Source organism: Rhinoraja longicauda, chromosome 5 (genome assembly GCF_053455715.1).
Source record: "Rhinoraja longicauda isolate Sanriku21f chromosome 5, sRhiLon1.1, whole genome shotgun sequence".
Taxonomy (NCBI): domain Eukaryota; kingdom Metazoa; phylum Chordata; class Chondrichthyes; order Rajiformes; family Arhynchobatidae; genus Rhinoraja; species Rhinoraja longicauda.
In genome coordinates this window covers 87,683,121-87,753,492 of record NC_135957.1, presented here as the reverse complement: position 1 = coordinate 87,753,492, position 70,372 = coordinate 87,683,121, and the positions used below count along the sequence as shown (strand labels likewise).

At 49.6% G+C, this 70,372-nt stretch overlaps 2 protein-coding genes across 2 annotated transcripts; both read left to right on the top strand.

Moving 5' to 3' along the window:
- Positions 1-11,885: 11,885 nt before the first annotated feature.
- On the top strand, positions 11,886-37,555 carry LOC144594084 (myelin and lymphocyte protein-like). Its single transcript, XM_078400272.1, has 4 exons — positions 11,886-12,070; positions 26,493-26,660; positions 30,083-30,217; positions 36,230-37,555. The coding sequence occupies exons 1-4, from the start codon at positions 11,981-11,983 to the stop codon at positions 36,305-36,307; spliced, it is 471 nt and encodes a 156-aa protein (XP_078256398.1). The 5' UTR covers positions 11,886-11,980; the 3' UTR covers positions 36,308-37,555.
- A 778-nt stretch (positions 37,556-38,333) lies between these two features.
- LOC144594082 (myelin and lymphocyte protein-like) lies at positions 38,334-60,832 on the top strand. The gene is made up of 4 exons (XM_078400270.1): positions 38,334-38,423; positions 53,467-53,634; positions 55,322-55,441; positions 60,761-60,832. Exons 1-4 carry the CDS (start codon positions 38,334-38,336, stop codon positions 60,830-60,832), a joined length of 450 nt encoding a protein of 149 aa, XP_078256396.1.
- Positions 60,833-70,372: the final 9,540 nt, after the last annotated feature.

The following is a 70,372-nucleotide window of genomic DNA, read 5'->3' as shown; positions in this document are numbered from 1 at the left end:
GAAACGTCACCTATCCATGTTCTCCACAGATGCTGCCTGACCCGCTGAGTTACTCCAGCACTGTCTTTTTTTTACAAGTTATTTGGAGTCAAATACCAAATGATTTACTACAAAGTAGATATAATTTGTTAAAATCGTAAGGGGGGCAGATAGGGTGGATGCTCAGAGTCTTTTTCCCAGAGTAGGGGAATCATAAACCAGAGGACACAGGTTTAAGGTGAGAGGGGAAGGATTTAGGAGCGACTTTTTCACACAGAGGGTGGTGGGTGTATGGAACGAGCTGCCGGAGGAGGTAGTTGAGGCAGGGACTATATCAGCATTTAACAGAAACGGACAGGTACATGGATAGGCAAGCATTAGAGGGGTCTGGACCAAACGCAGGCAGGTAGGACTAGCTTAATTCATAACATTATAAGACATAGAACCAGAATTAGTCCACCCGGCCCGTCAAGTCTGCTCTGCCATTCCATTATGCCTGACCAATTTTTGCTTCTCAATCCCATTCTCCTGCCTTCTCTGTAATAGGGCATTTTGGTCATCCTGGTCGGCATGGGTGAATTGGGTGGAAGGGTCTGTTTCTGTGCTGTGTTGGGGTTGCCAACTATCTCACTCCCAAATAAGGGACAAGGCGACATCACCGCCCCGCGCCCCATGTGACCTCACCCAGCCAGCGGCCACGTGCTCCCACTCCACCAATGGCAGCCACCCAGGCTGGGAGGTGGGTTGCTACGCAACCTCCATTAGGTGGCACCTAGTTCTCCGGGCCTACAGTGTCCGGGCCTACAGTGTCCGGGCCTACAGTGTCCGGGCCTACAGTGTCCGGGCTTACACTGTCCGGGCCTACAGCATCCGGGCCTACAGCGTCCGGGCCTACAGTGTCCAGACCTACAGTGTCCGGCCCTACAGTGTCCGGGCCTACAGTGTCCGGCCCTACAGTGTCCAGCCCTACAGTGCCCGGACCTACAGTGTCCAGACCTACACTGTCCGGACCTACAGTGTCCGGGCCTACAGTGTCCGGCCCTACAGAATCCGGACCTACACTGTCCGGACCTACAGTGTCCGGGCCTACAGTGTCCGGGCCTACACTGTCCGGACCTACAGTGTCCGGGCCTACAGCGCACCCCGGGCCTACACTGTCCGGACCTACAGTGTCCGGGCCTACAGCGCACCCCGGGCCTAATACGGCACAAGGGAGGTCCCGTACGGGACAAACCAATTTCGCCCTTTAATACGGCACAGTTGGCAACCCTAACTGTGTGACACTTTGATTCTGTGTAATTGTAGGGTCAGAATATCTCAGTTCAGTTCAGTTTAGTTGAGTCTAGTTTATTGTCCCGTGTATTAGCCGTCCACAGTGTGCAGATGTGTGATGCCATTTTGTGCAGGGTGAAGGCTGTGTGTTGGCTGTTGCAGGGAGTGGGATCTGGTCACTCGGTGCCAGTGAGCTGGGACTGCTGCTGTTTCATCCTCTCCCCGATGCTCAATGCTACCTGCGGTGTTGAGCCTGAGACTGAAAGGTGTTCCGCCCAGACATCTACGCCGAGCCTCTGACCAGGACCAGTTTGACAGAAACACACGCTGTGTAGGAATGCAATTCCTTTGCAGCTGCAATGCTGTGGTCGGTCTTCCTTGTATTGTTGAGCTTCACACTATATGGGAACTGGCCCTTCCTCAAATTTGGAGACCAAAACTGCACACAGTACTCCAGGTGCGGTTTCACTAGGGTTTTGAGACAGGACCCTTTTTCAGGCATGCTTAAAGAATAAGTAGTGGTTTCTTTACATGATGGCACGGTGGCGCAGCAGTAGAGTTGCCGCCTTTCAGCGAATGTAGCGCCGGAGACACGGGTTCGATCCTGACTACGGGTGCTGTCTGTACGGAGTTTGTACGTTCTCCCCGTGACCTGCGTGGGTTTTCTCCGAGATCTTCGGTTTCCTCCCACACTCCAAAGACGTGCAGGTCTTTAGGTTAATTGGCTTGATAAATGTAAACATTGTCCCCAGTGGGTGTAGGATAGTGTTAGTGTGCGGGGATCGCTGGTCGGCGCAGGCAGTGACCACCACCCCAGGCAGTGAGTTCCAGACTCCAACCACCCTCTGGGTGAAAAAGTTATTTCTCACATCCCCCCGAAACCTCCCTCCCCTTACCCTGTATCTATGTCCCCTCGTTGTTGAACCTTCCACCAGTGGAAGAAGTTCCCCGCCATCTACCTTATCTATGCCCCTCATGATCTTGTACACCTCGATCATGTCCCCTCTCAGCCTTCTCTGCTCCAGGGAAAACAACCCCAGTCTGCTCAGTCTCTCCTCATAGCCGAGGCCCTTCATCCCTGGCAGCATCCTGGTGAATCTCCTCTGCACCCTCTCCAAAGCTATCACATCCTTTCTATAATGTGGTGACCAGAACTGTACACAATACTCCAGCTGTGGCCTCACCAGTGTTCTGTACAATTCCATCATTACCCCCCTACTTTTATATTCGATGCCCCGGCTAATGAAGGCCAGTAACCCATATGCCTTTTTGACCACCCTGTCCACCTGTCCTGCTGCCTTCAAGGACTTGTGTACCTGTACTCCAAGGTCCCTCTGTACCCCTGTCTTCCCTAGGGTCCTTCCATTCATGGTGTACTCCCTCTCCCAAGTTATTCCTGCCAAAGTGCATCACCTCGCACTTTTCAGGATTAAATTCCATCTGCCACTGCTCCGCCCATCTGACCATCTCATCTATATCTTCCTGCAGCTTGCAGATCCCTTCCTCGCTATTCACCACCCCCCCCTACCTTTGTGTCATCTGCAAACTTGCTGATCATGCCCTGAACGTTGACATCCAGATCATTAATGTAGATTACAAACAGTAAGGGACCCAACACCGATCCCTGCGGCACCCCACTGGACACCGGCCTCCAGTCACAGAAGCACCCTTCTACCATCACCCTCTGCCTTCTGTCACTAAGCCAGTTTTTTATCCATTTTGCCAAGGTGCCCTGGATCCCATGGGCTCTTACCTTCTTGACTAGTCTCCTGTGTGGGACCTTGTCAAAAGACTTACTGAAATCCATGTATATCACATCCACTGCACTACCCCATCTACCTCCTTGGTCACCCCTTCAAAAAATTCAATCAAGTTAGTCTCCTCCCTTGCCTCTCAGCATCCTGGGATACATCTCGTCAGGGCCCGGAGACTTATCCACTTTTAAGCCTGCCAGAGCCTCCAGCACCACCTCCCTGTCAATAGCAATATGCTCAAGAACATCACAACCCTCCTGCTCCATTTCTAAGTCCGCATCGCCCTCCTCCCTCGTAAAAACAGATGCAAAAAATTCATTTAAAACATCTCCTACATCCTCTGGCTCCACACACAGCTTTCCACTATGGTCCCTGATGGGCCCCACTCTTTCCCTCGTTATCCTCTTACCCTTGATATACTTATAGAACACTTTGGGATTTTCTTTTATTTTGCCCGCTAGTGCTATCTCATGGCCCCTTTTTGCTCTCATAATTTCTTTTTTAAGAACCGCCCTACACCTTCTGTATTCCTCTAATGATGTCTGTGCCTTAAGTTCTTTATGCCTTCCAAAAGCCCCCCTTTTTTTTCGAATCAATCCTACTATATCGCTCGACATCCAAGGTTCTTTGAACTTGTTTGTCCCACCCTTAAACTTTAGGGGAACATGCTTCCTCTGTACTTTTTCAATTATTCCTTTGAATGACTCCCACTGTTCTGATGCGGTCCTCCCCACGAGAAGCTGATCCCAGTCCACCAGGGCCAACTTCTGCCTTATCAGATTAAAATCGGCCTTGCCCCAATTTAGAAATTTTCCTCTTTCCTCTGGTCCCTCTTTATCCTTTTCCATTACCACCTTAAATATCACTGAATTGTGATCACTGTCACCAAAATGCTCTGCCACTGACACTTCAGCCACCTGTCCGGCCTCATTTCCCAAGATTAAGTCCAATACCGCCCCCTCCCTTGTTGGACTTTCAACATATTGGCTCAAAAAGCCCTCCTGGATGACCCTTAGGAACTCTGCACCCTCTGGGCCCTTGACACTTTGGCTATCCCAATCAATATTCTGGAAGTTGAAATCCCCTACTATTACTACCCTGTTGTTTTCACACACCCCCGAGATTTGCCTACAAATATGTTCTTCTATTTCCCTCTGACTGTTTGGGGGTCTGTAGTATACACCCAGTAAGGTGCATGCCCCTTTTCTATTTCTCAATTCCACCCAAATAGCCTCATTTGAGGAACCCGCTAATATGTCATCCCTTCTTACAGCAGAAATAGATTCTTTGATTAATACTGCAACACCCCCTCCCCTTTTTCCCTGCTCTCTGTCTCTCCTGAAGATTCTATATCCTGGAATATTGAGCTGCCAGTCCTGCCCTTCCTTCAACCATGTTTCCGTAATGGCAACAATGTCGTACTCCCATGTGTTCAGTATCTCTAAACTAAACTAAAGTAAACTACACTAATGAATGCACGTTGTGGCATTGAAGGGCGTGGTGGGTGAAGTTGCCTGAACCGGTTGTTCCAGGGGATGAGGGGGGAGGAGGTGTGCCAGGTCTCAGCACGGATCAGCCTACCCTGCGTACCCACTGACACAGGAGATTGCTAAACGCAAAGGATTATCAGGGGGTTTACAGGCTTACAGGGGCGTGGGTTGAATAATCAGTGTGTTGAAACTCCATAGTCTGCAACTATCTCCAAGGACAAAATTACTGCCCAACCTTCCCAAAGCTGGGACAGTTTCTTCCCAGATAGACACAAAATGCTGGAGTAACTCAGCGGGTCAGGCAGCATCTGTGGGGAACATTGATAGGTGACGTTTCACAGAGTGCTGGAGTAACTCAGCGGGTCAGGCAGCATCTGTGGAGAACATGGATAGGTGACGTTTCGGGTCGAGACCCTTCATCGGACTTCTTCAGTCTTCCAACTGGAAACATCACCCATTCCATTTTTCCCGAGATGCTGCCTGACCCGCTGAGTTACTCCAGCATTTTGTGTCTACCTTTGATTTAAACCAGCATCTGCAGTTCTTTCCTACACAGTTTTTTCCCAGCTGTTATCAGACAACTGAACCATCCCACCACAACCAGAGAGCAGTGCTGAACTACTATCTACCTCATTGGTGACCCTCGGACTTTGCTGGCTTTACCTTCCACAGATTCACAACTCTCTGACTGAAAAAGATTTTTCTCATCTCAGTTCTAAATGGCCTACCCCTTATTCTTAAACTGTGGCCCCTTGTTCTGGACTCCCCCAACATTGGGAACATGTTTCCTGCCTCTAACGTGTCCAACCCCTTCATAATCTTATACGTTTCGATAAGATCTCCTCTCATCCTTCTAAATTCCAGTATATACAAGCCTAGTCACTCCAGTCTTTCAACATACGACAGTCCCGCCATTCCAGGCATTAACCTAGTAAACCTACGCTGCACGCCCTCAATAGCAAGAATATCCTTCCTCAAATTTGGAGACCAAAACTGCACACAGTACTCCAGGTGCCGTCTCACTAGGGTTTCGAGACAGGACCCTTTTTCGGGCATGCTTAAAGAATAAGTAGTGGTTTCTTTACATGATGGCACGGTGGCGCAGCAGTAGAGTTGCCGCCTTTCAGCGAATGCAGCGCCGGAGACACGGGTTCGATCCTGACTACGGGCACTGTCTGTACGGAGTTTGTACGTTCTCCCCGTGACCTGCGTGGGTTTTCTCCGAGATCTTCGGTTTCCTCCCACACTCCAAAGACGTGCAGGTCTTTAGGTTAATTGGCTTGATAAATGTAAACATTGTCCCTAGTGGGTGTAGTATAGTGTTAGTGTGCGGGGATCGCTGGTCGGCGCAGACCCGGTGGGCCGAAGGGCCTGTTTCCATGCTGTATCTCTAAACTAACACTATCCCACACACACTAGGGACAATTTGTACATTTATACCAAGCCGATTAACCAACAAACCTGCACGTCTTTGGAGTGTGGGAGGAAACCGAAGATCTCGGAGAAAACCCACGCAGGTCACGGGGAGAACGTACAAATTCCGTACAGACGGCGCCCGTAGTCAGGATCGAACCTGAGTCTCCGGCGCTGCATTCGCTGTAAGGCGGCAACTCTACCGCTGTGCCACCATGACCGGTGTTGTTCAGATCCATCTGGATGCCAGCTGCCACACAGGACATTGTAAATTGGATTACACTCAAACTCCAAACCAACGCCACAATTATTACTGCCGCCAGGACTTAAAAACAGTCCTTCCAGGTGAGGCAGAGGTTGATGTGCACCTCCTCCATCCTCATCCACTGCATCCGCTGTTCCCGATGTGGCCTCCTGTACATCGGGGACACCAAACGTGGACTCAGCGACCGCTTCACTGAACACTGTCGCTCGGTCCGACAAGGCCTGGTGGATCTCCTGGTTGCTAAACATTTAAATTCCCCTTCCCATTCCCAAGGGTCGGAATCCTTCTTCAGACTGAAAGTCTTTCAGTCTATCTATCTATCTTACAGAGAGAGTATTGTGAGCAGTTTTAGGCACCATATCAATAGACAATAGATAATAGACAATAGGTGCAGGAGGAGGCCATTCGGCCCTTCGAGCCAGCACTGCCATTCAATGTGATCATGGCTGATCATTCTCAATCAGTACCCCGTTCCTGCCTTCTCCCCATACCCCCTGACTCCGCTATCCATAAGAGCTCTATCTAACTCTCTCTTGAATGCATTCAGAGAATTGGCCTCCACTGCCTTCTGAGGCAGAGAATTCCACAGGGTTAATTCCTGGGATGGCGGGACTGTCACATGATAAAAGAATGGAGCGACTAGGCTTGTATACACTGGAATTTAGAAGGAGGAGAGGAGATCTTATTGAAACATATAAAATTATCAAGGGATTGGACACGCTAGAGGCAGGAAACATGTTCCCAATGTTGGGGGAGGCCAGAACCAGGGGCCACAGTTTAAGAATAAGGGGTAGGCCATTTAGAACTGAAATGAGGAAAAACTTTTTCACCCAGAAAGTTGTGAATTTGTGGAAGGTAAAGCCAGCAAAGTCCAATCAAGGATAGTCCGAGGGTCACCAATGAGGTAGATAGTAGTTCAGCACTGCTCTCTGGTTGTGGTGGGATGGTTCAGTTGTCTGATAACAGCTGGGAAAAAACTGTGTAGGAAAGAACTGCAGATGCTGGTTTAAATCAAAGGTAGACACAAAATGCTGGAGTAACTCAGCGGGTCAGGCAGCATCTCAGGAAAAATGGAATGGGTGATGTTTCCAGTTGGAAGACTGAAGAAGTCCGATGAAGGGTCTCGACCCGAAACGTCGCCTATCCATGTTCTCCACAGATGCTGCCTGACCCGCTGAGTTACTCCAGCACTCTGTGAAACGTCACCTATCCATGTTCTCCACAGATGCTGCCTGACCCGCTGAGTTACTCCAGCATTTTGTGTCTATCTGGGAAGAAACTGTCCCAGCTTTGGGAAGGTTGGGCAGTAATTTTGTCCTTGGAGATAGTTGCAGACTATGGAGTTTCAACACACTGATTATTCAACCCACGCCCCTGTAAGCCTGTAAACCCCCTGATAATCCTTTGCGTTTAGCAATCTCCTGTATCAGTGGGTACACGGGGTAGGCTGATCCGTGCTGAGACCTGGCACACCTCCTCCCCTCTCATCCCCTGGAACAACCGGTTCAGGCAACTTCACCCACCACGCCCTTCAATGCCATAATGTGCATTCATTAGTGTAGTTTACTTTAGTTTAGTTAGAGATACTGAACACATGGGAGTACGACGGCACGGAACAGGTGGGCCGATCTAAACTAAACTAAACTAAACTAATTGGTCAAACCCGACATCAATGTGTCACCATTACATCACCATTGTCCCAGTATATCACCAATCTGTCCATTTACATGCAAATAAGGAGAGTCTTGCATGCTTTAACAGTTGTAGAGTCATACAGTGTGGAAACTGGCACTTCTGCACCAAAATGGCCCACCCCAACCAAGTTCATAAGTTGAACTTCGTAAGTCCATATGAAGTTCATAAGTTCATAAGTGATAGGAGCAGAATTAGGCCATTCGGCCCATCAGGTCTACTCCGCCATTCAATCACGGCTGATCTATCTCTCCCTCCTAACCCCATTCTCCTGCCTTCTCCCCATAACCCCTGACACCCGTACTTATCAAGAATCTATCTATCTCTGCCTTAAACAAAAATATCCATTGACGGTCTCCACATCGTCTGTGGCAAAGAATTCCACAGATTCACCACCCCCTGACTGAAGAAATTCCTCCTCCAACATGTCCCAGCTACACGTCCCACCTGCCCGCGTTTGGCCCATATCCCTCTAAACCTGTCCTAGCCACGTATCTGTCTGACTGTTTCTATCTCTGTCCCGCACATTCCCTGACATCAGTATGAAGAAGGGTCTTGACCCATTCCTTCTCTCCAGAGATGCTGCCTGTCCCGCTGAGTTACTCCAGCATTTTGTGTCTACCTAACTGTTAATTAGACGTTGCGATAGTCCCGGCCTCAACTACCTCCTCCGGCAGCTCGTTCCAATTCACTGGATGTATTTAAGAGAGAGTTAGATAGAGCTCTAGGGGCTAGTGGAATCAAGGGGTATGGGGAGAAGGCAGGCACGGGTTACTGATTGTGGACGATCAGCCATGATCACAATGAATGGCGGTGCTGGCTCGATGGGCCAAATGGCCTCCTCCTGCACCTATTTTCTATGTTTCTATGTTTCTATTAGTCAATGGGGATATGCCAGGGGAGTGTTGAGGTGCAGTCCCACTGTTACATCAGTGCTGAGGAATTTGGGTGTTCCATCTAATTACCATCTTAATGGTTTTGATGGAAGGTTTTAAATGATGGGAGTCACCTCTAGTTAGTTAATTTCCCACTGTCCCAACCCACTGATAGTGATAATCACACACCACGAGGTTTAATTCTAGGCATCTTCACTGGCATGTTTCACTTGGAGAGGGCACAGAGGAGGTTTACCAGAACTCTGGACTGGAGGAAATTAGCTACAGGGAGAGGTTGGACAGACTTGGTAGACACAAAAATGCTGGAGTAACTCAGCGGGTCAGGCAGCATCTCTGGAGAGAAGGAATGGGTGTCGTTTCGGGCCGAGACCCTTCTTCAGACTGACCGAGAGGTTGGACAGACTTGGATTGTTGCCTCTGGATTGTCAGAGGGTGAGGGGAGACCTGATGGAAGTGTATAAAATGATGAGAGGCACAGATACGGTAGACAGTCAGAACCTGTAGCCCAGGGTGGGAATGTTCACACAGAAGGTGGTGGGTGTGTGGAACGAGCTGCCAGAGGAGGTAGTTGAGGCTGGGACTATCCCATCGTTTAAGAAACAATTGGACAGGTACATGGATAGGACAGGTTTGGAGGGATATGGACCAAGCAGGCAGGTGGGTCTAGTGTAGCTGGGACATTGTTGGTCGGTGTGGGGGTGTTGGGCTGAAGGGCCTGTTTGCACACTGTATCAATACAATACAATACAATACAATACTATATATCTTTATTGTCATTGTACAGGGGTACAACGAGATTGGGAATGCGCCTCCCATACGATGCAATAATTTAGTTAATTTAAACAACAGCAACCCAACGAAACAAATGAGAACAGTTTTAAAACAGAATAAAGTGCAAGTAGATCTGTGCCGGTTCACTGTGCGATGTGACCATCCGGCTCAGCAGGACCGGTTCATAGCAGCTATGGCCCTGGGGATGAAGCTGTTCCTGAGTCTGGAGGTGCGGGCGTAGAATGCCTTGTATCGTCTGCCCGATGATAGAAGTTCGAACAGACTGTTGCAGGGGTGTGAGGAGTCTTTGTGGATGCTGGTGGCTTTTCTGAGGCATCGTGTGTTGTAGATGCCCTCCAAGTCTGGTAGCTGTGTTCCGATGGCCCTCTGAGCTCTATGGACTACCCGCTGTAGAGCTTTCCTCTCTGCCTCTGTGCAGCTGAGGTACCACACAGGGATGCCATGCGTTAGGATGCTCTCTATGGTGCAGCGGTAGAATCACTCTATGACTCTATGACTAGTGTAGCTGGGACATGTTGGGTAGTGTGGGCAGGTTGGGCTGAAGGGCCTGTTTCCACACTGTATCACTCTGTGACTCTATGACTAGTGTAGATGGGACATGTTGGGTGGTGTGGGCAGGTTGGGCTGAGGGGCCTGTTTCCACACTGTATCACTCTCTGACACTAAAGGGTAGAGCTATAAGGTGAGAGGAGGAAAGTTGAAAGGAATGTGTTGGGTGGTTTTGGTGAGTGCCTGGAATGTGGTGCCTTGGGGAGGGGAGGGGAGTGGACACATATACAATGTGGTATTGTAGATGGGCACCTGGATATGCAGGGAGCTGACAGATATGGATCATGTGCAGTCGATTAGCGAAGATTAGATATTCAGCCTGTTCCTGTGCCGTATTGTTCCATGTGTAGGAAAGAACTGCAGATGCTGGTTTAAATCGAAGGTAGACACACAATGCTGAAGTAACATCTCTGGGACAGGCAGCATCTCTGGAGAGACACATAGAAACATAGGTCAGTCTGAAGAAGGGTCTTGACCCGAAACGTCACCCATTCCTTCTCTCCTGAGATGCTGCCTGACCCGCTGAGTTACTCCAGCATTTTGTGTCTGTCTTCGATTTGAACCAGCATCTGCAGTTATTTTCCAGGAAACATAAAAAATAGGTGCAGGAGGAGGTCATTCGGCTCTTCGAGCCAGCACCGCCATTCAATGTGATCATGGCTGATCATCCACAATCAGCAACCCGTGCCTGCCTTCTCCCCATATCTTTTTATGTATCTTTTATTTATTTATAATGAATGCTCTCTTACTCTCCACTTTGCTGCTGTAACACTGTAAATTTCCCTGGTGTGGGTCGAATAAAGGAATATATTATTATTATTATTATTATTATCCCTTGATTCCACTAGCCCCGAGAGCTCTATCTAACTCTCTTTCAAATCCATCCAGTGAATTGGCCTCCACTGCCCTCTGTGGCAGAGAATTCCACAAATTCACAACTCTCTGGGTGAAAAGGTTTTTGTCTCAGAAGGAATGGGTGACGTTTCGGGTCGAGACCCTTCTTCAGACTGATGTCAGGGGAGGGGGCAGGACAGAGATAGGATGTAGTCGGAGACAGGAAGACTGGTGGGAGAACTGGGAAGGGGAGGGGATGGAGAGAGAGAGGGAAAGCAAGGGCTACTTGAAGTTAGAGAAGTTAATGTTCGTACCCCTGGGGTGTAAACCGCCCAGGGGAAATCTGAGGTGCTGTTCCTCCAATTTGATCCATCGCCCTCCATTCCCTGCACATCCTGGTGTCTGGCGAAAGGTCTCTTAAACACCACTGTCACGCCTCCCTCCACCAGCACCCAGCCTTACCGAACAGATACCATGTAAAGTAAAAAGAACAGGAGGTAAGTTTTGGAATCGGAGAAATAATTCAGTTCATCACCTGTCAACGATCACCCTGAAATAACCAAGTGCCGAAATCTTACATCTTGGATCGGAAACAGTCATGGGTTAAGAGTGTTTTATAGTCGTGAGTCAAGTCAAGTCCAGTTTATTTGTCACGTACACATACAAGATGTGCAGTGAAATGAAAGGGGCAATGCCTGCGGATTGTGCTAAACTACAAACAGAATGGAATGTTTTTTTAACACAAAAAATAAATTAATACAGTGTGGCCCCTGGTTCTGGATTGGAAATATAAATTCTGCTGAAGGTATTTAGGAATGAGAAGCCATGGCACCTCTTCCCCCTCCCCACTCTTGTCACTGGTGTTGTGAGTGGGTAGGAGGAGTCTGGAGATGTGTGGTGAGGGTGGAGACACACCTCACAGCCACATGTATAATCTTGCAAGGCAGCAGACCGTGAGTTCAGAGAGAGAGAGAGGGGGGTAATCAGGAGAGCAGCCACATCTCGCCAGGCACCTGTCTGTCCAGGATCATCCTCACTGCAACCATGTCTGCTCCCGCTGTCTCAGTCAGTCCCATCCCCTCCGGGATGAAGGTCTGTGCATCTTTCCCAGAGCTCCTGATGCTGGTGGAGTTTGTGAGTATTGTTACCTTGTACTTACCGAGATGTATAACATTACAAGCTAGATGCAGGAAAAGTGTTCCCAATGTTGGGGGAGTCCAGAACCAGGGGCCACACAGTCTAAGAATAAAGGGGAGGCCATTTATGATTGTATGTGTTATTGCATGTGTTTTTTATTGATTATTCTTATTGGTCTTATTGTTGATCTGCGGGTAATTTTTTCACTGCACATTTATGTGAATTTGTGGAATTCTCTGCCACAGAGGGCAGTGGAGGCCAATTCACTGGATGAATTTAAAAGAGAGTTAGATAGAGCTCTAGGGGCTAGTGGAATCAAGGGATATGGGGAGAAGGCAGGCACGGGTTACTGATTGTGGATGATCAGCCATGATCAAAGACGTACAGGTATGTAGGTTAATTGACTGGGTAAATGTAAAAAATTGTCCCTAGTGGGTGTAGGATAGTGTTAATGTGCGGGGATCGCTGGGCGGCGCGGACTTGGTGGGCCGAAAAGGCCTGTTTCCGCGCTGTATATATATGATATGATATGATATGATATGATCACAGTGAATGGCGGTGCTGGCTCGAAGGGCCAAATGGCCTCCTCCTGCACCTATTTTCTATGTTTCTGTGTTTCTATGTTTCTATACTACTGGTAATAATGTGGTTTTTGCAACAACACTGTGCATTGCAGTGGGATTTGGCCACCACTTTGATGGATTCTCAGAATAAAACAATCATTGGTATTTGTAGTGCAATGAAGTCTTTTTTATTCCTTTTTGTCCTATCTTTCATTCAATTGTTCTTTATCTCTCTACATCACTGCCTACATTTCTCATTTCCCTGTCCCCTGACTCTCAGTCTGAAGAAGGGTCTTGACCCAAAACATCACCCGGTCCTTCTCTCCAGCTTTTTGTGTCTATCTTAAGTTTATGTTAAACTTTATTTTATGTGGCTGTGTGTCTTGTTGCTTTTCACTTAGTATGACTGGGGCAACTTAAATTTCACTGCACGTGACAATAAACTGATCTTGAAATCTTGAAGTACCTTCTTTAGTTTAGCTTAAGTTTAGTTCATTATTGTCACGTGAACTGAGGTACAGTGAAAAGCTTTTTGTTGCATGCTAACCAGTCAGCGGAAAGCAGGTACCATGGCAATGTTTAAGAAACAATTAGACAGGTACGTGGATAGGACAGGTTTGGAGGGGTATGGACCAAACGCGGGCAGGTGGGACTAGGGTAGATGGGGCACGTTGGCCAGTGTGGGCAGGTGGGACTAGGGTAGATGGGGCATGTTGGCCAGTGTGGGCAGGTGGGACTAGGGTAGATGGGGCATGTTGGCCAGTGTGGGCAGGTGGGACTAGGGTAGATGGGGCATGTTGGCCAGTGTGGGCAGGTGGGACTAGGGTAGATGGGGCATGTTGGCCAGTGTGGGCAGGTGGGACTAGGGTAGATGGGGCATGTTGGCCAGTGTGGGAAACTTGGGCTGAAGACACTATGCTGTGTGACTCTCTGACTCTAAAAGACGAGACACGGTTACAATCAAGCCATTCACAGGTGTACAGTTACAGATCCAGTTAGATTACAGTTGGAGGCACAGGGTAAAATGTGAAACCGAGAAATGTAAAAGCTGCCAAACGAAGGTGATCAAGAGAGGGCAGAAGCAGGGAAATAAAAAACGGCAGAGAAACAAGGAACTGCAGATGCTGGACTACAGTAAGAGGCACAAAGTGCTGGAGTAACTCAGCGGGTCAGGCAGCATCTGTTGGAGAACATGGATAGGTGACGTTTCACAGAGTGCTGGAGTAACTCAGCGGGTCGGGCAGCATCTGTGGAGAACATGGATAGATGATGATTTGGGTCAAGACATTTTTTTCCAGACTTGCATTATCTTTTGGAGAATAGATATATTAAGGATAGCGGAGTCAAGGGGTATGGGGAGAAGGCAGGAACAGGGTACTGATTGAGAATGATCAGCCATGATCACATTGAATGGCGGTGCTGGCTGGAAGGGCCGAATGGCCTCCTCCTGCACCTATTGTCTATTGTCTAAGAGCATGCAGTATAAAGCTGGATTGTTGTTGGGGGCTGGCTGGGTACAAGCTGTTTGGTCAGAGCTGAGCTGGTTTGCAGTGTGAAAGGTCTGAGTGTGGGCATCACCTGTTTGCAGGTGAATGTTGGACTCAGGCGACTCTGTGTCGGGGACATTGCCCACAGAGACTGTGGGGTCAATGCTGGTGTGAAGCTGTCTCTGTCTTGTGACCGGTTTCTCTTGGGCTGATAGCCATTTGTGTTAAACATTGACAACACTCGCCTGGAGGTACATTATATTTACAGCCAATATAACGTTTTAGTTCAGTTTAGTTTAATGTCACGCGTACCACAGTACAGTGAAAAGCTTTTGTTGCGTGCCATCGAGTCAGCAGAAAGATACCACATGATTACAATCGAGCCGTCCACAGTGTACAGATATATGATAAGGGAATAACGTTAAGTGCAAGGTAAAGCCAGCAAAGTCCGATCAAGGATAGTCCAAGGGTCACCAATGAGGTAGATGGTAGTTGTGCACTGCTCTCTGGGTGTGGTAGGATGGTTCAGTTGCCTGATAACAGCCGGGAAGAAACTGTCCCTGAATCTGGAGGTGCCACCGCTAACACAGGGTGTTAGTCTGAAGAAGGGTCTCGACCCGAAACGTCACCCATTCCTTCTCTCCTGAGATGCTGCCTGACCTGCTGAGTTACTCCAGCATTTTGTGAATAAATACCTTCGATTTGTACCAGTATTTGCAGTTATTTTCTTATACTAACACAGGGTGTGGTCAGTGAATCTTAGCATCGGACGTACGATAGAAAAGACTAGCAAGTAAATCACCCAGTCGGTCTAACATCCCTCTCACCCACACTAAACTAAACTGAACTAAATTAAGAAGCTGACCTGTTGTAATCTGGGTGGAAGAAAGTCCCAGAGGTGAGGTTGGGAGGTGAGGTTGGGAGGTGAGGTTGGGAGGTGAGGTTGAGAGGTGAGGTGAGGTTGGGGGGTGAGGTTGGGAGGTGAGGTTGGGGGGTGAGGTTGGGAGGTGAGGTTGGGAGGTGAGGTTGGGAGGTGAGGTTGGGAGGTGAGTTTGAGAGGTGAGGTTGGGAGGTGAGGTTGGGAGGTGAGGTTGAGAGGTGAGGTTGGGAGGTGAGGTTGGGGGGTGAGGTTGGGGGGTGAGGTTGGGGGGTGAGGTTGGGGGGTGAGGTTGGGAGGTGATGTTGAGAGGTGAGGTTGGGAGGTGAGGTTGTGAGGTGAGGTTGGAAGTTGAGGTTGGGAGGTGAGTTGGGAGTTGAGGTTGGGAGGTGAGGTTGGGAGGTGAGGTTGGGAGGTGAGGTTGGGAGGTGAGGTTGTGAGGTGAGGTTGGGAGTTGAGGTTGGGAGGTGAGGTTGGGAGGTGAGGTTGGGAGGTGAGGTTGGGAGGTGAGGTTGGGAGGTGAGGTTGGGAGGTGAGGTTGGGAGGTGAGGTTGGGAGGTGAGGTGAGGTTGGGAGGTGAGGTGAGGTTGGGAGGAGAGGTTGGGAGGTGAGGTTGAGAGGTGAGGTTGGGAGGTGAGGTTGGGGGGTGAGGTTGGGGGGTGAGGTTGGGGGGTGAGGTTGGGGGGTGAGGTTGGGAGGTGATGTTGAGAGGTGAGGTTGGGAGGTGAGGTTGTGAGGTGAGGTTGGGAGTTGAGGTTGGGAGGTGAGTTGGGAGTTGAGGTTGGGAGGTGAGGTTGGGAGGTGAGGTTGGGAGGTGAGGTTGTGAGGTGAGGTTGTGAGGTGAGGTTGGGAGTTGAGGTTGGGAGGTGAGGTTGGGAGGTGAGGTTGGGAGGTGAGGTTGGGAGGTGAGGTGAGGTTGGGAGGTGAGGTGAGGTTGGGAGGAGAGGTTGGGAGGTGAGGTTGGGAGGTGAGGTTGAGAGGTGAGGTTGGGGGGTGAGGTTGAGAGGTGAGGTTGGGGGGTGAGGTTGGGAGGTGAGGTTGAGAGGTGAGGTTGGGAGGTGAGGTTGGGAGGTGAGGTTGGGGGGTGAGGTTGAGAGGTGAGGTTGGGGGGTGAGGTTGGGAGGTGAGGTTGAGAGGTGAGGTTGGGAGGTGAGGTTGGGGGGTGAGGTTGAGAGGTGAGGTTGGGGGGTGAGGTTGGGAGGTGAGGTTGGGAGGTGAGGTGAGGTTGGGAGGAGAGGTTGGGAGGTGAGGTTGGGAGGTGAGGTTGAGAGGTGAGGTTGGGGGGTGAGGTTGGGAGGTGAGGTTGAGAGGTGAGGTTGAGGGGTGAGGTTGGGAGGTGAGGTTGGGAGGTGAGGTTGGGAGGTGAGGTTGGGAGGTGAGGTTGGGGGGTGAGGTTGGGAGGTGAGGTGAGGTTGGGGGGTGAGGTTGGGGGGTGAGGTTGGGGGGTGAGGTTGGGAGGTGAGATTGGGAGGTGAGGTTGGGAGGTGAGGTTGGGGGGTGAGGTTGGGAGGTGAGGTTGGGAGGTGAGGTGAGGTTGGGAGGAGAGGTTGGGAGGTGAGGTTGAGAGGTGAGGTTGGGGGGTGAGGTTGGGAGGTGAGGTTGAGAGGTGAGGTTGAGGGGTGAGGTTGGGAGGTGAGGTTGGGGGGTGAGGTTGGGAGGTGAGGTTGGGAGGTGAGGTGAGGTTGGGGGGTGAGATTGGGAGGTGAGGTTGGGAGGTGAGGTTGGGAGATGAGGTTGGGGGTGAGGTTGGGAGGTGAAGTTGGGAGGTGAGGTGAGGTTGGGGGGTGAGGTTGGGGGGTGAGGTTGGGAGGTGAGGTGAGGTTGGGAGGTGAGGTTGGGGGGTGAGATTGGGAGGTGAGGTTGGGGGGTGAGGTTGGGGGGTGAGATTGGGAGGTGAGGTTGGGGGGTGAGGTTGAGAGGTGAGGTTGGGAGGTGAGATTGGGGGGTGAGGTTGAGAGGTGAGGTTGAGGGGTGAGGTTGGGAGGTGAGGTGAGGTTGGGGGGTGAGGTTGAGAGGTGAGGTTGGGGGGTGAGGTTGGGAGGTGAGGTTGGGAGGTGAGGTGAGGTTGGGAGGAGAGGTTGGGAGGTGAGGTTGGGAGGTGAGGTTGGGAGGTGAGGTTGAGAGGTGAGGTTGGGGGGTGAGGTTGGGAGGTGAGGTTGGGAGGTGAGGTTGGGAGGTGAGGTTGGGAGGTGAGGTTGAGAGGTGAGGTTGGGGGGTGAGGTTGGGAGGTGAGGTTGGGAGGTGAGGTTGGGAGGTGAGGTTGGGGGGTGAGGTTGGGAGGTGAGGTTGGGGGGTGAGGTTGGGAGGTGAGGTTGGGAGGTGAGGTTGGGGGTGAGGTTGGGGGTGAGGTTGGGGGGTGAGGTGAGGTTGGGAGGTGAGGTTGGGAGGTGAGGTGAGGTTGGGGGGTGAGGTTGGGAGGTGAGGTGAGGTTGGGGGGTGAGGTTGGGAGGTGAGGTGAGGTTGGGAGGTGAGGTTGGGGGGTGAGGTTGGGAGGTGAGGTTGGGGGGTGAGGTTGGGGGGTGAGGTTGGAGGTGAGGTTGGGAGGTGAGGTTGGGAGGTGAGGTTGGGAGGTGAGGTGAGGTTGGGAGGTGAGGTTGGGGGGTGAGATTGGGAGGTGAGGTGAGGTTGGGGGGTGAGGTTGGGGGGTGAGGTTGGGGGGTGAGGTTGGGAGGTGAGGTTGGGGGGTGAGGTTGGGAGGTGAGGTTGGGGGGTGAGGTTGGGAGGTGAGGTTGGGGGGTGAGGTTGGGGGGTGAGGTTGGGGGGTGAGGTTGGGAGGTGAGGTTGGGGGGTGAGGTTGGGGGGTGAGGTGAGGTTGGGGGGTGAGGTTGGGAGGTGAGGTTGGGGGGTGAGGTTGGGAGGTGAGGTGAGGTTGGGGGGTGAGGTTGGGAGGTGAGGTGAGGTTGGGGGGTGAGGTGAGGTTGGGGGGTGAGGTTGGGGGGTGAGGTGAGGTTGGGGGGTGAGGTTGGGGGGTGAGGTGAGGTTGGGGGGTGAGGTGAGGTTGGGGGGTGAGGTGAGGTTGGGGGGTGAGGTGAGGTTGGGAGGTGAGGTGAGGTTGGGGGGTGAGGTTGGGGGGTGAGGTTGGGGGGTGAGGTTGGGAGGTGAGGTGAGGTTGGGGGGTGAGGTTGGGAGGTGAGGTGAGGTTGGGGGGTGAGGTTGGGAGGTGAGGTGAGGTTGGGGGGTGAGGTGAGGTTGGGGGGTGAGGTGAGGTTGGGGGGTGAGGTTGGGAGGTGAGGTGAGGTTGGGGGGTGAGGTGAGGTTGGGGGGTGAGGTGAGGTTGGGGGGTGAGGTGAGGTTGGGGGGTGAGGTGAGGTTGGGGGGTGAGGTTGGGAGGTGAGGTGAGGTTGGGGGGTGAGGTTGGGGGGTGAGGTGAGGTTGGGGGGTGAGGTGAGGTTGGGGGGTGAGGTGAGGTTGGGGGGTGAGGTGAGGTTGGGGGGTGAGGTGAGGTTGGGGGGTGAGGTTGGGGGGTGAGTTAGACTGCAGCTCCGTCCACTCCACTGTTCTGTCTCTTGGGCTGGAGAAGGCACACAAACTTGTAGCAGCCCCGGCTGCTCACCTGGACAGGTAAGTACATGCAGTAAATGGCGTCAGCCCCTCTCAGCCCTGCCCAGCCTAAGCCACCCATAGATTGTGATTGAAGCAAGACAGACTGGAAGAACAGGTTGGGCAGCTGCCCCTCGAGGGCAGGTGTGGTCCGACTGGAATGGATGAAATGAAGAGTGGTGGAGGGGGGAATGTGGCAAGGGAAGGGTGGGGGTGGGGGTGGGGGTGGGGGTGGGGGTGGGGGTGGGGGTGGGGGTGGAGGAGGCCACACCTCCACTAGTGCCGCTCAACTAATGCAGCGATTAGTTTAGTTTAGAGATAGTTTAGCAACACAAAACAGGCCCTTTCGGCCCACCGGGTCCGCGCCGACCAGCGATCCCCGCGCACTAACACTATCCTACACCCACGAGGGACAATTTTTACATTTACCAAACCAATTAACCTACAAACCTGCACGTCTTTGGAGTGTGGGAGGAAACCGAAGATCTCGGAGAAAACCCACGCAGGTCACGGGGAGAAAGTACAAACTCTGTACAGACGGCACCCGTAGTCGGGATGGAACCCGGGTCTCCGGCGCTGCATTCGCTGTAAGGCGGCAACTCTACCGCTGCTCCAGCGATTAGGCCAGTTCAGACACCAATCCAAGGTCTTACTGTATCATGTATTTGTACACTGTGGACGGCTCGATTGTAATCATGTATAGTCTTTCCGCTGACTGGTTAGCACGCATCAAAAAAGCTTTTCACTGTACCTCGGTACACGTGACAATAAACTAAACTCAAACTCAGTGTCCAGAGCAGGGAGGAGAAGAGATACTGTAACCATTGCCATCTTCTGACAGTGGAGTCATAGAGTCATAGAGTGATACAGTGTGGAAACAGGCCCTTCAGCCCAACCTGCCCACACCGCCCAACAATGTCCCAGCTACACTAGTCACAGAGTCACAGAGTGATACAGTGTGGAGACAGGCCCTTCAGCCCAACCTGCCCACACCAGCTACGCTAGTCCCACCTGCCTGCGTTTGGTCCACATCCCTCCCACATCCCTCCAATCCATGTACCTGTCTAAATGGATAGTCCCAGCCTCAATTACCTCCTCTGGCACCTCGTTCCATATACCCCTACCATTCCTATTAAATCTTTTCCACTTCATCTTGAACCTATATCCTCTGGCCCTCGATTCCCCTACTCTGGGTAAAAGACTGTGCTTCTACCCGATCTATTCCTCTCTTGATCTTATAACCATATAACCATATAACAATTACAGCACGGAAACAGGCCCGTTCGGCCCTACCAGTCCACGCCGACCACTTTCTCTGACCTAGTCTCATCTACCTGCTCTCAGACCATAACCCTCCAATCCCCTCTTATCCATATACCTATCCAATTTACTCTTAAATAATAAAATCGAGCCTGCCTCCACCACTTCCACCGGAAGCTCATTCCACACAGCCACCACCCTCTGAGTAAAGAAGTTACCCCTCATTTTACCCCTAAACTTTTGTCCCTTAATTCTGAAGTTATGTCCCCTTGTTGGAATCTTCCCCACTCTCAAAGGGAAAAGCCTACCCACGTCAACTCTGTCCGTCCCTCTTAAAATTTAAAAAACCTCTATCAAGTCCCCCCTCAACCTTCTACGCTCCAAAGAATAAAGACCCAACCTGTTCAACCTCTCTCTGTAGCCTAAGTGCTGAAACCCAGGCAACATTCTAGTAAATCTCCTCTGTACCCTCTCCATTTTGTCGACATCCTTCCTATAATTTGGCGACCAGAACTGCACACCATACTCCAGATTCGGCCTCACCAATGCCCTGTACAATTTTAACATTACATCCCAACTTCTATATTCGATGCTCTGATTTATAAAGGCAAGCATACCAAACGCCTTCTTCACCACCCTATCCACATGAGATTCCACCTTCAGGGAACAATGCACATTTATTCCCAGATCCCTCTGTTCCACTGCATTCCTCAATTCCCTACCATTTACCCTGTACGTCCTATTTTGATTTGTCCTACCAAAATGCAGCACCTCACACTTATCAGCATTAAACTCCATCTGCCATCTTTCAGCCCACCCTTCCAAAAGGCCCAAGTCTCTCTGTAGACTTTGGAAATCTACTTCATTATTAACTACACCACCTATCTTAGTATCATCTGATACTTACTAATCCAATTTGCCACACCATCATCCAGATCATTAATGTAAATGACAAACAACAGTGGACCCAATACAGATCCTTGGGGCACTCCACTAGACACTGGCCTCCAACCTGACATACAGTTGTCAACCATTACCCTCTGGTATCTCCCATTCAGCCATTGTTGAATCCATCTTGCAACCTCACTATTAATACCCAACGATTTAACATTCTTAATCAACCTACCATGTGGAACCTTGTCAAATGCCTTACTGAAGTCCATATAGACAACATCCACAGCCTTGCCCTTGCCCTGAAACCCAACAACCAGTCAAATTTAAACAGCCTCTTACACTGCCTTGAGGACATAAAATGTTGGATGGCACAGAACTTCCTCCAATTAAATGAGAGCAAGTCTGAGGTCATCCTATTCGGCCCCCCCGACTCCATCAAATCGATAACAGGCAATCTTGGAAGTCTTGGAAGTGTATCCTGCCTAGTCAAATCGCATGTCAAAAACCTCGGCATGATATTTGACTCTGCATTAAAATTTGATAAGCAAGTCAACGCTGTGGTAAAAGCCAGCTTCTTCCAACTTCGAACCATAGCTAAAATCAAACCTTTCCTCCAATTCGACGACACAGAAAAAATAATTCACGCTTTCATTTCCTCCCGCCTAGACTACTGCAACTCCCTATACACTGGGATCAACCAATCTTCCCTGTCCCGCCTGCAACTGGTCCAAAACGCCGCAGCGAGACTCCTGACGGGTACCCGTAAAAGGGACCACATCACCCCGATTCTGGCCTCTCTCCACTGGCTCCCTGTACGGTACAGAATCAACTTCAAGCTCCTCCTATTCACGTATAAAGCCCTAAATGGACATTCCCCCCCCTACATCAAAAATCTTCTAACCCCCCTCTCTAACTCCAGGTCCCTCAGGTCGGCCGACTTGGGGCTACTCACTATCCCGCGGTCTAGGCTTAAGCTCAGGGGTGACCGCGCTTTTGCGGTTGCAGCTCCTAGACTGTGGAACAGCATCCCTCTCCCCATCAGAACTGTCCCCTCCATCGACTCCTTTAAGTCCAGGCTCAAAACCTATTTCTACTCCGTAGCGTTTGAGGCTCATTGAGGAGGCGCTGTGAACTGTTTGCGTGCTACTGTATGTTTCATTTTTTTCCTTAGTACCTAATCAGATGTGCAGCACTTTGGTCAACGTGGGTTGTTTTTAAATGTGCTATACAAATAAAATTGACTTGACTTGACTATCAATTTCCCTGGTAACCTCTTCAAAAAATTCAAGAAGATTAGTCAAACATGACCTTCCAGGCACAAATCCATGTTGACTGTTTCTAATCAGGCCTTGTTTATCCATGTGATTATATATATTGTCCCTAAGTATCTTTTCCATTAATTTTCCCACCACAGACGTCAAACTAACAGGTCTATAATTGCCAGGTTTACTTTTAGAACCTTTTTTAAACAAAGGCACAACATGCGCAATGCGCCAATCTTCCGGCACCATCCCCGTTTCTAATGACGTTTGAAATATTTCCGTCATAGCCCCTGCTATTTCTGCACTAACTTCCGTCAATGTCCTAGGGAATATCCTATCAGGACCTGGAGACTTATCCACTTTTATATTTTTCAAAAGTGTCCGTACCTCCTCTTCTTTAATCCTCATAATTCCCATCACTACTCTACTTGTTTCGCTTACCTCACATAATTCAATATCCTTCTCCTCGGTGAATACCGAAGAAAAGAAATTGTTTAATATCTCCCCCATTTCTTCCGGCTCAGCACATAGCTGTCCACTCTGACTCTCTAATGGACCAATTTTATCCCTCGCTATCCTTTTGCTATTGACATATCTGTAGAACCCCTTGGGGTTTACTTTTACATTACTTGCCAAAGCAACCACATATCTTTTTTTCGCTTTTCTAATTTCCTTCTTAAGATTCCTTTTACATCCTTTATATTCCTCAAGAACCTCATTTACTCCCTGCCGCTTATATTTATTGTATATCTCCCTCTTTTTCCGAACCGTGTCCAATTTCCCTGGAAAACCACGGCTCTTTCAAATTATTATTCTTTCCTTTCCACCGAACAGGGACATAAAGACTCTGTACTCTCAAAATGTCACCTTTAAATATCCTCCATTTCTCTATTATATCCTTTTCATAAAACAAAATGTCCCATTTCACTCCTTTTAAATCCTTTCTCATCTCCTCAAAATTAGCCTTTCTCCAATCCAAAATCTCAACCCTTGGTCCAGATTTGACCTTCTCCATAATGATATTGAAACTAATGGCATTATGATCACTAGACCCAAAGTGCTCCTCAACACATACCTCCGTCACCTGACCCGTCTCATTTCCCAACAGGAGGTCCAACACTGCCCCTTCTCCGGTAGGTACCTCTACGTATTGCTGCAAAAAACTATCCTGCACACATTTTACAAACTCCAAACCATCCAGTCCTTTAACAGAATGTGATTCCCAGTCTATATACGGAAAATCGAAATCACCCACAATCACTACTCTGTGCTTACTACTAATATCTGCTATCTCCTTACATATTTGCTCTTCCAATTCTCGTTCCCTATTTGGCGGTCTATAATACACCCCTATAAGTGTTGCTAAACCTTTCTCATTTCTGAGTTCCTCCCAAACAGCCTCCCTAATCGAGCCTTCTAGTCTGTCCTGCCAAAGCACTGCTGTGATATCCTCCCTGACAAGCAATGCAACACCCCCACCTCTTGCCCCTCCGATTCTATCACATCTGAAACAATGAAATCCTGGAATATTTAATTGCCAATCGCAACCCTCCTGCAACCATGTTTCACTGATCGCCACAACATCATACTTCCAGATGTCAATCCAGGCTCTAAGCTCATCCACCTTTCTTATAATGCTCCTAGCATTAAAATATACACATTTAAGGGACCCATCATTTCTTATTCTCAGTTTATTTCTTTTCACTTCTTTCTCTCCTACATATTGGGTCTGAGTGTTTCCCTTTTCTGCCTCCTGCCTCACACACTGCCTATTAGCTATCTGTGTTTGAGTCCCTCCCCCCAACCGTACACCTCTATTAGATCACCCCTCATCCTCCTGTGCTAGGAATAGAGTCCCAGCCTACTCAACCTCTCCCTATAGCTCACACCCTCTAGTCCTGGCAACAAGGAGGTGGCTCTAGAAATCGTGGATGCATTGGTGATCATTTTCCAACGTTCCATAGATTCTGGATCAGTTCCTGTGGATTGGAGGGTAGCTAATGTTATTAAAGGAGGGAGAGAGAAAGTAGGGAATTATAGACCAGTTAGTCTGACATCGGTGGTGGGGAAGATGCTGGAGTCAATTATTAAAGAGGTAATAACGGTGCATTTGGATAGCAGTAAAAGGATTGGTTCAAGTCAGCGTGGATTTATGAAAGGGAAATCCTGCTTGACTAATCTTCTGGAATTTTTTGAGGATGTGACAAGTAAAATGGATGAAGGGGAGCCAGTGGATGTAGTGTATCTGGACTTCCAGAAAGCCTTTGATAAGGACCCACACGGGAGATTAGTGGCAAGATTAGAGCACATGGTATTGGGGGTAGGGTGTTGACATGGATAGAAAATTGGTTGGCAGACAGGAAGCAAAGAGTAGGAATAAACGGGTCCTTTTCAGAATGGCAGGCAGTGGAGAGTGGAGTGCCGCAAGGCTCAGTGCTGGGGCCACAACTGTTTACAATATATATTAATGATTTAGATGAAGGGATTAAAAGTACCATTAGCAAATTTGCAGATGACACAAAGCTGGGTGGTGTGAACTGTGAGGAAGATGCTATGAGGTTGCAGGGTGACTTGGACAGGTTGTGTGAGTGGGCGGATGCATGGCAGATGCAGTTTAATGTGAATAAATGTAAGGTTATCCACTTTGGTGGTAAGAACAGGAAGGCAGATTATTATTTGAATGGTTTTATTCACAAATAAATCGATTTGTATAAATGTGAATAAATCGATTTGTACCAGCATCTGCAGTTATTTTCTTATACTATATTATTTGAATGATGTCAGGTTAGGAAAAGGGGACGTACAACGAGACCTGGGTGTCCTAGTGCATCAGTCACTGAAAGTAAGCATGCAAGTACAGCAGGCAGTGAAGAAAGCCAATGGAATGTTGGCCTTCATAACGAGAGGAGTTGAGTACAGCAGCAAAGAGGTCTTTCTGCAGTTGTACTGGGCCCTGGTGAGAACACACCTGGAGTACTGTGTGCAGTTTTGGTCTCCAAATTTGAGGAAGGACATTCTTGCTATTGAGGGCGTGCAGCGTAGGTTCACAAGGTTAATTCCCGGGATGGCGGGACTGTCATATGTTGAAAGAATGGAGCGACTAGGCTTGTATACACTGGAATTTAGAAGGATGAGAGGAGATCTTATTGAAACATATAAAATTATTAAGGGATTGGGCACGCTAGATGCAGGAAACATGTTCCCAATGTTGGGGGAGTCCAGAACCATGGGCCACAGTTTGAGAATAAAGGGGAGGCCATTTAGAACTGAGACGAGGAAAAACTTTTTCACTCAGAGGGTTGAGAATTTGTAGAATTCTCTGCCACAGAAGGTAGTGGAGGCTAATTCACTGGATGCATCAAAAGAGAGTTAGATAGAGCTTTTAAGGCTAGCGGAGTCAAGGGATACGGGGAGAAGGCAGGAACGGGGTACTGATTGTGGATGATCAGCCATGATCACATTGAATACGGTGCTGGCTCGAAGGGCCGAATGGCCTACTCCTGCACCTATTGTCTATGTATCTATGTATCTAACATCCTCGTAAATCTTCCCTGAACCCTTTCAAGCTTGACAATATCTTTCCTATAACATGGTGCCCAGAACTGAACACAATATTCTAAATGCAGTCTCACCAACGTCTTATACAACTGCAACATGACCTCCCAACTTCTTTACTCAATACTCTGACTGATGAAGGCCAAAGTGCTAAAAGCCTTTTTGACCCCCTTATCTACCTGCAACTCGACCTTCAAGGAAACCTGCACTCCTAGATCCCTCTGCTCTACAACACTACCCAGAGCCCTACCATTCACTGTGTAGGTCCTGCCCTTGTTAGACGTCCCAAAATGCAACACCTCACACTTCTCTGTATTAAATGCCATCCACCATTCCTCTGCCCACCTGGCCAATCGATCCAGATCCTGCTGCAATCGTTCACAACCATCTTCACTATCTGCAAAACCACTAACTTTTGTATCATCAGCAAACGTGCTAATCTTGCCCTGTATGTTCTCATCCAAATCATTGATGTAGATGACAAACAGTAACGGGCCCAGCACCGAACCCTGAGGCTCACCACTAGTCACAGGCCTCCAGTCCAAGAAGCAACCTTCCACCATCACCCTCTGCCTCCTTCCATGGAGCCAATGTGCTGTCCATTCAGCTCTGCAAGCTGCCCAGGCGAAATATGAGGTGCTGTTCCTCCAATTTCCGGTGGGCCTCACTATGGCACTGGAGGAGGCCCATGACCTGCCTGACCTGCTGAGTTACTCCAGCATTTTGTGAATAAATACCTTCAATTTGTACCAGCATCTGCAGTTATTTTCTTATACTATTGATAATCTCAAGGTGCCATTGTTAATCTCACTATGCCATTGTTAATCTCAAGGTGCCATTGTTACTCTCACTATGCCATTGTTACTCTCACTATGCCATTGTTAATCTCAAGGTGCCATTGTTAATCTCACGATGCCATGGTGTGCAGTTGCTTGATCCTCTGACAGTGTGCCGCTGGTTTACTCTGTGCTGTGTCGCCAGGTGTTTGGCGGCCTTGTTTGGATCCTCGTGGCCTCAACTCGTGTTGCCTTTGCTGCCAACCAAGGATGGGTGATGTTCGTCTCCATCTTCTGCTTCGTTGTAACGACGCTGTTACTCATCCTGTACATGGTGGGAGTCCAGAAGAATTCCTCAGCATGGATGGTGGTGGTAAGTCGGCAACTCACTGGAGTTTAGAAGGATGAGAGGGCGTCTCATAGAGACGTGTAAAATTATAAAAGGACCGGACAAGCTAGACGCAGGAAAAATGTTCCCAATGTTGGGGGAGTCCAGAACCAGAGGCCACAGTCTAAGAATAAAAGGGAGGCCATTTAAAACTGAGGTGAGCAGAAACTTTTTCACCCAGAGAGTTGTGAATTTGTGGGATTCTCTGCCACAGAGGGCAGTGGAGGCCAAATCACTGGATGAATTTAAAAGGGAGTTAGATAGAGCTCTAGGGGCTAGTGGAATCAAGGGATATGGGGAGAAGGCAGGCACGGGTTACTGATTGTGGATGATCAGCCATGATCACAATGAATGGCGGTGCTGGCTCGAAGGGCCGAATGGCCTCCTCCTGCACCTATTTTCTGTAAGGCGGCGTAGAAAGCATTTTATCGGGATGCATCACAGCTTGGTTTGGGAACAGCTCCATCCAAGACAGCTAGGAATTGCAGAGAATTAGGAAACTGAAGAAGGGTCTTGACCTAAAATGTCACCCGTTCCTTCTCTCCAGAGATGCTGTCTGTCCCGCTGAGTTACTCCAGAATTTTGTGTCTCTCTTTGCTTTAAACCAACATCTGCAGTTCCTTCCTACACAAACCAACCTCCCTTCCATCGACTCCATCTACACCTCACGCTGCCTCGGCAAGGCCAGCAGCATCATCAAGGACCAGTCTCACCCCGGCCACTCCCTCTTCTCCCCTCTCCCATCAGGCAAGAGGTACAGAAGTGTGAAAACGCACACCTCCAGATTCAGGGACAGTTTCTTCCCAGCTATTATCAGGCAACTGAACCATCCTACCACAACCAGAGAGCAGTGCTGAACTACTATCTACCTCATTGGTGACCCTCGGGCTATCCTTGATCGGACTTTGCTGGCTTTACCTTGCACTAAACGTTGTTCCCTTATCATGTATCTGTACACTGTGGATGGATCGCTCGGAGTCACCCTTGTTCGCACACTCACCTATCATGAGCACCTGAAGAGGGTGGCTGATAAACTGGAAGCAGACCATCCAGAGCAGGCCACCCCACACATGGTGAATGACTGCCCACTGGTGGCATCAAGGCCATCCACCCAGCAACTGCTGCTGCCCTGCCCTGGCCTGGATGTCCACCCTTGGCCTACAACTTTAGGCTGTGCACGCCACACGCAAGAAGAAGAAGAAGAAGACTATCAATGGCTCGATAGTAATCATGTATTGTCTTTCCGCTGACTGGTTAGCACGCAACAAAAGCTTTTCACTGTACCTCGGTACACGTGACAATAAACTGAACTCAAACTCCAACTCCAATCCCACTGCCCATGCGTGCTCTCGACCCTCATCTGCAACCACACAGAGAGTCACCAAGCCCCGGTTTCATCTGCAACCTAGGAAGGAGACGAGAAGGAGGGTGGTGAGTCTGTGGAATCTGTGGAGGCCTCATCAGTGGGTATTTGTACGGTGGAGATTGACAGGTTCTTGCTTAGTGCGGGTGTCAGGGGTTACGGGGAGAAGGCAGGAGAATGGGGTTAGGAGGGAGAGATAGATCAGCCATGATTGAATGTTGGAGTAGACTTGATGGGCCGAATGGCCTAATTCTGCTCCTAGAACTTATGAATTTATGTTGCCCCCGAGGAGAGTCTTAAATCTCTCCCCTCTCACCTTAAGCCTGTGCCCTCTAGTTTTAGAATCCTCTACCCTGGGAAACAGACTGTGAGTGTTCACTTTATCCGTGCCCCTCGTGATCTTGTTCACCTCAATAAGGTCACCCCTCAGCCTCCTACACTCCAAAGGACAAAGTCCCAGCCTATCCAACTTCTCCCTGTAACTCAAGCCCACAAGCCCAGGTAACACCCTGGTGAATCTTGTCTGCATCCTTTCACCTTAATGACGTCCTTCCTGTATCTGGGTGACCAGAACTGCACCCAGTGCTCCAAGTGTGGTCTCACCATCGACTTGTACAGCTGCATCATGAGAGGAATAGATCGGGTAGATGCACAGAGTCTCTTGCCCAGAGTAGGGGAATCGAGGACCAGAGGACATAGGTTCAAGGTGAAGGGGAATAGGAATCTGAGGTGTAACTTTTTCACACAGAGGGTGGTGGGTGTATGGAACGAGCTGCCAGAGGAGGTAGTTGAGGCTGGGACTATCCCATCATTTAAGAAACAGTTGGACAGGTACATGGATAGGACAGGTTTGGAGGGTTATGGACCAAGCGCAGGAAGGTGGGACTAGTGTAGATGGGACATTGTTGGCCGGTGTGGGCGAGTTGGGCTGAAGGGCCTGTTTCCACACTGTATCACTCTATGACTATGACTAGTGTAGATGGGACATGTTGGCTAGAGTGGGCAGGTTGGGCCGAAGGGCCTGTTTCCACACTGTATCACTCTGTGACTCTATGACTAGTGTAGATGGGACATGTTGGCCGGTGTGGGCAGGTTGGGCTGAAGGGCCTGTTTCCACACTGTATCACTCTATGACTAGTGTAGATGGGACATGTTGGCCGGTGTGGGCAGGTTGGGCCAAAGGGCCTGTTTCCACACTGTATCACTCTATGACTCTATGTCCTGACATTTGTACCCAATGCCCTTCCCAATGAAGGCAGGCATGCCAAACGCCTTCTTCACCCCCCTGCCCACTGGACTCACTGTTTCCAGAGAACTGTGCCCCCAGCAAGGGCATGTACTGCTACATCCCCTTGCTCTGCACCTCTCTCCAGGGCTGTGTAAGTCCTGTCATGGGCTGGCTCACCAATGTGCAACACCTCACACCAGTCAGCGTTAAACTACATTTGCCCTTCCTTGGCTCACCATCCTAACTGATGGAGATCCTGCTGTAAACTTAGATTTCCTTCCTCACTGCCCACTTCACCACCAAGTGTGGTGTCATCTGCAAGTCGACTAACAATGTTATCTACATTGTCATCCATATTGATAATGTGTGGGACATCATGGGCCCAGCACTGAGCCCTGCTGTATTCTACAGCCCACAGGGCTCCAATAACAAAGAACAACCCTTCACAACTACCAATGTGTACAGACAAACACCTGCAGATGCTGGTTTATCTCAAAGTGCTGGAGTAACTCAGCAGGTCAGGCAGCATCTGTGGAGAACATGGATAGGTGACGTTTCACAGAGTGCTGGAGTAACTCAGCGGGTCAGGCAGCATCTGTGGAGAACATGGATAGGTGATGTTTCACAGAGTGCTGGAGTAACTCAGCGGGTCAGGCAGCATCTGTGGAGAACATGTTCTCCATGTCCATGTTCTCCAGAGATGCTGCCTGAGCCGCTGAGTTACTCCAGCACTCTGTGCCTTTGTTCTGCAAACCAGCATCTGCAGATGCGTGTGTGGAGATTGGTTTCTCATCGTTTGTCTCCTCTCTCTTGCAGGATGTATTCTACCACTTCATCGCCGCTGTCTTCTATCTAAGCATCGCCGTGCTGGAAGCCAATGACACCAGGCTTATTTTTGCAAATCTCTCTGTAGGATTTGAAAAATATTTTAAATTGAACATTGCTGCCTCAGTAAGTCATTATACAGTGGAGCACCAGTCTACTCTGTCTTTTAATTTAACTTTTTTTATATACAAATACCTTTATTCAAAAAATCAAAACCAAACTTACGATCAAAGGTGGCCTAAACTGGCAATGATCAATTTAATATTTCGCCAACTTTCCCAATAATACTCGACCTCCCGCGGCAACCAGCGTTAATCTACACTGCCTTGGTGTTGATATTTCATCTGAACCCCCTACTTACCGCACACAGCCCAGCCTCAGTCTTGCTTTAGTTTGCAAACAGAGTCTCCGAGATAGTTACCACTTTAGCTTAGATTACTTTATCATTGTCACGTGTACCAAGGTGCTGTGAAGGTAGACACAGAGTGCTGGAGTAACTCAGCGGGTCAGGCAGCATCTGTGGAGAACATGGATACGTGACGTTTCACAGAGTGCTGGAGTAACTCAGCGGGTCGGGCAGCATCACTGGAGAGAAGGAATGGGTGATGGGTCTCAACCCGAATCGTCACCCATTCCTTCTCTCCAGTGATGCTGCCTGTCCCGCTGAGTTACTCCAGCATATAGTGTTTCTCTCTTGGGTGTAAACCAGCAGCTGCAGTTCCTTCCTGCTCGAGGTACAGTGAAAAGCTTGTGATGCGCGCTATCCAGTCAGCGAATGAACAACACATGATTACAACCGAGCCGTCCACAGTGTACAGATACATGATAAAGGGAATAGTGTTTAGTGCAAGGTAAAGTCCAGTAAAGATCGTCCGAAGGTCTCTAGTGAGGTAGATAGTAGCTCGGGACCACTGTCTAGTTGGTGAGAGGATGGCCCAGTATTTATTTTGTACGGGGTGATGGCCACAGAATAACTGAACTGCCAGTAGAAATACTCACTCCTTCATTGGCCACAACCAGAGGGCAGTGCTGAACTACGATCTACCTCTTTGGTGACCCTCAGACTATCCTTAACATAGAAACATAGACAATAGGTGCAGGAGGAGGCCATTCGGCCCTTCGAACCAGCACCGCCATTCATTGTGATCATGGCTGATCATCCACAATCAGTAACCCGTGCCTGCCTTCTCCCCATATCCCTTGATTCCGCTAGCCCCTAGAGCTCTATCAAAATCTCTTTTAAATCGATCCAGTGAATTGGCCTCCACTGCTCTCTGTGGCAGAGAATTCCACAAATTCAAAAGTCTCTGAGTGAAAAAGTTTTTCCTCATCTCAGTTCTAAATGGCCTACCCCTTATTCTTAATCTGTGGCACCTTGTTCTGGACTCCCCCAACATTGGGAACATGTTTCCTGCCTCTAACGTGTCCAACCCCTTAATAATCTTATACGTTTCAATAAGATACGTTGGTATTCATAGCAAGAGGATTTGAGTTTAGGAGCAGGGAGGTTCTGCTGCAGTTGTACAGGGCCTTGGTGAGACCGCACCTGGAGTATTGTGTGCAGTTTTGATCTAACCTGAGGAAAGACGTTCTTGCCTTAGAGGGAGTACAGAGAAGGTTCACCAGATTAATCCCTGGGATGGCGGGACTTGCATATGAGGAAAGACTAGATAGACTGGGCTTGTACTCGCTGGAATTTAGAAGACTGAGGGAGGATCTTATAGAAACATATAAAATTCTTAAGGGGTTGGAGAGGCTAGATGCGGGAAGATTGTTCCCGATGTTGGGGGAGTCCAGAACCAGGGGTCACAGCTTAAGGATAAGGGGGAAGTCTTTTAGGACCGAGATGAGAAAACATTTCTTCACACAGAGAGTGGTGAGTCTGTGGAATTCTCTGCCACAGAAGGTAGTTGAAGCCAGTTCATTGGCTATATTTAAGAGGGAGTTAGATGTGGCCCTTTTTGCTAAAGGGATCAGGGGGTATGGAGAGATGGCAGGTACAGGCTACTGAGCTGGATGATCAGTCATGAATGGCCTCCTCCTGCACCTATTTTCTATGTTTCTATGTTTCTAAGATCCCCTCTCATCCTTCTAAATTCCAGTGTATACAAGCCTAGTCGCTCCAGTCTTTCAACATATGACAGTCCCGCCATTTCGGGAATTAACCTTGTAAACCTCTGCTGCACGCCCTCAATAGCAAGAATATCCTTCCTCAAATTTGGAGACCAAAACTGCACACAGTACTCCAGGTGCCGTCTCACTAGGGACCTGTACAACTGCAGAAGGACCTCTTTGCTCCTATAACCTCTTGTTATGAAGGCCAACATTCCATTGGCTTTCTTCACTGCCTGCTGTACCTGCATGCTTCCTTTCAGTGACTGATGCACTAGGACACCCAGATCTCGTTGTACGTCCCCTTTTCCTAACTTGACACCATTCAGATAATAATCTGCCTTCCTATTCTTACCACCAAAGTTGATAACCTCACACTTATTCACATTAAACTGCATCTGCCATGCATCCGCCCACTCACACAACCTGTCCAAATCACCCTGCAACCTCATAGCATCTTCCTCACAGTTCACACTACCACCCAGCTTTGTATCATCTGCAAATTTGCTAATGGTACTTTTAATCCCTTCATCCAAGTCATTAACGCTGTAGGCCCGGACGCTGTAGGCCCCGACACTGTAGGCCCCGACACTGTAGGTCCGGACGCTGTAGGCCCCGACACTGTAGGCCCGGACGCTGTAGGCCTCAACCCTGTAGGCCCGGATGCTGTAGGCCCGGACACTGTAGGCCCCGACACTGTAGGCCCGGACACTGTAGGCCCCGACGGTTTAGGTGCCAACACTCTAGGTTTCTGACATTTTAGCTCCGGACAGTGTAGACCCAGACAGTGTAGGTCCGGAGGCCCGGGCACTGCCTAACGGAGGTTGCCTAGCAACCTGCCTCCCTGCCCGAGCGGGAGCACATGGCCGCTGGCTGGGTGAGGTGACATGGGGCGCGGAGCGGTGACGTCACCTTGTCCCGTATTTGGGAGTGAGATCGTTGGCAACCCTTCTCTCCCTCTCTCCCTCTCTTCCCCGTTCCTCGTGCAGAGAATGTTCACAGTGACAAGTCCTCACAGATTTCACATTTTCTTTCCCACAAAATTGCAGATGAAAATATTTGATTTCTATTATTTTATTGTCCGCGGATAAAATCCTAGCTTAGAAAATAAAGACAGTGACTTAATAGGGTCATATAGCACAGGAACAGGCCCTTCGGCCCAGCTTGTCCACACCGACCAACATGTCCCAGCTACACTAATCCCATCTGCCTGCGTTTGGCCCATGTCCCTCTAAGCCTGTCCTATCCATGTACCTGGCTAAATATCCTAGGTAGACACAGAGTGCTGGAGTAACTCAGCGGGTCAGGCAGCATCTCGGGAGAGAAGGAATGGGTGACGTTTTTCGGGTCGAGACCCTTCTTCAGACTGATGTCAGGGGAGGGGACGGGACAAAGATAGGATGTAGTCGGAGACAGGAAGACTGGTGGGAGAACTGGGAAGGGGGAGGGGATAGAGAGGGAAAGCAGGGACTATCTGAAGTTAGAGAAGTCAGTGTTCATCCCGCTGGGGTGTAAACTGCCCAAGTGAAATATGAGGTGCTGTTCCTCCAATTTGCGCTGGGCCTCACTCTGACAATGGAGGAGGCCCAGGACAGAAAGGTCAGATTGGGAATGGGAGGGGGAGTTGAAGTGCTGAGCCACCGGGAGATCAGGTTGGTTAAGACGGACTGAGCTCTCTCGGTGTGGAATGAAACCAACTGTGCAGATGGCATCTGTTGTTGTACAGATGTTGTAGATGGCAGATGTTGTACAACAGGCAGCAAACACTTTCCACTGTACCTCAGTACACGTGACAATAAACGAAACGAAACTGAACTGACCTACTATCGCAATGTTTAAAAAGCAATTGGACAGGCACATGGAAAGGACGGGCTTGGAGGGATAGAGGGCACATGCTAACAGGTGGGACTAGTGTAGATGGGGTATGTTGGGTGGTGTGGGCATGTTGGGTGGTGTGGGCATGTTGGGTAGAGTGGGCATGTTGGGTAGTGTGGGTATGTTGGGCGGTGTGGGCATGTTGGGCAGTGTGGGCATGTTAGGTAGTGTGGGTATGTTGGGTAGTGTGGGTATGTTGGTAGTGTGGGTATGTTGGGCGGTGTGGGCATGTTGGGTGGTGTGGGCATGTTGGGTGGTGTGGGCATGTTGGGTAGAGTGGGCATGTTGGGCAGTGTGGGCATGTTCGGCAGTGTGGGCATGTTGGGTAGTGTGGGTATGTTGGTAGTGTGGGTATGTTGGGCGGTGTGGGTATGTTGGGTGGTGTGGGCATGTTGGGTAGTGTGCGCATGTTGGGTGGTGTGGGCATGTTGGGTAGTGTGGGCATGTTGGGTAGTGTGGGTATGTTGGGTAGTGTGGGTATGTTGGGTAGAGTGGGCATGTTGGGTAGTGTGGGTATGTTGGGCGGTGTGGGCATGTTGGGCAGGTGGGTATGTTGGGCGGTGTGGGTATGTTGGGCGGTGTGGGCATGTTGGGCAGTGTGGGCATGTTGGGTAGTGTGGGTATGTTGGGTAGTGTGGGTATGTTGGGCGGTGTGGGTATGTTGGGTAGTGTGGGTATGTTGGGCGGTGTGGGCATGTTGGGCAGGTGGGTATGTTGGGCGGTGTGGGTATGTTGGGGGGTGTGGGCATGTTGGGCAGTGTGGGTATGTTGGGTGGTGTGGGTATGTTGGGCGGTGTGGGAATGTTGGGCAGTGTGGGCATGTTGGGTAGTGTGGGTATGTTGGGCGGTGTGGGCATGTTGGGTGGTGTGGGCATGTTGGGCGGTGTGGGTATGTTGGGTAGTGTGGGTATGTTGGGCGGTGTGGGTATGTTGGGTGGTGTGGGCATGTTGGATAGAGTGGGCATGTTGGGTAGAGTGGGCATGTTGGGCAGTGTGGGCATGTTGGGCGGTGTGGGCATGTTGGGCAGTGTGGGTATGTTGGGCGGTGTGGGCATGTTGGGCAGTGTGGGTATGTTGGACGGTGTGGGCATGTTGGGCAGTGTGGGCATGTTGGGCAGTGTGGGCATGTTGGGCGGTGTGGGCATGTTGGGCAGTGGGCATGTTGGGCAGTGTGGGCATGTTGGGCAGTGTGGGCATGTTGGGCGGTGTGGGCATGTTGGGTAGAGTGGGCATGTTGGGTAGAGTGGGCATGTTGGGCAGTGTGGGCATGTTGGGTAGAGTGGGCATTTTGGGTAGAGTGGGCATGTTGGGCAGTGTGGGCATGTTGGGTAGAGTGGGCATGTTGGGTAGAGTGGGCATGTTGGGTAGAGTGGGCATGTTGGGCAGTGTGGGCATTTTGGGTAGAGTGGGCATGTTGGGCAGTGTGGGCATGTTGGGTGGTGTGGGCATGTTGGGTGGTGTGGGCATGTTGGGTAGTGTGGGCATGTTGGGTAGTGTGGGCATGTTGGGCGGTGTGGGCATGTTGGGTAGTGTGTTGGGCAGTGTGGGCATGTTGGGCAGTGTGGGCATGTTGGGCAGTGTGGGCATGTTGGGTAGAGTGGGCATGTTGGGTAGAGTGGGCATGTTGGGCAGTGTAGGCATGTTGGGCGGTGTGGGCATGTTGGGCGGTGTGGACATGTTGGGCAGTGTGGGCATGTTGGGCGGTGTGGGCATGTTGGGCAGTGTGGGCATGTTGGGCGGTGTGGGCATGTTGGGAAGTATGGATATGTTGGGCAGTGTGGGCATGTTGGGTGGTGTGGGCATGTTGGGCGGTGTGGGCATGTTGGGCGGTGTGGGCATGTTGGGCAGTGTGGGCATGTTGGGCAGTGTGGGCATGTTGGGCAGTGTGGGCATGTTGGGCAGTGTGGGCATGTTGGGTGGTGTGGGCATGTTGGGCGGTGTGGGCATGTTGGGTAGAGTGGGCATGTTGGGCAGTGTGGGCATGTTGGGTGGTGTGGGCATGTTGGGCGGTGTGGGCATGTTGGGCAGTGTGGACATGTTGGGCTGAGGGGCCACACTAGCACTCTAAGATTGTTCATTTCTGGAGTGATGTGTCATGGTGCTGGGTGAATGGTTTCATGGTGATGTTTTCTTGTCCCTCGCTGTTTGCAGGTGTTTGCATTCCTGGCCACCTTAGTCTACACAATCCATGCCGTGCTCTCAATACTGAGATGGAAGTCCTCATCGTGAACAGCAAGCCCAGAAGCAAGCAGCAACATCTCTCCACAGATATTGACCATCCCCACTAAACCATTGATCAACCTTTCCTTCCTAGTGTCTTATATTACTCTTATTTGTAACTGTGATTATAGCCTTTATGAACGATCATGTATATCAGTAATGTTACACAGTGGAGCAATCTGGGCCTGAGGAATACTGAAACAATGAACTGCAGATACTTGGTCTATACCATAGACAGTCATAGAGTGCTGGAGTAACCCAACGGGTCAGGCAGCATCTCTGGAGACGAGGAATGGGTGATGTTCTGGGTCGAGACCTTTCTTCAGATGGCTGGGGATGGGTTGGCTGAACACATGGACCTTCAGATGGCTGGGGATGGGTTGGCTGAACACATGGACCTTTTGGAATGAAGTCATTAGTGGGAACATTGGGCAGGTCCATCACATCTCGAATACACTTTTTCCCATCTGCACGTTACCTCCAGCAGCATCCAATCTGAGTCGTTTAGTTAAGTGTAGTTTAGTTCAGAGATACAGCGCGGAAACAGGCCCTTCGGCCCACCGACTCCGTGCCGCCCAGCGATCCCCGCACACTAACACTATCCTACACACACTAGGGACAGTTTACAATTTACAGAAGCCAATTACCTACAGGGTCTCGACCCATTCCTTCTCTCCAGAGATGCTGCCTCTCCCAGTAACGGAGTTACTCCAGCATTTTGCGCCTGTCTTCGATTTAAACCAGCATCTGCAGTTCCTTCCCACACAACCTACAAACCTGCACGTCTTTGGAGTGTGGGAGGAAACCGGAGCACCCGGAGAAAACCCACGCAGGTCACGGGGAGAACGTACAAACTCCGTACAGACAGCACCCGTAGTCGGGATGGAACCCAGGTCTCTGGCGCTGTGAGGCAGCAGTTCTACCCGCTGCACCGCCGTGCCGCCCTGAGTCTTTAACCTGGGAAGTCCCGACAGTTCAACAGCCAAAGAAACAAATCTGTCCACACACTGTTAACCCCCAGAGTCACAGCACCTTATTTTGCTAGTTTTAATTTTCTACAACTTGATCACTGTTTATATTGTTTGATTGATTTATAATGATTTATTATTTTGTTTAAATATATTGTGGCAGCCTTGTCTACTTGCAAACGGGCTGCAGGATTAATTGGCTTGCATCTTATATTTGTGCTTTAAATATCACCCAATGTTACTTGTGTCTTGATCAGTTGTTTAGGAAACAAATAAAATTTACTACGAAGATATTGTTCTGAGTGCCATGCTTACCAAACCTATATTCTGACACATATAAACCATTCATTATTATCACAAAGTATTGAAATCCAATTCCAGAATATCAAAGATAGGCACAAAAAGCTGGGACGACCATCATCTGTGGAGAACATGGATAGGTGACGTTTCACAGAGTGCTGGAGTAACTCAGCGGGTCAGGCAGCATCTGTGGAGAACATGGATAGGTGACGTTTCACAGAGTGCTGGAGTAACTCAGCGGGTCAGGCAGCATCTGTGGAGAACATGGATAGGTGACGTTTCACAGAGTGCTGGAGTAACTCAGCGGGTCAGGCAGCATCTGTGGAGAACATGGATAGGTGACGTTTCACAGAGTGCTGGAGTAACTCAGCGGGTCAGGCAGCATCTGTGGAGGACATGGATAGGTGACGTTTCACAGAGTGCCGGCGTTGGCAGTTCTTTCCTGGACATTGTTGCAAGGCACCACCTTTCCCTGACGATTAAATAATGACCTGGAGAATGCCCATCTACCACAGTGTGAGGCAAACAAAGATTTTGTACAATCACTGTCTTGCCCAACAACGCTCGGCTCTGCCTATGAGTCAGGGCATTGGTGCAAAGGTAAGAGATTGGTGGACCAATGATTAACTCAGTGGGACACACCTTAGTGTTAGTCCCTGGGCCAGCCCTGCGCCAGGCTGGGCAGAGCGACAGGTAGCCGTGCCAACACCACTCTGTGCATCCCGCTCTCTCTCCTCACGCTCCACACACTCTACATCCAACCCGGCATGTCGTCAGCCGACAACTCCGACAGCCCCATCCCGTCAGGATGCGGCGTCTTCACCTCCTTTCCCGAGCTGTTCATGCTGGGGGAGTTTGTAAGTACCCTGACTTTGTTCCACTCTAGCCGCCGACAGTCTTTGTGGATGACAGGAATCACAGAGTGCTGGAGTAACTCAGCGGGTCAGGCAGCATCTGTGGAGAACATGGATAGGTGACGTTTCACAGAGTGCTGGAGTAACTCAGCGGGTCAGGCAGCATCTGTGGAGAACATGGATAGGTGACGTTTCACAGAGTGCTGGAGTAACTCAGCGGGTCAGGCAGCATCTGTGGAGAACATGGATAGGTGACGTTTCACAGAGTGCTGGAGTAACTCAGCGGGTCAGGCAGGAACCCTCTTCAGACTGATAGGGGGGAGAATGCTGGAAGAGAGGTGGGATGGGAAATAGCCTTCTGAGTGTTAGGTGGGTATAGGTGGGTATAGGTGGGTATAGGTGGGTATAGGTGGGGGGGGGGAGATGGGTGGACAAAGAGCAGAGATGAAAAGACAAAAAGTGTGAGATAAAGATAGAGGAGGTGAGGTTTGTGAAGTCAGCAGAGGAAATGGATGGGGGAGAGGGAAGGGGAAAAATGGGTTGAAATCCGGGTGGGGCAGAGAGAGAGACATGCCCCATCAACACTAGTCCCACCTGCCTGCGTTTGGTCCATATCCATCTAAACCTGTCCTGTCCATGTACCTGTCTAACTGATTCTTAAACGTTGCGATAGTTCCTGCCTCAACTACCTCCTCTGGCAGCTTGTTGTACACACCCACCACCCTCTGTGTGAAAAAAGCTTCCTATTAAATCTTTCCACCCTCGCCTTAAACCTATGTCCTCTGGTTGTTGATTCCCCTACTCTGGGTTAAGGATACTGTTACCCTATGTACACCCCTTATGGTTTTATACACCTCCATAAAACCGGGGCGGCATGGTGGCGCAGCGGTAGAGTTGCCGCCTTACAGCGAATGCAGCGCCGGAGACCCGGGTTCCATCCCGGCTGTCTGTACGGAGTTTGTACGTTCTCCCCGTGACCTGCGTGGGTTTTCTCCGAGATCCTCCGAGATCTTCGGTTTCCTCCCACACTCCAAAGACGTGCAGGTTTGTAGGTTAATTGGCTTGGTATAATTGTAAATCGTCCGCAGTGTGTGTAGGATAGTGTCAGTGCGCGGGGATCACTGGTCGCAAGGACCAGATAGACAATAGACAATAGGTGCAGGAGGAGGCCATTTGGCCCTTCGAGCCAGCACTGCCATTCAATGTGATCATGGCTGATCATTCTCAATCAGTACCCCGTTCCTGCCTTCTCCCCATACCCCCTGACTCCGCTATCCTTGAGAGCTCTATCTAGCTCTCTCTTGAATGTTTGAAAAGTCCGGGAGCAGAGCAAGGACGCCCGTTGGCTGAGCAGAAAAGTAAGTGCTAATTTAAGTGAGAAGTCAGGTAAATTGGACAATCAGGCAATTTAATTGGTGATATAAGCAAGACTTGCAAAAGGGTGCAGCCCAGTGAGGGAAGTGCCCTGTGAGGGAAGTGCCCAGTGAGGGAAGTGCCCAGTGAGGGAAGTGCCCAGTGAGGGAAGTGCCCAGTGAGGGAAGTGCCCAGTGAGGGAAGTGCCCAGTGAGGGAAGTGCCCAGTGAGGGAAGTGCCCAGTGAGGGAAGTGCCCAGTGAGGGAAGTGCCCAGTGAGGGAAGTGCCCAGTGAGGGAAGTGCCCAGTGAGGGAAGTGCCCAGTGAGGGAAGTGCCCAGTGAGGGAAGTGCCCAGTGAGGGAAGTGCCCAGTGAGGGAAGTGCCCAGTGAGGGAAGTGCCCAGTGAGGGAAGTGCGAGTCTTTGGCTGCGAGTCTTCGGTGAGGAGGTTACAATTGTTTTAAGCCTGAACTGTTTATAGACACAAGGTAATGGCGGAAAGGTTGGTGCAGTGTGTTTCCTGCAGGATGTGGGAAGATAGGGACGTCGCTGGAGCTTCTGGGAGCTACACCTGCAAGAACTGTGTCCAGGTGCAGCTCCTGAAGGGACGTGTGGTGGAGTTGGAGAGGCAGTTGAATGACCTCAGGGCCATCCGGGAATGCGAGAGTTTCCTCGACAGGACCTATTGTGAGGCTGTCACGCCAAGGGTCCAGGTCGAGCGAAGGTGGGAGACTGTTTCAGGGGGGAGTGGACGAGGACTACAGGAGACCCCAGTGGCTGTGCCTATTGCAAATAGGTATACCCTCTTGGGAACTGTCGGGGCAGAAGACGTTTCCAGTCCGAGTGGCGGACCTGTTGGCAAGAATACTCGACAGGGGAGACCGAAGTCAGGAAGAGCCGTAGTGGTCGGTGACTCCATCGTCCGAGGGACGGACAGAAGATTCTGTGGCAGCAGGAGGGACTTGAGGATGGTCTGTTGCCTCCCTGGTGCCAGGGTTCAACACATCACGGACCGGCTTCAGAAAATCCTAGTGAGGGAAGGCGATCAACCTGAAGTCGTTGTGCACGTGGGCACGAATGACGTCGGGCGGAAGAGGAAGGAGGTGCTACAGCGGGAGTTTAGAGAGTTAGGAAAAAGACTGAGAAGTAGGACGTCGAAGGTGGTTATCTCTGGACTGCTACCGGTACCTCGTGCTGGTGAGGCCAGGAACAGAGAGATAGAGGGTATGAATTTATGGCTGAGGGGCTGGTGCAGAGAGCAGGGATTTAGATTTCTGGACCACTGGGATCTCTTCTGGGCTAGGGGTGACTTGTACAAAAGGGACGGGTTGCATCTTAACAGCAGGGGGACAAACATTCTGGCAGGCAGGTTTGCTAGTGTGACACCTGTGGCTTTAAACTAAGTAGTGGGGGGGAGGGGTTAACAAATTGTGAATATGAAGATGAGGTAAAAGGGAATACAGGAGATATTGCAAAAGACTCTCGGAAGAATGGGAACAGAAGTTCTAGAGGGGAAAAGAAATTAAGGGCAGGGCCAATTGTGACCGATGTGAGAGGGGAGGTAAATACAGAAGTTAAAGTGTTGTACTTAAATGCGCGTAGTATAAAAAATAAAGTGGATGAGCTTGAGGCTCAGTTAGTCATGGGCAAGTATGGTGTTGTAGGGATCACTGAGACATGGCTACAAGAGGACCAGGGCTGGGAACTGAATATTCAGGGGTACACAACGTATAGAAAAGACAGACAGGTGGGCAGAGGGGGTGGGGTTGCTCTGATGGTAAGGAATGATATTCATTCCCTTGCAAGGGGTGACATAGAATCAGGAGATGTTGAATCGGTATGGATAGAAATGAGAAATTGTAAGGGTAAAAAGACCCTAATGGGAGTTATCTATAGGCCCCCAAACAGTAGCCTCGACATAGGGTGCAAGTTGAATCAGGAGATAAAATTGGCGTGTCAAAAATGTAATGCTACGGTGGTTATGGGAGATTTCAACATGCAGGTAGACTGGGAAAATCAGGTTGGAAATGGACCCCAGGAAAGAGAGTTTGTAGAGTGCCTTCGAGATGGATTCTTAGAACAGCTTGTACTGGAGCCTACCAGGGAGAAGGCAATTCTGGATTTAGTGTTGTGTAATGATCCTGATCTGATAAGGGGACTAGAGGTAAAAGAGCCATTAGGAGGCAGTGATCACAACATGATAAGTTTTACTCTGCAAATGGAAAGGCAGAAGGGAAAATCGGAAGTGTCAGTATTACAGTATAGCAAAGGGGATTACAGAGGCATGAGGCGGGAGCTGGGCAAAATTGACTGGAAGGAGGCCCTAGCAGGGAAGACGGTAGAACAGCAATGGCAGGTATTCCTGGGAATAATGCAGAGGTTGCAGGATCAATTTATTCCAAAGAGGCGGAAAGACTCTAAGGGGAGTAAGAGACACCTGTGGCTGACAAGGGAAGTCAAGGACAGCATAAAAATTAAGGAGAGGAAGTATAACATAGCAAAGAAGAGTGGGAAGACAGAGGATTGGGACTCTTTTAGAGCAACAAAAGTTAACTAAAAAGGTAATACGGGGAGAAAAGATGAGGTACGAGGGTAAACTAGCCAATAATATAAAGGAGGATAGCAAAAGTTTTTTTAGGTACGTGAAGAGGAAAAAAATAGTCAAGGCAAATGTGGGTCCCTTGAAGACAGAAGCAGGGGAATTTATTATGGGGAACAAAGAAATGGCAGACGAGTTAAACCGTTACTTTGGATCTGTCTTCACTGAGGAAGATACACACAATCTCCCAAATGTTCTAGGGGCCGGAGAACCTAGGGTGATGGAGGAACTGAAGGAAATCCACATTAGGCAGGAAATTGTTTTGGATAGACTGATGGGACTGAAGGCTGATAAATCCCCAGGGCCTGATGGTCTGCATCCCAGGGTACTTAAGGAGGTGGCTCTAGAAATAGTGGAAGCATTGGAGATCATTTTTCAATGTTCTATAGATTCAGGGTCAGTTCCTGTGGATTGGAGGATAGCAAATGTTATCCCACTTTTTAAGAAAGGAGGGAGAGAGAAAACAGGTAATTATAGACCAGTTAGTCTGACATCAGTGGTGGGGAAGATGCTGGAATCAATTATAAAAGACGAAATTGCTGAGCATTTGGATAGCAGTAACGGGATCATTCCGAGTCAGCATGGATTTACGAAGGGGAAATCATGCTTGACAAATCTACTGGAATTTTTTGAGGATGTAACTAGGAAAATTGACAGGGGAGAGTCAGTGGATGTGGTGTACCTCGACTTTCAGAAAGCCTTCGACAAGGTCCCACATAGGAGATTAGTGGGCAAAATTAGGGCACATGGTATTGGGGGTAGGGTACTGACATGGATAGAAAATTGGTTGACAGACAGAAAGCAAAGAGTGGGGATAAATGGGTCCCTTTCGGAATGGCAGGCAGTGACCAGTGTGGTACCGCAAGGTTCGGTGCTGGGACCCCAGCTATTTACGATATACATTAATGACTTAGACGAAGGGATTAAAAGTACCATTAGCAAATTTGCAGATGATACTAAGTTGGGGGGTAGTGTGAATTGTGAGGAAGATGCAATAAGGCTGCAGGGTGACTTCGACAGGTTGTGTGAGTGGGCGGACACATGGCAGATGCAGTTTAATGTAGATAAGTGTGAGGTTATTCACTTTGGAAGTAAGAATAGAAAGGCAGATTATTATCTGAATGGTGTCAAGTTAGGAGGAGGGGGAGTTCAACGAGATCTGGGTGTCCTAGTGCATCAGTCAATGAAAGGAAGCATGCAGGTACAGCAGGCAGTGAAGAAAGCCAATGGAATGTTGGCCTTCGTAACAAGAGGACTTGAGTATAGGAGCAAAGAGGTCCTTCTACAGTTGTACCGGGCCCTGGTGAGACCGCACCTGGAGTACTGTGTGCAGTTTTGATCTCCAAATTTGAGGAAGGATATTCTTGCTATGGAGGGCGTGCAGCGTAGGTTCACTAGCTTAATTCCCGGAATGGCGGGACTGTCGTATGTTGAAAGGCTGGAGCGATTGGGCTTGTATACACTGGAATTTAGAAGGATGAGGGGGGATCTTATTGAAACATATAAGATAATTAGGGGATTGGACACATTAGAGGCAGGAAACATGTTCCCAATGTTGGGGGAGTCCAGAACAAGGGGCCACAGTTTAAGAATAAGGGGTAGGCCATTTAGAACGGAGATGAGGAAGAACTTTTTCAGTCAGAGAGTGGTGAAGGTGTGGAATTCTCTGCCTCAGAAGGCAGTGGAGGCCAGTTCGTTGGATGCTTTCAAGAGAGAGCTGGATAGAGCTCTTAATGATAGCGGAGTGAGGGGGTATGGGGAGAAGGCAGGAACGGGGTACTGATTGAGAGTGATCAGCCATGATCGCATTGAATGGTGGTGCTGGCTCGAAGGGCTGAATGGCCTACTCCTGCACCTATTGTCTATTGTCTAATTGTCCTCCACTGCCTTCTGAGGCAGAGAATTCCACAGATTTACAACTCTCTGACTGAAAACGTTTTTCCTCATCTCCGTGCTAAATGGCCTACCCCTTATTCTTAAACTGTGGCCCCTGTTTCTGGACTCCCCCAACATTGGGAACATGTTTCCTGCCTCTAACGTGTCCAACCCCTTAATAATCTTATACGTTTGGGCCCGAAAGGGCCTGTTTCTCTCAACTATAACATCACCCCTCATCCTTCTGCGCTCCATGGAATAGAGTCCCAGCCTGCCCAACCTCACCCTGTAGCTCACACCCCTCGAGTCCTGGCAACATCCTCGTAAAGATAAGAAAGAGGTCACTCCCTCTCAGAATGAAAGTGAAAAGTGGCTGAATGTGAAACTGATGTTGCTGATAAGATGAGTCAGGGATTGTACTGACCTTGACACTGAAGGTGAGGTTGATTGCAATGCAAGTCTGTGACCAGGTTTGTAGGATACAGATCGAGGAAGGTGGGGAGCATTATTGAGATTTATCCATCCTATCTATTCCCCTCATGATTTTATACACGTCTAAAGATGACCTATTAAGGCAGTGCAGCGCAAGTTCACCAGGTTCATCCCCGGGATGGCGGGACTGTCGTATGAGGAAAGATTGGAAAGACTGGGCTTGTATTCACTGGAGTTTAGAAGGATGAGAGGGGATCTTATAGACACGTATAAAATTATAAAAGGACTGGACAAGCTAGATGCAGGAAATTTTTTCCCAATGTTGGGGGAGTCCAGAACCAGGGGCCACAGTCTAAGAATAAAGGGGAGGCCATTTACAACTGAGGTGAGAAGAAACTTTTTCACCCAGAGAGTTGTGAATTTGTGGAATTCTCTGCCACAGATGGCAGTGGAAGCCAAATCACTGGATGAATTTAAAAGATAGTTAGATAGAGCTCTTGGGGCTAGTGGAATCAAGGGATATGGGGAGAAGGCAGGCACGGGTTACTGATTGTGGATGATCAGCCATGATCACAGTGAATGGCGGTGCTGGCTTGAAGGGCCAAACGGCCTCCTCCTGCACCTATTGTCTGTGTTTCTATGTTTCTATGTTTCACCCCTCAGCCTCAGGTACTCCAAGGAATAAAATCCTCGCCTGCCCAACCTCTCCCTCAAGTCTTTACAACATCCTCGTAAATCTTCTCCGCTCCCTTTCCTGCTTAACAACATCTACAGCAGGGTGACCCAAAACCAAACACAAATCTCCAAATGCAGCCTCACCAACATCTTGTACAAGTTGTAACAAACATCCCAACTTCTATACTCAATCTTTCAATTTTTTCAATTTAAAAAACTTTATTGTCATGATAAGCCATATAATCGTTATATTGCCAAAGTACAGAACATAACATACATATTTAAAATGCATGAATATAAATACAAGTATACAATGCATGGGTAGATATGCCCCTGTACATATATATATATATATATATATACACGCAATACATTTATAGCCTTTTATCGATTGCTACTCGTTCTTGCAGTTGTAAGCAGTGCAGCAAGGTAGCATGTTTAGCAAGTCGATATTAATTTTCTTAATGTCAATTAGTGTCACGTTGTGTATGAGTGTGTGTGTACATGTTGGTCATTCACTGTCTCTCAGGTTGTGGCATGCTGGTACGTATTGTGCGCCAAGATGGGCCGTATTTCCTTCGCCAAGGATTATTCTTAGTTTTGATATATCGTCTAGTTCTTTAAAATCTGGGGTTGCCAGACTGAGCTTTTCCAAGTATATTTTCCTTATTTTGTCCATTTTTTTACACTTTAAGAGGAAGTGCACCTCTGTTTCAACCTCATCTGTCAAACAGTGACCACATATTCTATTTTCTCTTGGTTGCCAAGATCTCTTCTGTCTTCCTTTTTCAGCTGCCAAATGGTGGTCACTTAACCTGTACTTGGTCAGGGTCTGTCTCTGCTTTATGTCTCTAACAGTTGAGAGATAGTCTGCCAATTTATAATCTCTTTTTAGAGCACGGTAGCACTCTAGTCTGCTTTGGCTTTTGGTTACTTTATCCCAATGTTCCAGATAGCTATCTTTGCATTGTTTAATAATTTGGTTCACTCTAACTGGTGATTGGAAAGCAGTGTTGATCTGAGACTGGTCAAGGTTTAACTGAGTAGGGGTAGTTAGTCTCAATGCCAACTGACACAGGGAGCTCTTTTCTGAGTTCCCCTCTTGGGTTTGGAGGGCTTTGAACTGGAGGGTGTCTGGGGGACTAGATTTAAGGTGATTCTAAAAAATTAGTGCTGGTTTCTGGATATTTATTATCAGTGGGTATCGACCTAATTCCGCCCTACATGCGTTTGTTGGTGTTTTCCTTTGGATGCGGAGGATGTTCCGACAGAATTCCCCATGTAGGGCCTCTGTCAAAACCCTGACTGATGAAGGCCAATGTACCAAAGGCATTCTTGACTGTCCTGTCCACTTGTGACGTCACTTTCAGGAAACTATGTACCTGCGCTCCTAGATCCCTCTGCTCGACAACACTCCCCAGAGGCCTGCCACTCACTGTGTAGGCCCTGCCCTGGTTTGACTTGCCAAAATGCAACACCTCACACTTATCTACATTAAACTTACTTGTTCAAGTTAAATTCTATTTTCCACTGGAACAAGTGGACCTGTTGGGCCCAAACCTCTCCTGCATTGGTGCAGCACCCTCTCCTCCCCGTCTGGGCCTACATTGTCCAGGCCTACTGTGTCCGGGCCTACTGTGTCCGGGCCTACTGTGTCTGGGCCTACAGTGGCCGGGCCTATAGTGTCTGGGCCTATAGTGTCTGGGCCTACAGAGTCTGGGCCTACTGTGCCCGGGCCGACTGTGCCCGGGCCGACTGTGCCCGGGCCGACTGTGCCCGGGCCTACAGTGTCTGGGCCTACTGTGTCCGGGCCTACTGTGTCCGGGCCTACAGTGTCCGGGCCTACAGTGGCCGGGCCTATAGTGTCTGGGCCTACAGTGTCCGGGCCTACAATGTCTGCGCCTACAGCGCCCCCCCGGGCCTAATACGGGACAAGGGCGGTCCCGTACGGGACAAACAAATTTAGCCCAAAATATGGGCTAATAAGGGACAGTTGGCAACCCTAATAGAGCTGTTCCCAAACCACGCAGCAGCTGGTCACCAGAGTCCAGTCTGAACAACAACCCCTCCACTCACGCTCCACTCACCCACAAGCCCAAACTTAGTTTAGTTTAGTTCAGAGATACAGCGTGGAAACAGGCCCTTCGGCCCACCGGGTCCGCGCCGACCAGCGATCCTCGCACACTAACACTATCCTACACACACTAGGGACAATTTACAATTTTACCGAAGTCAAATAACCTACAAACCTGCACGTCTTTGGAGTGTGGGAGGAAACCGGAGCACCCGGAGAAAACCCACATGGTCACGGGGAGAACGTACAAACATCGTACAGACAGCGCCCGTAGTCAGGATCAAGTCCGGGTCTCTGGCGCTGTGAGGCAGCAGCTCTACCCACCGCACCACCGTGCCGCCCAGATTTGTAGCCAATTGGCAAGCTCTTCTTGGGTTCCATCCAATGTGCGGAGGTAGATGGGAGATCTGGACCACTCTCTAGTAGGTGTTGGGATGTGTAGGAAAGAACAGCAGATGATGGTTTAAACCGAAGATACACACAAAGCTGGAGTTACTCAGTGGGACAGGCAGCATCTCTGGAGAGAAGGAATAGGTGACGTTTCGGATCGAGAAACGTCTGAAGAAGGGTCTTTTCACCACAGATGCTGCCTGACCCGCTGAGTTACTCCAGCACTCTGTGAAACGTCACCTATCCATGTTCTCCACAGATGCTGCCTGACCCACTGAGTTACTCCAGCACTCTGTGAAACGTCACCTATCCATGTTCTCCACAGATGGGACTAGTGTAACTGGGACATTGTTGGGCGGTGTGGGCAGGTTGGGCTGAAGGGCCTGTTTCCACACTGTATCACTATGACTGTCTCTATGACTCCTGCAGGTGTTATGTGGGGACAGCCTTTAGAAGGAGGTTTAAGGGAATTACAAGCGTAAACACATTCACCGCCCAGGTCATACTGGTCTTTATAAGCAGCTAATGCAAACAGATCTCATCATGATTACAGCCGCTTTGTGTTTGCCTTCCAAGCCGTTTACCTCAGTTTGCATTAATCCATCAATTCATTCTTGACAATGGATGTATTTGCTGAATAATTGTGGACCTGGTTTTTGCCTCAACCACTGACACTGGAGATTAAATCCACAAACTCAATAACTTCTCAGGGCGGTCACAGTGGCACGACGGTAGAGTTGCCGCCTTACAGCGCTTACCGCGCCAGAGACCCGGGTTCCATCCCGACTACGGGCGCTGTCTGCCCGTGACCTGCGTGGGTTTTCTCCGAGATCTTCGGTTTCCTCCCACACTCCAAAGACGTGTGGGTTTGTAGGTTGTGTAGGAAAGAAAACAGCAGATGCTGGTTTAAATCGAAGGTAGACACAAAATGCTGGAGTAACTCAGAGGGTCAGGCAGCAAAGAATGGCTGACGTTTTGGGTCGAGACCCTTCTTCAGACTGACCGAAACGTCACCCATTCCTTCTCTCCTGAGATGCTGCCTGACCCGCTGAGTTACTCCAGCACTCTGTGAAACGTCACCTATCCATGTTCTCCACAGATGCTGCCTGACCCGCTGAGTTACTCCAGCACTCTGTGAAACGTCACCTATCCATGTTCTCCACAGATGCTGCCTGACCCGCTGAGTTACTCCAGCATTTAGTGTCTACCTGAGGTTTGTTGGTTAATCGGCTTGGTGTAAATGTAAATGATCCCTTGTGTGTGTAGGGTAGTGCTAGTGTGTGGGGATCGCTGGTCAGTGCCGACCCGGTGGGCCGAAGGGCCTGTTTCCACGCTGTATCTCTAAACTAAACTACACTAAATTAAACAGAGTGAGTATTGATATTGGTTTATTAGTGAGCTGAGATACAGTGAAAAGGCTTTGTCAGCCTGCTACCACATCAGACCACAGTTGAGGCCACACGCAAACTGGAGGAGGAACACCTCACATCATGCAAGAGAGAAGGTTACAGCTGCAAGGAAAGTGCAGATTAGGAAAAGTGCAAAGGCAGCAATGAGAAAGGTTGGAAGATCAGGAATTAATCCCCAGCAGTTAGGGTTCAGTTCAAGATAATAGACAATAGGTGCAGGAGGAGGCTATTTGACCCTTTGGGACAGCACCGCCATTCAATGTGATCATGGCTGATCATTTTCAATCAGTACCCCGTTCCTGCCCTCTCCCCATACCCCCTGACTCCGCTATCTTTAAGAGCTCTATCTACCTCTCTCTTGAATGCATTCAGAGAAATGGCCTCCACTGCCTTCTGAGGCAGAGAATTCCACAGATTCACAACTCCCCGGTTGTGAGAAAAGGTTTTCCTCATCTCCGTTCTAAATGGCCTACCCCTTATTCTTAAACTGTGGCCCCTGGTTCTGGACTCCCCCAACATTGGGAACATGTTTCCTGCCTCTAACGTGTCCAACCCCTTAATAATCTTATATGTTTCGATAAGATCTCCTCTCATCCTTCTAAATTCCAGTGTATACAAGCCTAGTCGCTCCAGTCTTTCAACATATGACAGTCCCGCCATTCCGGGAATTAACCTAGTAAACCTACGCTGCACGCCCTCAATAGCAAGAATATCCTTCCTCAAATTAGGAGACCAAAACTGCACACAGTACTCCAGGAGCGGTCTCACTAGGGCCCTGTACAACTGCAGAAGGACCTCTTTGCTCCTATACTCAACTCCTCTTGTTATGAAGGCCAACATTCCATTGGCTTTCTGCACTGCCTGCTGTACCTGCATGCTTCCTTTCAGTGACTGATGCACTAGGACATGAACAAAGAGCTTGATAACAGTGGGGAAGAAGTTGTTCCTGAATGTGGTGGCACATGGAACATAGAACATTGAACAGTACGGCATATAAACTGCAGGTACTGGTTTATAAAAACAAGACAAAAAGTGCTGGAGCAACTCAGCGGGTCAGGCAGCATCTGTGGAGAACATGGATAGGTGACGTTTCGGGTCGAGACCCTTCTTCAAACTGATTGTAAGGTGGGGGGGGAGAGGGTTGGGGGAAAAATACTGACCGAGTGCATGTGTTTCCCCTGCAACTGCAGGAGATGCAACACCTGACCCAGTCCCTCCACCCTCACCTCCATCCAGGGACCATGGCAGTCCTTCCAGGTGAGACAGAGGTTGACGTGCACCTCCTCCAACCTCATCTACTACATCCGCTGTTCCCGATGTGGCCTCCTGTACATCGGGGACACCAAGCGTGGACTCAGCGACGGCTTCACTGAACACTGTCGCTCAGTCCGCCAAGGCCTGCTGGATCTCCCGGTTGCCCACCATTTTACATCCCCCTCCCATTCCCACAATGACCTTTCTGTCCTGGGCCTCCTCCATTGCCAGAGTCAGGCACAAATCAAACTGGAGGAACAGCACCTCATATTCCCATTGGGGAGCAGAATATCATAGACATAGAAACATAGAAACATAGAAAATAGGTGCAGGAGGAGGCCATTTGGCCCTTTGAGCCAGCACCGCCATTCATTGTGATCATGGCTGATCATCCACAATCAGTAACCCGTGCCTGCCTTCTCCCCATATCCCTTGATTCCACTAGCCCCTAGAGCTCTATCTAACTCTCTTTTAAATTCATCCAGTGAATTGGCCTCCATTGCCCTCTATGGCTGAGAATTCCACAAATTCACAACTCTCTGGGTGAAAAGGTTTCTTCTCGCCTCAGTTTTAAATGACCTCCCCTTTATTCTTAGAATGTGGCCCCTGGTTCTGGACTCCCCCAACATTGGGAACATTTTTCCTGCATCTAGCTTTTCCAGTCCTTTCATAATTTTATACATCTCTATAAAATCCCCTCTCATCCTTCTAAACTCCAGTGAATACAAGCCCAGTCTTTCCAATCTTTCCTCATATGACAGTCCCGCCATCCCAGGGATCAATCTCGTGAACCTACGCTGCACTGCAACAATTACACAGATGTCCTTCCTCAAATTAGGAGACCAAAACTGTACACAATACTCCAGATGTGGTCTTACCAGGGCCCTGTACAACTGCAGAAGAACCTCTTTACTCCTATACTGAAATCTTCTCGTTATGAAGGCAAATTGTTTTGTTATGAATGCCTCTGACTGCTTCAGTCAGAGGGTGATGAATCTGTTGAATTCTTTGCCAAAGAAGGCTGTGGAGGCCAAGTCAGTAGATATTTTTAAGGCAGAAATAGATTCTTGTTTAGTACGGGTGTCAGAGGTTATGGGGAGAAGGCAGGAGAGTGGGGTTAGGAGGGAGAGATAGATCAGCCATGATTGAATGGCGTGGACTTGATGGGCTGAACGGCCTAATTCTGCTCCTATCACTTATGATCATGATCTTATGAGTCTTTCCCCAGGGTAGGGGAATCAGGAACATGAGGACATGGGTTTAAGGTGAGAGGGGGAGCATTTAATGGGAACCCGAGGGTTAGCTTTTTCACACAGAGGGGTGGTGGGTGTACGGAACGAGCTGCCAGAGGAGGAAGTTGAGGCTGGGACTATAGTTTAGTTTATTGTCACATGCATCAAGGGACAGTGAAAAGCTTTTGTTGCGTGCTAACCAGACAGTGAAAAGATTATTCACGATTACAATCAGGCCGTCCACAGTGGACAGATACAGGATAAATGGAATAACGTTTAGTGTGTTGGGCGGTCACGGTGGTGCAGCGGTAGAGTTACAGCGAATGCAGCGCCGGAGACCCGGGTTCCATCCCCACTACGGGTGCTGTCTGTACGGAGTTTGTACGTTCTCCCCGTGACCTGCGTGGGTTTTCTCCGGGTGCTCCGGTTTCCTCCCACACTCCAAAGACGTGCAGGTTTGTAGGTTTATTGGCTGGGTAAATGTAAAAATTGTCCCTAGTGGGTTAGGATAGTGTTAATGTGCGGGGATCGCTGGTCGGTGCGGACTCGGTGGGTCGAAGGGCCTGTTTCCGCGTTGTATCTCTAAACAATATAAAGTCCACTAAAATCCGATTATGGATAGTCTGAGTATCTCCAATGAGGTAGCTGGGAGGTCAGGACCGCTCTCGAGTTGGTGAAAGGATGGTTCAGTTGCCTGATAACAGCTGGGGTGAAACTGTCCCTGGATCTGGAGGTGTGTGTTTTCACACTTCTGTACTTCTTGCCTGATGGGAGAGGGGAGAAGAGGGAGTGGCCGGGGTGGGACTGGACCTTGATTACTCTGGTCACGTTGATGGAGAGGGGAGAAGAGGGAGTGGCCAGGGTGGGACTGGACCTTGATTACTCTGGTCACGTTGATGGGAGAGGGGAGAAGAGGGAGTGGCCGGGGTGGGACTGGACCTTGATTACTCTGGTCACGTTGATGGGAGAGGGGAGAAGAGGGAGTGGCCGGGGTGGGACTGGACCTTGATTACAACTTGATTACTGTCACAGCTTTTAAAAGAAATTTGGATAGCAACTTTGATAGGAAGTGTTAATATCGGCCAGACCAAACGCAGGCTCGGCAATCGTTTCGCTGAACACCTCTGCTCGGTCCATCTTAACCAACCTGATCTCCCGGTGGCTCAGCACTTCAACTCCCCCTCCCACTCCCAATCTGATCTTTCTGTCCTGGGCCTCCTCCATTGTCAGAGTGAGGCCCAGCGTAAATTTGAGGAACAGCATCTCATATTTCGCTTGGGCAGTTTACACCCCAGCGGTATGAACATTGACTTCTCCATCTTCAGATAGTCCCTGCTTTCCCTCTCTCTCCATCCCCTCCCCCTTCCCAGTTCTCCCACCAGTCTTCCTGTCTCCGACTACATCCTATCTTTGTCCCGCCCCCTCCCCTGACATCAGTCTGAAGAAGGGTCTCGACCCGAAATGTCACCCATTCCTTCTCTCCAGAGATGCTGCCTGACCCGCTGAGTTACTCCAGCACTCTGTGAAACATCACCTATCCATGTTCTCCACAGATGCTGCCTGACCCGCTGAGTTACTCCAGCATTTTGTGTCTACCTAGGGTTTAGAGGGATATCGGCCAAACGCAGGCCAATGGGACTAGCTTAGATGGGGCATGTTGGTTGGCAGGGACAGGTTGGGCAACAGTGCCCATCCCAGTGCTGTAAGACTCCACGACTCTGTATCATAACTGCATTATTCTGCGTTGCTCTGCAGGTGTTTGGTGGCCTCGTGTGGATCCTCGTGGCCTCAGCGAGGATTGCGTTTGTCTTTGATCAAGGCTGGGTGATGTTCGTCTCCGTCTTCTGCTTCGTTATAACCACGCTACTGTTCATCCTGTACATGGCGGGAGTCCAGAACTGTTCCTCAGGATGGACGGTGGTGGTAAGTCCACGCCCGCTGCCATCCCAGCGTGAACACACCGCACCACCCAGCTGTGACACCTTATCACCAGTGTATCTCCAACCCAAAACCTCACCTATACATGATCTCCACAGATGCTGCCTGACCCGCTGAGTTACTCCAGCACTCTGTGAAACCTCACCTATCCATGTTCTCCACAGATGCTGCCTGACCCGCTGAGTTACTCCAGCACTCTGTGAAACCTCACCTATCCATGTTCTCCACAGATGCTGCCTGACCCGCTGAGTTACTCCAGCACTGCGTGTCTGTCTTCGGTTTAAACCTTCTTACAATCATCGGACAAAGTCAGCATGGATTTACCAAAGGCAAATCATGTCTGACGAATCTTATAGAATTTTTCGAGGTTGTAACGAGTAGAGTGGATAAGGGAGAACCAGTCGATGTGTTATATCTGGACTTTCAGAAGGCCTTCGACAAGGTCCCACATAGGAGATTGGTGTACAAACTTAAAGCACACGGTATTGGGGGTTCAGTGTTGAGGTGGATAGAGAATTGGTTGGCGGACAGGAAGCAAAGAGTAAGAATAAACGGGTCCTTTTCGGAATGGCATGCAGTGACTAGTGGGGTACCGCAAGGCTCAGTGCTGGGACCCCAGTCATTTACAATATATATTAATGATTTGGACGAGGGAATTGAATGCAACATCTCTAAGTTTGCGGATGACACGAAGCTGGGTGGCAGTGTTAGCTGCAAGGAGGATGCTAGGAGGCTGCATAGTGACTTGGATAGATTAGGAGAGTGGGCAAATGCATGGCAGATGCAATATAATGTGGATAAATGTGAGGTTATCCACTTTGGCGGCAAGAACAGGAAAGCAGAGTATTACCTGAATGGTGACCGATTGGGAGAAGGGGAGATGCAACGTGACATGGGTGTCATGGTGCACCAGTCATTGAAAGCAAGCATGCAGGTGCAGCAGGCAGTGAAGAAAGCGAATGGTATGTTGGCATTCATAGCAAGAGGATTTGAGTATAGGAGCAGGGAGGTTCTGCTGCAGTTGTACAGGGCCTTGGTGAGACCGCACCTGGAGTATTGTGTGCAGTTTTGGTCTCCTAATCTGAGGAAAGACATTCTAGCCTTAGAGGGAGTACAGAGAAGGTTCACCAGATTGATCCCTGGGATGGCAGGACTTTCATATGAAGAAAGACTGGATAGACTAGGCTTGTACTCGCTGGAATTTAGAAGACTGAGGGGGGATCTTATAGAAACATATAAAATTCTTAAGGGGTTGGAGAGGCTAGATGCGGGAAGATTGTTCCCGATGTTGGGGAAGTCCAGAACCAGGGGTCACAGCTTAAGGATAAGGGGGAAGTCTTTTAGGACCGAGATGAGAAAACATTTCTTCACACAGAGAGTGGTGAGTCTGTGGAATTCTCTGCCACAGAAGGTAGTTGAGGCCAGTTCATTGGCTATATTTAAGAGGGAGTTAGATGTGGCCCTTGTGGCTAAAGGGATCAGGGGGTATGGAGAGAAGGCAGGTACAGGTTACTGAGTTGGATGATCAGCCATGATCATATTGAATGGCGGTGCAGGCTCGAAGGGCCGAATGGCCTACTCCTGCACCTATTTTCTATGTTTATGTTTCTACACAACGGAAACCCTGGTTATGTGGATCGGTGCCTCACCCTCTGTCTCCTCTCTCCTACAGGATGTTTTGTACCACTTCATCGCTGCTGTCTTCTACTTAAGTATTGCCGTTTTGCAAGCCAGTGACACCAGAGCCGGTTCTTTCCTTGGAAAGGACTTCAGAATCAACATAGCTGCCACTGTGAGTGCCTTGTGCCTGTTGTCACCTTAGAATGATAGAATCATAGAAGCCTACAGCTCGGCTAGGGTTGCCAACTCCCTCACTCCCAAATGCGGGACAAGATGACGTCACTGCCTCGTGCCCCACGTCACCTCACCCAGCCAGCGGCCACGTGCTCCCGCTCCACCAATGGCGGCCGCCCGGACGGCGGGTTGCTACGCACCCTCCATTAGGCGGCGCCCGGGCCTAAGGGCCAAGAGTGTCCGGAGCTAAAGTGTTGGGGCCTACAGTGTCGGGGCCAATAGTGTTCGGGCCTACAGCGTCCGGGCCTTCAGTGTCGGGGCCTACACAGTCCAGGCCTACAGTGTCCGGACCTACAGTGTCGGGGCCTACAGCGTTGGGGCCTACAGTGTCCGGGCCTTCAGTGTCGGGGCCTACACAGTCCAGGCCTACAGTGTCCGGACCTACAGTGTCGGGGCCTACAGCGTTGGGGCCTACAGTGTCCGGGCCTACAGCGCCCCACGGGCCTACGGTGTCCGGGCCTACACTGTCCGGGCCTACACTGTCCGGGCCTACACTGTCCGGGCCTACAGTGTCCGGGCCTACAGTGTCCGGACCTACAGTGTCGGGGCCTACAGCGTTGGGGCCTACAGTGTCCGGGTCTACAGCGCTCCCCGGGCCTAATATGGGACAAGGGCGGTCCCGTACGGGACAAACCAATTTAGCCCAAAATACGGGATGACCCGGCTAATACGGGACAAGTCAAGTCCAGTTTATTTGTCACATACACATACACGATGTGCAGTGAAATGAAAGTGGCAATGCCTGCGGATTGTGCACAAAAACAGAATTACAGTTACAGCATATAAATAAAGTTAATAAAGTTAATATAGAGAAGACAAAATTTAGTCTTTGGAGTTATAAAAGTTGACAGTCCTGATGGCCTGTGGGAAGAAACTCCGTCTCATCCTCTCCGTTTTCACAGCGTGACAGCGGAGGCGTTTGCCTGACCGTAGCAGCTGGAACAGTCCGTTACTGGGGTGGCAGGGGTCCCTCATGATCTTACTTGCTCTGGATCTGCACCTCCTGATGTATAGGTCCTGCAGGGGGACGAGTGTAGTTCCCATGGTGCGTTCTGCCGAACGCACTACTCTCTGCAGGGCCATCCTGTCCTGGGCAGAGCTGTTCCCAAACCAGACTGTAATGTTGCCGGACAGGATGCTCTCTACAGCCCCAGAGTAGAAGCAATGAAGGATCCTCAGAGACACTCTGAATTTCCTCAGCTGTCTAATGTGGTAAAGGCGCTGCTTTGCCTTACCCACCAGTGCGGCAATGTGCGTTGCCCACGTCAGATCTTCTGTGATGTGGACTCCCAAGTATTTAAAACTGCTCACCCTATCCACAATAGACCCATTTATCTCCAGTGGCGTGTACGTCCTTGGATGTTTAGCCCTTCTGAAGTCCACAATCAGCTCCTTAGTTTTAGTGACATTCAAGAGGAGGCTATTGTCCTGATACCACAGTGCCAGATCAGCCACCTCCTCCCGGTAGGGTAGGGTAGGCCTTCTCATCGTTGTTGGAGATCCATTGGCAACCCAAAGCATGGCCCCACTGCCCACCATGTCCAAATGGGACAAGTTAGCTTGTTGGGTTTCATTGTCAGTATAACTCATTCACACCGAGCACACAGCCAACACTGGACCGTTGTGGGCTCCACATTGCCCTGGTCATCGTTACCTTTCATTAATATGTTCTCTATCTCTCCACATCACCATCTATATCTCTTGCTTTCCTCTCCCCTGCCTCTCAGTCTGAAGAAGGGCCTTCACCCATTCATTCTCTCCACAGATGCTGCCTGACCCGCTGAGTTACTCCAGCACTCTGTGAAACGTCACCCATTCATTCTCTCCAGAGATGCTGCCTGACCCGCTGAGTTACTCCAGCACTCTGTGTCTGTCTTCAGTGTAAACCAGCATCTGCAGTTCCTTCTTACGGAAGTTAGCTTCAAATTTCCGTGATGTTAATATTACCAACGACCTATCATGGACCAACCAGTGATGGAGCTGCCACAAAGTCCTCGACCTCCCGAGGAGACTGAGGAGATTCAGCACGTCTCCAGTGACTCTTACACACTTCCACAGATGCACCGAGAAAGGAGACTGTCAGGTTACATCTCAGCTTGGTTTGGGAACAGTTCTGCCCAAGACCACAAGAAACTGCAGAGAGTTGTAGATGTAACCCAGCCCATCACACACACCACACTCCCCACCATTGTAGATGTAGCCCAGTCCATCACACACACCACACTCCCCACCATTGTAGATGTAGCCCAGTCCATCACACACACCACACTCCCCACCATTGTAGATGTAGCCCAGCCCATCACACACACCACACTCCCCACCACTGACTCCATCTACACTTCACGCTGCCTCGGGAAAGCAGCCGACATAATCAAAGACTTGTCCCACCCCGGCCATTCCTTATAGACAATAGACAATATGTGCAGGAGGAGGCCATTCGGCCCTTCGAGCCAGCACCGCCATTCAATGTGATCATGGCTGATCATTCTCAATCAGTACCCCGTTCCTGCCTTCTCCCCATACCCCCTGACTCCGTTATCCTTAAGAGCTCTATCTAGTTCTCTCTTGAATGCATTCAGAGAATTGGCCTCCACTGCCTTCTGAGGCAGAGAATTCCACAGGTTTACAACTCTCTGACTGAAAATATTTTTCCTCATCTTCGTTCTAAATGGCCTACCCCTTATTCTTAAACTGTGGCCCCTGGTTCTGGACTCCCCCAACATTGGGAACATGTTTCTTGCCTCTAACGTGTCCAACCCCTTAATAATCTTATACGTTTGGGCCCGAAAAGGCCTGTTTCTCTCAACTATAACATCGGCCCTCATCCTTCTGCGCTCCATGGAATAGAGTCCCAGCCTGCTCAACCTCACCCTGTAGCTCACACCCCTCGAGTCCTGGCAACATCCTCGTAAAGATAAGAAAGAGGTCACTCCCTCTCAGAATGAAAGTGAAAAGTGGCTGAATGTGAAACTGATGTTGCTGATAAGATGAGTCAGGGATTGTACTGACCTTGACACTGATAATCTTAATAATCTTATACGTTTTGATAAGATCCCCTCTCATCCTTCTAAATTCCAGTGTATACAAGCCTAGTCGCTCCAGTCTTTCAACATATGACAGTCCCGCCATTCCGGGAATTAACCTAGTAAACCTACGCTGCACGCCCTCAATAGCAAGAATATCCTTCCTCAAATTTGGGGACCAAAACTGCACACAGTACTCCAGGTGCGGTCTCACTAGGGCCCTGTACAACTGTAGAAGGACCTCTTTGCTCCTATACTCAACTCCTCTTGTTATGAAGGCCAACATTCCATTGGCTTTCTTCACTGCCTGTTGTACCTGCATGTTTCCTTTCAGTGACTGATCCACTAGGACACCCAGATCTCGTTGTACGTCCTCTTTTCCTAACTTGACACCATTTAGATAATAATCTGCCTTCCTATTCTTATCACCAAAGTGGATAACCTGACACTTATCCACATTAAACTGCATCTGCCATGCATCCGCCCACTCACACAACCTGTCCAAGTCACCCTGCAACCTCATAGCATCTTCCTCACAGTTCACACTACCACCCAGCTTTGTATCATCTGCAAATTTGCTAATGGTACTTTTAATCCCTTCATCCAAGTCATTGATGTATATTGTAAATAGCTGCGGTCCCAGCACCGAGCCTTGCAGTACCCCACTAGTCACTGCCTGCCATTCTGAAAGGGACCCATTTATCCCCACTCTTTGAACGGCCCTTCCATAAGCCAGGGTCCTGTCCGATTCACCTCTACCCCATTGCGGACATTGGACTTTGTCTGTGGAACTGATGCGCTACAATGCTGAGAACTATATTCTGCATTCTGTATCTTCCCCTTTGCTCCACCTGTTGTACTGGAGTTTGATTTGATTGTATTTATGTATAGTATTGTGTGATGTGTTTGGACAGCACACAGAACAAAGTTTCATGCTGTACCTCGGTACACGTGACAATAATAAACCTGAACCTGAACCTAAATGATCACAGATTTGAATGAATGAATGAATGAATGAGTGAATGAATGGTAAATAGAAACATAGAAAATAGGTGCAGGAGGTGGCCATTCGGCCCTTCGAGCCAGCACCGCCATTCACTGTGATCATGGCTGATCATCCACAATCAGTAACCCGTGCCTGCCTTCTCCCCATATCCCTTGATTCCACTAGCCCCTAGAGCTGTATCTAACTCTCTCTTAAATCCATCCAGTGATTTGACTTCCACTGCCCTCTGTGGCAGAGAATTCCACAAATTCACAACTCTCTGGGTGAAAATGTTTCTTCTCACCTCATATCTCACCTCACCTCACAATAAAGTACCTTGATACTTCATTGTCACCTGTGACAATTCACAGTGATACTCTTTGTTTTTCATGCCCCAGGTATGCAAAGAGTCACCACTGTCATATGACGAAAGATTGGAAAGACTGGGCTTGTATTCACTGGAGTTTAGAAGGATGAGAGGGGATCTTATAGAGACGTATAAAATTATAAAAGGACTGGACAAGCTAGATGCAGGAAAATGTTTCCAATGTTGGGGGAGTCCAGAACCAGGGGCCACACAGTCTAAGAATAAAGGGGAGGCCATTTAAAACTGAGGTGAGAAGAACTTTTTTACCCAGAGAGATGTGAATTTGTGGCCTACAGTGTCCGGGCCTACAGTGTCCGGGCCTACAGCGCCGTCCGAGCCTACAGTGTCCGGGCCTAAGGTGTCCTGACCTAAGGTGTCCGGGCCTACAGTGTCCGGGTCCACAGTGTCCGGGCCTACAGTGTCCGGGCCTACAGTGTCCGGGCCTACAGTGTCCAGGCCTACAGTGTCCGGGCCTACAGTGTCCGGGCCTACAGTGTCCGGGCCTACAGTGTCCGGGCCTACAGTGTCCGGGCCTACAGTGTCCGGGCCTACAGTATCCGGGCCTACAGTGCCCAGGCCTACAGTGCCGTCGGTCCGAATACGGGACAAGGGCATAACCAATTTAGCCCAAAATACGAGACAGTTGGCAACCCTCAATGCAGGAGAATGGAGTTGAGAGGGAGAGATTGATCAGCCATCAGTTTAGGCCGAATGGCCTAATTCTGCTCCAATGGTTCATGAAGGAAGTATAAGACTGTATTTGGTGTTAAATGGAAAGTTGACCTACTGTAAGTACATTTATTTGTAAAGATGCCATTTCTAGTCTGGGAGCGGCCTCCACATTGAGATATAACTGTGGTGTGAAACGTTCTTGTGTTGCAGGTGTTTGCATTTGTAGCGACCTTGCTCTACACAACACACGCTATCTGCAGCATCGTGAGGTGGAGATCCTGAACACAAGGCAGCTGTACCTGTGGCACCAGACACACACCTCCTTCACAAACGCACTGGCGTGTCTGACTTGCATGTTGCTTCACACCTGTCTTTAACGTGATTGCAGTGGTTATGTACGTCCATGACGGTGGACAATTGGCCCGATGCCCCACAAAATGTGGAAACATAGAAACATAGCAAATAGGTGCAGGAGGAGGCCATTTGGCCCTTCGAGCCTGTACGCACCGCTATTCATTGTGATCATGGCTGATCATCCACAATCAGTAACCCGTGCCTGCCTTCTCCCCATACCCCTGATTCCACTAGCCCCTAGCTCTATCTAACTCTGTACTATTTGTACTGTTCATTCAGTCTGGTTATTAGACAATAGACAATAGACAATAGGTGCAGGAATAGGCCATTCAGCCCTTCGAGCCAGCACCACCATTCAATGTGATTGTATGCATATTAATGCCACAGTTTTCAATAAAACAGAGGGAGGAATTAACGCTACCAGTAACGAGTTTAAAACTTATTTGGAGTATTGCGTGCAGTTTAGTCTAGTTTAGTTCAGTCTAGTTTATTGTCACGTGTACCGAGGTACAGTGAAAAGCTTTGTGTTGCGTGCTAACCAGTCAGTGGAAGGACTATACATGATTACAATCGAGCCGTCCGCAGTGTGCAGATACAGGATAAAGGGAATAACGTTTAGTGCAAGGTAAAGGCTTTTCACTGTACTTCGGGACACACGTGACAATAAACCAAACAGAAACAGAACTGAACCAGAACATAAAACACGGAACACAGAACATAGAACACAGATCACGGAACACGGAACATGGAGCAGAACATAGGAGATCATTCTACGATGACTCTGACTCCACAGCGTAGAATTCACATCCACAGATCCAACCTTCGTGGGAACTAGTCCCCAGTGTGTGCCTGATCTTCATGTTGTTTTACATCCGTCTGCAATGGCAAGTGGATTCATTGTCCCTGGTGTGTGTAGGATAGTGTTAGTGTGCGGGGATCACTGGTCGGCGTGGACCCGGTGGGCCGAAGGGCCTGTTTCCACGCTGTATCTCTAAACTAATCTAAATTAAACTAAACAAACTGAGTACTGACATCCACCACAGCTTCCTTGAGCTGCTAGACGTTACTGCTGCCAAACCCTGCCTCTTGAGAGATCAAACCTAACTGAATGAAATGCCTCAGAGCACATACAGTAGTCATGGAGACATACAGAATGGAAGCAGGCCCTTCGGCCCGACATCTTCCATACCGACCAACGTGCCTCATCCACACTTGTCCCATCTACCTGCATTTGACACATATCCTTCCGAACCGTTCCTACCCATGTACCTGTCCAAATGTCACTTAGTTTAATTTAGAGATACAGCGCGGAAACAGGCCCTTCGGCCCACCGGGTCCGCGCTGCCCAGCGATCCCCGCACACTAACACTATCCTACACCCACTAGGGACAATTTTTACAATTACCAAGCCAATTCACCTACAAACCTGCACGTCTTTGGAGTGTGGGAGGAAACCGAAGATCTCGGAGAAAACCCACGCAGGTCACGGGGCGAACGTACAAACTCCGTACAGACGGCGCCCGTAGTCGGGATGGAACCCGGGTCTCCGGCGCTGCATTCACTGTAATAAATGAATGAGTGAATGAATGAATGAATGAATGAATGAATGAATAAGTTTATTGGCCAAGTATGTGCATATACAAGGAATGTGCCTTGGCGCTCTGCTCACAAATGACAACACAAGCATACAGTTAACAATTAAGAATAAAGCATAAACACATCAAAACATTAAGGATACAACATTACGGTCTAAACATGTGGGTGAAAATAAACCAGAGCAAAAAAGAGACTACAGACTTTGGTTATTGAGTAGAACTATAACTCGTGGAAAAAAGCTGTTTTGATGTCTGGCTGTGGCTGCTTTGACAGTCCGGAGTCGCCTTCCAGAGGGAAGTGCTTCAAAGAGTTTGTGGCCAGGGTGAGAGGGGTCAGAGATGATCTTGCCCGCTCACTTCCTGGCCCTTGCAGTGTACAGTTCGTCAATGGGGGGAAGGTTGCAGCCAACAACCTTCTCAGCTGTGCGAACGATCCGTTGCAGCCTCCGGATGTGGTGCTTGGTGGCTGAGCCAAACCAGACCATGATGGAGAAGGTGAGGACGGACTCAATGATAGCAGTATAGAATTGGACCATCATTGCCTGTGGCAGATTGTGTTTCTTCAGTTGCCGCAGGAAGTACATCCTCTGTTGGGCCTTTTTGACTGTGGAGTCGATGGTGGCCCCCCATTTAAGGTCCCTGGAGATGATGGTTCCAAGGAACTTAAATGACTCCACAGATGTGACTGTGGTGTTGTTGATGGTGAGTGGGGGGAGGGGAGGGGGATCTCTTCGAAAGTCTACAATTAGTTCCACTGTCTTGAGGGCATTGAGCTCCAGGTTGTTGCGATGGCACCAGGACGCCAGCTGCGTCACTTCCCATCTGTAGGCAGATTCCTCCCCATCCTGGATCAGTCCAATCAGGGTAGTGTCATCCGCAAACTTGAGGAGCTTGACAGAGGAGTCTGTGGAGGTGCAGTCGTTGGTGTAGAGAGAGTAAAGGAGAGGGTTAGAGTACGCAGCCTTGCGGTGCTCCTATGCTGAGGGTCTGTGGGTCCAAGATGTAAGGTGGTAACTCTACCGCTGCGCCACCGTGCCACCCCAATTGTTGTTATGGTCCCAGCCTCAACTACCTCCTCTGGCAGCTCGTTCCATACACCCACCACCCTCTGCGTGGAAAAGTTACCCCTCAGATCCCTATTAAATACTTAAACTCATGTCCTCTGGTTCTTGATTCCCCTACTCTGCGTAGAAGAGTATTCACCTTATCTGTGCCTCTCATGATTTTATACACTTCAATAAAATGATAAACTCAGTCTCTATCTCAGATTGGCTAGCATTGCTTGAAAGAGTTGTTGTTCTAACGCAAACAATAGCAGCTTGAAGAGCCAAGAGCCAGGAGAGTTTCATTATCAGATGTACCGATAATGGAATACTACCATTCTCACTTGCTGCAGTATAGCAGGTTTGTAAACAGAGCAGAGTACTCACAGATAAACACATCAATCGGCAGCGGGTAGAGCTGCTGCCTCACAGCACCAGAGACCCGGCTTCCATCCCGACTACGGGTGCTGTCTGTACGGAGTTTGTACCTTCTCCCCGTGACCTGCGTGGGTTTTTTCCGGGTGCTCCGGTTTCCTCCCACATCTCAAAGACGTGCAGGTTTGCAGGTTAAAACATAGAAAACATAGAAAATAGGTGCAGGAGGAGGCCATTTGGCCCTTCGAGCCAGCACCGCCATTCATTGTGATCATGGCTGATCATCCACAATCAGTAACCCGTGCCTGCCTTCTCCCCATATCCCTTGATTCCACTAGCCCCTAGAGCTCTATCTAACTCTCTTTTAAATTCATCCAGTGATTTGGCCTCCACTGCCCTCTGTGGCGGAGAATTCCACAAATTCACAACTCTCTGGGTGAAAAAGTTCCTTCTCACCTCAGTTTTAAATGGCCTCCCCTTTATTCTTAGAATGTGTGGCCCCTGGTTCTGGACTCCCCCAACATTGGGAACTTGTTTCCTGCATCTAGCTTGTCCAGTCCTTTTATAATTTTACACGTCTCTGTAAGATCCCCTCTCATCCTTCTAAACTGGCGGGACTGCCGTATGTTGAAAGATTGTAGTGACTAGGCTTGTATACCTATGCAGCACAGAGGGTGGTGGGTGTGTGGAACGAGCTGCCAGAGGAGGTAGTTGAGGCTGGGACTAGCCCATCGTTTAAGAAACAGTTGGACAGGTACATGGATAGGACAGGTTTGGAGGGATGTGGACCAAATGCAGGCAGGTGGGACTAGTGTAGATGGGACATGTTGGCCAGTGTGGGCGAGTTGGGCCGAAGGGCCTCTTTCCATCACAGGTACTGACCTCCCCACCGTCGAAGGGATCTACAGGAGGCTCTGCCTCAAAAAGACTCTGTGCATCTACCCGATCTATTCCTCTCATGATTTTGTACACCTCTATAAGATCTCCCCTCATCCTCCTGTGCTCCATGGAATAGAGACCCAGCCTGCTCAACCTCTCCCTGTAGCTCACACCCTCTAGTCCTGGCAACATCCTCGTAAATCTTTAATGCAGAGGGTTTTAGTAACAAAATCTATGACTCTATGACTCTATGCCAGCCCTTTCACCATGACCGATGATACTTTGTGGCCTTTGGACAAATCTTCAATCACAAAGACATTGTTCATACAGTCTTCCCTCCATCTGTTGTTTAGGTTTCAGTTTATCATTGTCACGGGGAACTGAGCTACAATGAGAAGCTTTGTTCTGAAAGCTGTCCAAACAGATCAGTGAAACCAAGAGTCACCAGCCAAGAGTGCTTTACTGTCACATGTCCCAGATAGAACAATGAATAAGCAAAGGGGAAGATACAGAGTGCAGAATATAGTTCTCAGCATCGTAGCGCATCAGTTCCACAGACAAAGTCCAATGTCCGCAATCGGACAGTACCCTAGCTTAATGGAAGGGCCGTTCAATGTGCCTGAGTTCGACATGATTGCGTTTATGTATGGTATATCTGATCCCTTTGCTCTATACACCGATCAGCCAAAACACCATGACCTGATGAACCAAAACATTATGCCCACCTGCCCAATATGCTGTTGGTCCTCCGTGTGCAGCCCCATACGCAGCAGGGTGCGATGCACTGTGTATTGTGACACATTCCTCCCGTGACCACCATTAACATTTTCTGTGACTTGTGCCACAGTCGACCTTCTGTCGGTTCGGACCAGACGGGATAGCCTTCGTTGCCCTCGCGCATCGATGAGCCTTGGGCGCCCAACACCCTGTCTGTCGCCGGTTTGTGGTTTGTCCCTCCTCGGATCACTGTCGGTAGGTACTCACCACTGCTGACCGGGAGCACCCCACAAGCCTTGCCGTTTCAGAGATGCTCTGACACAGTCGTCTGGCCATAACAATTTGGCCCTTGTCAAAGTCACTCAGGTCTTTACTCCTGCCCATTTCTCCTGCATCCAACACATCAACGTCAAGAACTGACTGTTCACTTGCTGCCTAATATATCCCACCCCTTGACAGGTGCCACTGTAACAAGATAATCAATGTTATTCACTTCGCCTGTCAGTGGTCATAATGTTTTGGCTCATCGATGTATATTGTTCGGGTTTAGTTATGGAGGAAAAAGAACTGCAGATGCTGATGATAGACACAAAGTGCTGGAGTAACTCAGCGGGTCAGGCAGCACCTCTGGAGAGAAGGAATGGGTGACGTTTTGGGTCGAGACCCTTCTTCAGTCTGAAGAAAGGTCACGACCAGAAACGTCACCCATTCCTTCTCTCCAGAGATGCTGCCTGACCCACTGAGTTACTCCAGCACTCTGTGTCAATCTCTGATAGGTTGATAGTTGAGTTTATTGTCACGTGTACCGAGGTACGGTGAAAAGCTTTTGTTGCGTGCTAACCAGTCAGCAGAAATACAACACATGATTACAACGGGGCTGTCCACAGTGATTACAATCAAGTGTGGAACAGGCCCACCCGGCCGGTCTGTGCCAACCAGCAATGCCCTCACACTAACTCTATCCTTCACACACTAGGGACAATTTACATTTTGTACTGAGACCAATCAACCTACAAACCTGTACGCCTTTGGAGTGTGGGAGGAAACCGGAGCACCCGGAGAAAACCCACGCAGGTCACAGGGAGAACGTACAAACTCCGTACAGACAGCACCCGGGTCTCTGGTGATGTAAGGCAGCAACTCTACCGCTGCACCACCATCCCGCCCTAGAGACAAGGAATAGGTGACGTTTCGGGTTGAGACCTTTCTTCAGATTGAGAAAGAGACTGCCTGTGGGCCCCACCTGCGGCAGAATCTACAGACAGCCACCCTACTAATCAGCGGTGGACCTACAGAGGGGGGCGTGAGGAGGTGGCCCCAGGCCCCAGACACCACCCCCCCCCCCCCCCCTCACACACACCTCCGAGCGGCACGGTGGCACAGCGGTAGAGTTTATTGCATTGCAGTGCTTACAGCGCCCGAGACCCTGGTTCGATCCCGACTACGGGTGCTTTCTGTACGGAGTTTGTACGTTCTCCCCGTGGGGTTTTTCCCGAGATCTTCGGTTTCCTCCCACGCTCCAAAGACGTGCAGGTTTGTAGGTTAATTGGCTTGGTATAAATATTAATTGTCCCTAGTCACAGAGTAGGGGAATCGAGGACCAAAGGACATCGGTTCAAGGTGAAGGGGAAAAGATTTAATAGGAATCTGAGGGGTACCTTTTTTACGCAGAGGGTGGTGGGTGTGTGGAACGAGCTGCCAGAGGAGGTAGAGACGTATAAAATTATAAAAGGACTGGACAAGCTAGATGCAGGAAAAATGTTCCCAATGTTGGGGGAGTCCAGAACCAGGGGCCACACAGTCTAAGAATAAAGGGGAGGCCATTTAAAACTGAGGTGAGAAGAAACTTTTTCACCCAGAGAGTTGTGAATTTGTGGAATTCTCTGCCACAGAGGGCAGTGGAGGCCAATTCACTGGATGAATTTAAGAGAGAGTTAGATAGAGCTCTAGGGTCTAGCGGAATCAAGGGATATGGGGAGAAGGCAGGCACGGGTTACTGATTGTGGATGATCAGCCATGATCACAATGAATGGCGGTGCTGGCTCGAAGGGGCCGAATGGCCTCCTCCTGTACCTATTTTCTGTGTTTCTGCACCGATCGCTGGTCGGTGTTGACTCGGTGGGACTAAGGGCTGTTTCCACGCTGTATCTCTAAATTAAACTAAACTAAACCCCCTGACTTTGAAACACAGCCGGTGAGGGGACTGGTTTTGCCAGCTCGTGTGCTACAAAGATTTATTTTACAGCTTCAGACATTGCTGCCTCAGCAGACAAAGACAACTGAAGGGCAAATATGCTCCTGGTGGGGTGGGGCTGCTTATAATAGCAGTGAAACTCCCCAGCCTTTTGACCTTTAATATGCAGGAATGTCTGAACTATTTACAGTGTCTCGGTCATTAATTACAAAGATTTTTCCTCTGTGTTTTGGAGAACAGGCCCTTCGGCCCACCGGGTCCGCGCCGTCCAGCGATCCCCGCACACTAACACTACCCGACACACACACACTAGGGACAACTTGTGTAGGACAATAACTGCCGATGCTGGCACAAATCGAAGGTATCACAAAATGCTGGAGTAACTCAGCAGGTCAGGCAGCATCTTGGAGAGAAGGAATGGGTGACATTTCGGGTCGAAACCCTTCTTCAGACCCAGGGCCAATTTGTCAACATTTACCAAGCCAATTAACCTACAAACCTGCACGTCTTTGGAGTGTGGGAGGAAACCGAAGATCTCAGAGAAAACCCACGCAGGTCACGGGGAGAACGTACAAACTCTGTACAGACGGCACCCGTAGTCGGGATGTAACCCGGGTCTCCGGCGCTGTGAGGCAGCAGCTCTACCCGCTGCACCACTGTGCTACACTTGAATCTGTGACCTTTGAATACAGGGCATGTTTTATGCTTCACTCTCTGATAAAGGACTGAGATCTACACCCTTTTACTGGGTGAATAATTAATCTGGCACAAAACATTCACACTGATCTGCGGAGATGAGAAAATACTCTTAAGGAACTATCCTCTTGCAGATTATTGGCCTCACATAGAACATGGAACAGCACAGCACAGGAACAGGCCCTTCGGCCCACAATGTCCGTGCTGAACATGTTGCCACTTTGAACTCATCTCCTCTGCCAGCGCGTGATCCATAACCCGCCATTCCCTGCGTCTCAGCTTGGTTTGGGAACAGCTCTGCCCAAGACCGCAAGAAACTGCAGAGAGTTGTAGATGTAGCCCAGCCCATCACACACACCACACTCCCCACCATTGTAGATGTAACCCAGCCCATCACACACACCACACTCCCCACCACTGACTCCATCTACACTTCACGCTGCCTCGGGAAAGCAGCCGACATAATCAAAGACTTATTCTACCTTTGCACTTGAGTTTGTATTGATGTACAGCATTATCTAATATATTTGGACAGTATACAAAACAATACTTTTCACTTTACCTCGGGCAACTTGACAATAATAAACCTAATCCTTGTAGCGACCATAGGGATTGGTCCTGAGAGTCGAACCCTCGGATTGGCCAGCAAGGTCACGTGGTGGTTTTGGCGCCCAAAACCAGTCAGTGGGAAGAGGACTTCGATGTGAATAGTTTGAGTTTAATGGTCGTCTGCGATCTCGGTTGTTATCTTTGTAACTGAATATTGCTATCGCAATAAACTTCTTTAACAAAGTACAAGCCTTCAGACTCGCCATATTGGTGACCCCGACGTGATCTAGCCGATCACCTACCATGCAGGAACCTGTCGCTCCTGTTCCGGTTCTAACGCCCGGCGTACCGCAGCTAAACGGGGTCAGCGTTCATCTTCCTCTGTTTTGGGCGCACCAACCACACCTTTGGTTTGCCCATGCGGAAGCCCAGTTCCATCTGAGAGGCGTCTCGGTGGATGAGACAAAATATTACTACCTGGTCAGTGCCCTACCCCCTGAGACGTCCGCTCAGGTGATGCAGTTCATCACTTCCCCTCCGGCAGACGGCAAGTACGAGGCGCTGAAGATACTCATGCTTCGAACCTTCGGATTCAGTAGGCATGATCGAGCCGAGAGGCTTATGCATCTACCAGATCTCGTGGCCTCATGGCCGATATGTTGGCGCTGGCAGGTGAGCACAGGGATTGTCTCATGTTTGAGCAGGCATTCCGAGAGCAACTCCCAGAAAACGTTAGGCTTATGCTCACGGATTGTTCTTTCGAGGACCCCGTGGCATACGCGGAGAAAGCCGATGCGCTCATGGCGTCGAAATCACGAAAGTACAGTTCGATCAACAGGGTCTCGGCACCATCGGGCAGCCCGCCACGGCACCAAGATGGCGCCGCGTCTCCCGCCATTTCTCCAAAACCCCGCCAAAAGGATCCGCACAAGCGCGGCTGGTGTTATTATCATCTGAGATGGGGTGGAGAAGCCCGCAACTGCCGCTCACCTTGCACCTTCTCGGGAAATGCCTCGGCCGATCGTACATAGAGGCAGTTGCGATTGGCCAGAACCGACGCCTCTACGTCGTGGATCGATTCACAGACACAGAGTTCTTAGTCGATACGGGAGCCATAGTCAGCATCGTACCGCCGACAGACCTTGAAGCACGATCAGGTAAGAAAGGGCCTACCCTCATCGCAGTTAACGGTAGCCCCATCCACACGTATGGTACGCGGGCAATGTCTCTGTCCTTAGGCACCCGCACGTACGAATGGCCGTTTATCGTCGTGGAAGTCGGTCAGGCGATCCTGGGCGCAGATTTCCTCTGGGCCTTTTTCTAGTTCCCGATGTCTGAGGTAAAGGCCTTCGACCTTCCGCTAGCAGCGATGAGCCCGCTGCTCCACCGCCGGCCACCCCGCCCAGCCCGACTGTCCAGG

What these genes read in the sequence shown, in the direction of transcription:
- LOC144594084 (XM_078400272.1), top strand. Translation starts at nt 11,981, where the DNA reads ATGTCTGCTCCCGCTGTCTCAGTCAGTCCCATCCCCTCCGGGATGAAG. An exon ending in CCTCAGCATGGATGGTGGTG is followed by an intron (nt 26,661 to 30,082) that starts GTAAGTCGGCAA and finishes TCTCTCTTGCAG; the next exon opens with GATGTATTCTACCACTTCAT. An exon ending in AATTGAACATTGCTGCCTCA is followed by an intron (nt 30,218 to 36,229) that starts GTAAGTCATTAT and finishes CGCTGTTTGCAG; the next exon opens with GTGTTTGCATTCCTGGCCAC.
- LOC144594082 (XM_078400270.1), top strand. Translation starts at nt 38,334, where the DNA reads ATGTCGTCAGCCGACAACTCCGACAGCCCCATCCCGTCAGGATGCGGC. An exon ending in TGTTCATGCTGGGGGAGTTT is followed by an intron (nt 38,424 to 53,466) that starts GTAAGTACCCTG and finishes GTTGCTCTGCAG; the next exon opens with GTGTTTGGTGGCCTCGTGTG. An exon ending in GAATCAACATAGCTGCCACT is followed by an intron (nt 55,442 to 60,760) that starts GTGAGTGCCTTG and finishes CTTGTGTTGCAG; the next exon opens with GTGTTTGCATTTGTAGCGAC.